This window comes from Argentina anserina, chromosome 3 (assembly GCF_933775445.1).
Source record: "Argentina anserina chromosome 3, drPotAnse1.1, whole genome shotgun sequence".
NCBI classification, from domain to species: Eukaryota; Viridiplantae; Streptophyta; class Magnoliopsida; order Rosales; family Rosaceae; genus Argentina; species Argentina anserina.
The window spans coordinates 16,571,208-16,638,228 of NC_065874.1; the positions used below are offsets into that span (position 1 = coordinate 16,571,208).

The 67,021-nt window shown below is 36.9% G+C and overlaps 8 protein-coding genes across 8 annotated transcripts; 4 read left to right on the top strand and 4 right to left on the bottom strand.

The window, feature by feature from the left end:
• Positions 1-11,273: 11,273 nt before the first annotated feature.
• LOC126786377 (CEN-like protein 2) lies at positions 11,274-12,429 on the bottom strand. Its single transcript, XM_050512184.1, has 4 exons — positions 12,168-12,429; positions 12,029-12,090; positions 11,835-11,875; positions 11,274-11,738 (listed from the first exon to the last, which is right to left on the bottom strand). Exons 1-4 carry the CDS (start codon positions 12,366-12,368, stop codon positions 11,521-11,523), a joined length of 522 nt encoding a protein of 173 aa, XP_050368141.1. The 5' UTR covers positions 12,369-12,429; the 3' UTR covers positions 11,274-11,520.
• A 4,334-nt stretch (positions 12,430-16,763) lies between these two features.
• LOC126787174 (pentatricopeptide repeat-containing protein At5g48910-like) lies at positions 16,764-18,704 on the top strand. Its single transcript, XM_050513095.1, has one exon. The coding sequence runs from the start codon at positions 16,764-16,766 to the stop codon at positions 18,702-18,704; it is 1,941 nt and encodes a 646-aa protein (XP_050369052.1).
• A 983-nt stretch (positions 18,705-19,687) lies between these two features.
• Positions 19,688-22,967, top strand: LOC126787804 (uncharacterized). The gene is made up of 6 exons (XM_050513711.1): positions 19,688-19,900; positions 19,980-20,053; positions 20,785-21,038; positions 21,557-21,768; positions 21,895-22,162; positions 22,347-22,967. Exons 3-6 carry the CDS (start codon positions 20,787-20,789, stop codon positions 22,635-22,637), a joined length of 1,023 nt encoding a protein of 340 aa, XP_050369668.1. The 5' UTR covers positions 19,688-19,900; positions 19,980-20,053; positions 20,785-20,786; the 3' UTR covers positions 22,638-22,967.
• An 8,436-nt stretch (positions 22,968-31,403) lies between these two features.
• Positions 31,404-32,669, top strand: LOC126787175 (uncharacterized). Its single transcript, XM_050513097.1, has 4 exons — positions 31,404-31,608; positions 31,861-31,964; positions 32,118-32,442; positions 32,599-32,669. Exons 1-4 carry the CDS (start codon positions 31,404-31,406, stop codon positions 32,667-32,669), a joined length of 705 nt encoding a protein of 234 aa, XP_050369054.1.
• Positions 32,670-33,569: 900 nt separating this feature from the next.
• Positions 33,570-37,388, bottom strand: LOC126787921 (uncharacterized). The gene is made up of 8 exons (XM_050513842.1): positions 37,239-37,388; positions 37,070-37,164; positions 36,690-36,733; positions 36,508-36,596; positions 36,156-36,264; positions 35,184-35,197; positions 34,541-34,642; positions 33,570-34,066 (listed from the first exon to the last, which is right to left on the bottom strand). The coding sequence occupies exons 1-8, from the start codon at positions 37,314-37,316 to the stop codon at positions 33,950-33,952; spliced, it is 648 nt and encodes a 215-aa protein (XP_050369799.1). The 5' UTR covers positions 37,317-37,388; the 3' UTR covers positions 33,570-33,949.
• A 15,836-nt stretch (positions 37,389-53,224) lies between these two features.
• LOC126788487 (ABSCISIC ACID-INSENSITIVE 5-like protein 1) lies at positions 53,225-55,245 on the top strand. Its single transcript, XM_050514481.1, has 4 exons — positions 53,225-54,163; positions 54,776-54,847; positions 54,944-54,973; positions 55,048-55,245. The coding sequence occupies exons 1-4, from the start codon at positions 53,225-53,227 to the stop codon at positions 55,126-55,128; spliced, it is 1,122 nt and encodes a 373-aa protein (XP_050370438.1). The 3' UTR covers positions 55,129-55,245.
• A 2,238-nt stretch (positions 55,246-57,483) lies between these two features.
• Positions 57,484-57,831, bottom strand: LOC126788872 (DNA repair RAD52-like protein 2, chloroplastic). The gene has a single exon (XM_050514883.1). It carries the CDS (start codon positions 57,829-57,831, stop codon positions 57,484-57,486), a length of 348 nt encoding a protein of 115 aa, XP_050370840.1.
• Positions 57,832-59,281: 1,450 nt separating this feature from the next.
• Positions 59,282-60,485, bottom strand: LOC126787176 (uncharacterized). The gene is made up of 2 exons (XM_050513098.1): positions 60,465-60,485; positions 59,282-60,217 (listed from the first exon to the last, which is right to left on the bottom strand). Exons 1-2 carry the CDS (start codon positions 60,483-60,485, stop codon positions 59,282-59,284), a joined length of 957 nt encoding a protein of 318 aa, XP_050369055.1.
• Positions 60,486-67,021: the final 6,536 nt, after the last annotated feature.

Consider the following 67,021-nt stretch of genomic DNA (forward strand, 5'->3'; position numbering starts at 1 on the left):
GATTTCTGCTGGAAAGTCCACCTAATTTTCATGTTCCACTATCAGGAGATAAATATCTTCTTTATTTGTCCTGAAAATTGTGGCATACCACTCATAGAAGCATGTAGCTGTAATTGATTCGCAACTGTAAGAATTGATGAGAGTGGTAGGATGCGTGATGCGTCTCTCTTATGGTGGTGCTAGAAGTTCTTTACTGCCTTGTGTGTGTGTTAGTCGATTCTCTGGTGAACTGTTCGAGAGTAATTCTTAGTCTAAAGTGGTGTTCTGTTGTGGTCGTGGACTCATTGAGTTAAGATTCTTATCGTGTTGCCTTTACGAATAAGGTGTTTGTGTGGGCATATGCACGACAACTTTTGTGACTTTATAATGAGAGGATCATGAAAGGAGATTGTTTTGTTGATTGGAAGGAATGGTAGGTTCGTGATTCTAGCGATGCATTGTGGTGAAGTCATGACGGTACTGTCGTGGATAAAGCACGGTTCTTTGAAAACCACTGTTTGTGATGTACGTAGTAGGCATGTGTTAATCATTGATTTGACTCATGTTAGATGTCGAGAGTTTTTGACCATGCTTAGTGATAGGGGCTAGCTCATGACGTGAGTATAGCCTATTAATCGCAAGTGATTGATGAATTAGACAAAAGGGTATGCTAACGTCTCTATGTTGAGAACATCATTACATTTCGGGATGATCATCTATCGATGGTTGAGTTCTATTACAAGCATGCTAACTTGGGTGGCTCACATGTGGCTATTAATGTTAGGACATGTGACAGTTGGTCTGTTTGGAAGAAGTTGGAGGTATGGAGTAGTTGAATACTAAAATGGTCCGAGAGACTTGAAAATTTCGGTTTCTAAGACTTGATAGCGACACAGTGTAAACAGAGATTATGTAGTGTTGATGTGAGAGACCACTTAACCTCGAAACCTCATTATTCAATAGCATAGTGAAATCAGAGAAGAGAAGTCAGATGTAAGGTTCGTTGAACTTTTTCGAAAGTTGGTGACATTCAAGACAATGATGTCTAGCTTGTCTCCTAAATGCCCTATCGTGCAATATGTTCATTTGAACTTATCTTGGCCTTAAAAGAAGACTGTTAGAGTGGCACCTTGTGACCATTTAGTTGAAGGGCTCACCTATAATGGGGTGGTGGAAGTGGGCAGGAAAAGAAGTTGACATCGAGGATATGCCAGACTCTGCGGGAGCAAGGTTGGAAATTTAGTATACCAACTTCATCATCTAGCAGATTCAGATATTTATTGTATGCCATGTGCCTATGCTAAGGTTGTACATCTTGCACTCAATGTGTGTTATATTAGTAAATGCAGTTCTAACCTGTTGGAATTTTGTTGAATAGTGAAGTTCGTTTCTAAATTCGCCTTATTCCTTAAGGGTCTTGTTCTGCACAACATCTTGTTTTGCATTTGATCCTAGATGTTTGAGTTGTGGTTCTCCTTGAGGGGTGTTTTTATGCTCATCGTTAAATTTCATTTTAGACACGATGAAATTATAAAACACCATAATAGAGGAAAAGTGAGCTGTAATCGCCTCGTGGAGGTATCATAAGGAGGAAAATTGTTAAGGGAGGTGAACCGAAGTTTTGGGAAGAAGTTAAGAATTAGTGGCTGAGTAATACGCTTAAATTTCGGGATGAAATTTCTTTAAGGGGGGTGGAATGTAATATCCCGGAAATTTATAATTATTTTCTAATTATTATTCGAATATATTTAAATTGGTGGTGATCCGATTATATAGTACGAGTGAGAAAACAAAAGTGTTCGAATGATTGATACTCAGAAACGTTACCGTGAGGGGTCAAGAGTTGACTTTTTATCCGTTAGGAATCTCAGAAAACTTCATTCATGAAAGTCGTAGAGTTAGTCAATACGAATACGTAGACACGCGGCACTCCTAAATCAAAGTTCGTATGAAGAAGTTACGAATCAAAATGTATTTGGATATTTTTGAAAAATAGTATAAATAGGGAAATTAAAGAGAAAAATGGGGAGAAAAATCAGAAATTCAGATCGAGTACTGTTCACCTCAAAAACCAGATTTTTCCCTCGCGAGCGGCCGACTTTGGGCCGCCGGATCTCCGTCGTCCGGCCACCATAGATCGATGCACCAGTCCTGTTTGAAAGGTTGCTGCGTCCCCTGTCAATTGGTGGCAACGCCACCCGCTATCTCGCAGCCGTTTGGGAGCGGTGAAACCCGGAAGTTCTCCCGAAAGTGCACAGTTTGCCAAACTTCACCTCGCCTGATCTTCCTCCTCTGGCCACCAATCGGTGAGATTCTTGTCTTATTTTGAAGGTCTCCTTCCATACTACAAACCCTCCAAAATATTTAACCCAAATCATTTGAAGAAAAGAAATCCTAGGGTTTAAATTGGGGCTTTTCGGTTTTTTGTTAAATTGAAGTGTTTAGGCTCAGATTTGGACTTTGTGGTTAACTAGAAAGTTGTTAGGAATGTCATTTAGATTGTGGTGGTGAATTTGGTGGTCATTGGTGGTGGTCGGAAAACGGTGGCGGTGCATGAACATGGATTTTGTGAACAATGTTAAGCTATTATGAATCGTCACTTGAGATTTTACGTATTATTTACTAAGCACATTATATTGCTATTAGGTGACCGATAAAGCGAGTCAGGGAATCGCACTCGGTGTGTGGAAGTTGCACGCAACAAATAAAGTGAGTAAACCTCACAATGATCATCATGATCGAAGTAGTGTTATAGTTATTGAATTTAGTTTGAGTTGTTAACATAGTCGTTGCATCATCAGCTTATAAAAATTATTCTAAAAATATATTTTGGTTTAAATTACGTGAACTTGATCGTCTACGGTTTAAATAATTTTAAAATGGTTTTAGTGATTATGGACTATGGTGAATGTGAGTAAATCTTACTATGACAAGTCTACCCTTGACGGTGACTTATATGTTTGAATTATTAAAAAGAGTGAACTATGACATTTTATATAATATAGTAGGCTGTGTATGTGTACGAATGGTAATTACGATACATATATGTGGGTTCCTATATTATATAATGTTTCGGTTTTATTTCAAATGTGAGATTATAATATTGTGACTATATTCATATTGTTATGCAAGAGTCGCTTGGTTGTAGTACAATAACATGTGTGGATTGTTATTGTACGTGGTTTTAACATTGAGTCTTGTTAAAACGTTTTCTGGTCTTCAGACGTTGTTGGCAGTAATCGAAACCAAGCCTTGGCCGGGTGTCAGTTACGATTCAGTTAGAGCCCTAGTCTGTTTGCCGGTGTACTGCATAAGGGGTAACAGATGGGTTGCATGAGTCTCATGAATACCCATATTTTTGAGTGATATTGGATAACATATGGGTTGCCCAGTGTCTGTCGGTGTACTACATGAGGGGTAACAAATGGGTACATGTGTCACAACCTGAGCTTGGGCTATGACTAAAGTGGCATTTTAAAACTGGAAACTAAAAATTGGAGTAGAGTAATTTTTTTTTACAACTTCAAGAGAGCCACTTTACTGACAACACAAAGAAGAGCACCAAGGCTCCAGGTTAACACTTCACCTCTACATAACCTGTTTTCTTTTTACAAAACAGTAGCAAAAATAGTGATGGAGGGATAACTAGCGCTCAGCAACTCAAGACTAACAAACACGAGCAGCAAAGTCCAACACACATATACAGCAAACAGAACTCCATAATGCATGCTTACAACAACTCCGGTATCTCACTAACTTGCTTACCTGAAAACAATGAAAAAGACATAGGGGATGAGATTACAAGCTCAGTAGGGAAAAGTAAATATTTCTAACTTGGAATATGAAGGAACATTAAAATATATGAGAAGAAAACAAGAGGAATCAATTTGAAGGTTACTACTGGAAACCAAAAGAACAAAAAACAGTGACATGAACAATCAGTAATAAGCATCAAGTTCAGCTCATATAAGATATATAATTCATCTAAAAATAATTCAATGAAGATCTGATAAATAGAGAAACATGAGCTGAAACCAAATTTACTCATAGACAAACAATTTCCCAGTAAAGATAACTTGTTTAAAAAACAATTAAATAGCAATAAGACCATGAGTCCTTTTGCTTTAGGAGCTGAGTTCATATATTAGAAAGACCCTTCCAATTCTCTGTAGTAAATCCAGTAACAATGATTCAAAATCTCCGAATTCAAATCCAAGTGAAAATTCTTGAAATCCTTATATCACCGGTTAGAGCCCTTTGCTCGCATTATGGCCACCGAGCACACCCCGTACAAGCGGATCCTGATCAGGTTTTGGGTCTCTTCACCCTAGGGAGTCACAATCCCTTCTTAATTAATCCTGGGCCTAACCAAATAAAACAATTTAAATCAAATGGGTCTTTCCATGTCAATAAACCTTTTCTTTTCTTTCCAAGACAAACTGAACAGTTCAAGGCTTTCGATAAAGTACAAAGTTCTCACTTTTAGAAAGATGGCATATTGCCAGAATATAACTCTTTCATGTTCAGTTCAAATCAATACAGTAGATAACAAATGAATTTGGGAACTTTCGAAAAGAGAATAGTACATGAATCATATAGGGTATGATTTCCAAACTGGAACTTTGCTCTCAGTAAAAATCGTAGACGAAAAAGTTTACTACAGTCAGGTGAGACACAGAGTGTAGAAAGAAATCACAAATTATGATAGAGAGACCAATAGACATACAGGTGCTAATAATGAAGTTCATTGCAGCAACTAGAGACTAATAACAGAAGAACCTGAATCGAATAGAACTCTTTTGAGTCCTTGAAACTATCATTAAGTTATAAGTACAAGAACCTGGACACAACTTGAAGAACTATAATAATGTAAAAACCAAAGTAAACTTTGTTGTGACCAAGTTTTGTTTGTTTTATAAAAGAAACAGAAGGGCTTTGGTTACTTGCTTACGTCAGGAACAAAATATAGGGTATAAATATCCTGATGAATACAACTGTAATATGAGAAGCTTGATACGAATAGGTGGAGTACCAATTGACAGCAGAGATAATTAAGGTGTAATTTAACATGGTAGAAAGGATAATTAATAAGGGTATGTAAGAACTTTGTTTGGTTGTGTATTTCTAAAATGGCTTCAACAGGATATTCAAAAGCTAGTTTTATAACAAGGTCAAAGTATCTAGAAGATGAATACTTTTCAGTCTTTACAAAGAAGAGTTTATATGTATACAAGAAATCTCTTATGGTATGAACTTGAGGAAAGAATTATTATACAAATGATAGATAGGAGAGAAGAGAACAATGATCAAATATGATATACGGATACTACTAATAATGAACAGATCACTAACAAAAGGAAGTTATGACTCAAATGACCACTCTATGAATACCAATTTGACAAACAGATGATGCTTGTCAATTAGAACATGATAATAGCATAGGAATAATTCCAATTCGATTACGATAATCAAAGACCCCAAATTGAATCAAGGTGATGTAGAAAAGAAATTACTTTATATAGAATACCAAATTCTGGACAAAATATTGTGCAATTAACTTGATAAGGAAGTATTTAGGAAAGAGGTGAGGTCTTATATACACACCCTTCAAAGAATAACAACATGGACGCTCGAATGTTCAATCTGTAACAAGTTTGAGCATGATGAATATATATTTGCTTCTATGAATAAGTAGCTATCTACCTATTCATATCATCATCATCATTAGAGAAACCAATGATTCACAGAATATTAATCAATAGGAACTCATCAGAATTAAGAGAAATAGCATTAGAACAATTCCAATGCGAATACAGTAAGAGCAGACCCAATTCCAATCGCTAACATGAAGGAATTTACTTTCCCTACCTCTTTTGGTTTCCAGCAGCTAGATAGGCAATAGACGGGAACAAACAGCAAACCCAATTCCAATCGCTAACATCGACCGTTTGTATTAGGAATCCAATCACCTAATGGAATTCGGAACGAATCAACTTTTACTTGAGGAAAAGCTGAGATAGAACATATTGATTTTGAGAAGAGGATAGAAGAGTTCAGACTTACACAATGCGGAAGATTTCCAGCAATTGTCTCGGAGGCTATTGCAAGGGTGGGTCCTATTTGTTCGTTTCGAATTTTCGGGTGGGTGAAGAGAAGGTTAGTCTCTCTGTGTTTTCCACTTAAGAGAACATAAAAGAGATAGAATGACTTTGATGATTATGAGATTGTGAGGAACTGAAGCTAGAGGAGAAAATCGCACGTGTTCCTTTTTGTTTTCTCAAATGGTGACTCATCCTTCTAAACCCAAATGATAAACCCAAACTCTAAAAACATACATATATATACCATGTAACTAATTAAACATAAGAAAAAAAATACAATATGCAAACATAGCAAGCATGTGATTTGACCAAAATTAAACAAACAACCAATTAAATAAACCTATAAAAATCTAGATCGTCACAACCTGACTCTCATGAGTACCCATGTTTTAAATGATTTTGGGTAACCAGATAGATTTCCCAGTGTTTGTTAGTGTACTACACGAGGGGTAATAGACGGTTTGCCTCGGTCTCATGAGTACCCATATTTTTGAATGATATTGGGTAACAAATGGGTTGCCCAGTGTCACATGAGTACGTTTGTCTTTAAATGTTATCTGTCATATTCCCTTTGTATGCGATGTATGTTATACTGTTAGTTTACTCATACGGGCTGAAAAGCTTACCGAGTTTGTGTTTACAATCCCGGTGCACCAATTCTATGGTGTAGGAGATAGTTCTACAGATGGGGATTAGCAGATTCAGAGGGCTTACTCTGAAGATTTCTTTCTTCTGTTTGTGGTGAGGATTGAGTGAATTTTACATTTCCATTGGTTATAATATTGAGGTATAAACTGGTTATGTATTATTAAAGTCGACTGAGTCGTGTTGTAGACTCAGTTTCGATACACTGTTATTATAAGATGATTCCAATGTATTTGAGATTGTTTTAGAGTTTTCATAGCTTCGAATTCGAATTTTTATCATTCGAAATTTCGGGGCTGTGACACTTATGTTGATGTTCGAGAATAAAACAATCTCTCAATTGATCGTATAAGCGCGCGCGCGTGTTTAACGGATTGATCTCCCATGATTGATAATGTATTCGCTTATGTTCTTATTTCGTTGTAAAGTACTAACGTTGAGCAATTTGACCGAAGTGGAAAGAATCAATACAAGCTGAGATTATGTTAGTCATTGTTCATAAGTGTAATGAGAATGATGAAGTCATGCGATATTTGCAAGACTTATGGCGCAAAGATTGTCTCATTATCCTAGTATTGACCACGATAAGTTATATTCTCTCGTTATGGACATAATTTCTTTTCGTTACTTGATCAGTAGTTGTGTCTATGAAAACTGATTTACAACATATAATAGTGGTCATAACATATCTGTAAAGGGATCTTGACGCAAATATGAAAGTGCTAGAGGGACCTTAAATGCCTCCAGACCACGAAGAGCTTATGCAGTTAAATTGCAACGTTCGAAAGAACGTAGTACAATAGGTTGCAAGAACTCATACCCATACGTGTTCATATGAAAGCTCATTTTATACTCTCTATTCCATCTAAGTTAAGATGATGAAGAGGTTCAATGAGTTATAGATTCATACATGTAAGTGTTGTTGGGACACTATTGCTTTCATTATGATGTGATCAACTATGCGCCTATGCATTGTCATTGGACTTACATTGCTCCTTTGATAGGGGTTTTAGTTTTACACTTAGTAAACCAACACAAATCTTATCCACACCAACGCCTCCAGCAGCTCTAGCAACATCAACGCACGCTTTGGTGTAGCAGTCGACATTGGCAGTGTAGAGGATGCGTACGGTTCCGTCTCTGACCAAAATCAGTCATTTATTGGTTCATTCCCCCATTCTTTTGTGAAAAACACATTGAATGTGACAAATCAGAATATGTCCAGTTTCGTAGGTCAACTTCAATGAGACCTACATGAAAGCTCACTCAATGAAATATGGTAAATTTGGTACTGTTGGAAAGGTCTATGTGTCTACTTTCTAGGGACACCAACCAATTGTTTTTAGCTATTACATTGAGTGGTTATGGCCATTTTAGCAAAGGAGAAAAGTTTTGTCCGGGAATTTGCAAATCAGTCAACTTCGACAAAGCACTGTGAACTGCTCCGGTCGAGTTAGGTTGTGAACTTTATGTCACTGGAAAGGCACGGGTCTACTTTCCAGAACATTTTACGGTTCACTGATACTTATTGTGACGAAGAAGTTATGGTGGCTTAAGTGAGTGAAAGTCATTCTAACCGTGAATCTGATTTTTATTGCAAACTCTTGTTTTGAGTTGTTATGCAATCTTGTTTCCTAAGATCTAAGTTTGGCTAAGTATAGCATGTATGATTTAAGGATGTGTGGCTAGATTAATGATTAATCATTAGCCCAAGACTATTTTTGAGAAGCGTGTAATGAACATTGTATACGTTGTTCTTTGTACTCTATGATTATGATACTAATCAGGAGGAGTTTTTTCGTAGACATTAGACTCCTCCTGCCTAACATGATGTTATGAAATGCAGACGGTGTGTTGCGCTCTTTTTTCCTTCGTTCAAGTTTTTGTTTTTCACCCAAGATGTTTTTATTTTGCTTGACAAGATTTTTACCGAGGTAACGTTATGTGCAGCATGCAACCTAGGCATGGGACAAAAAGGAGAGTGTTCTAGGAGAATTATTATTCTACTTTTGTGTGTGTCTTAGCCTTATTGAGTTTTATGTTAGAGATAGATTCGCATCTCTGTAATAGATTAGGACTCCGAATTCTACGGGATTGCGGTTATATAATGCCTATATATAGGTCTCAATATCAATTAATAAAGAAATACATTTAGTTCTATTAAATGTTATTATTCTCGTTTCGTTCTTTCTCGAACAATCTCTATTTTTTTACTCTTTATGTATCAAGTACAATTTACTGTACGTGGAGAAACTGACTGGAGAAGGTAGTTCGATATTACCAGTCGTCCTATTGCGTCTCTACCGAACGGTAACATTTTAACAGATTGGTCTTAACTTATCAGCCCATGGACGCACTCATGCACGAGCTGAAAAGTCCTTTGGAAGTAGTTAGCAGATTCGATTCACTCCCATGCCAGAGGGGTCTCTCTCTCTCTCTCTCTCTCTCTCTCCTGTAAATCGAAAACTAATAAAGGAGAAAACACATATGCATGGGCGAGTACTGTCGCTCTAAGTTGTTCAATCAGTTGCTGCAGAAATACTTGAATGTCTGTCTCTGTTCTCTAACCTGGCCTAATCCTATTTTAATTTAGGTATGGGATGGCCGGGCAGTAACCTATGTTGGGGGACACATGGCACGATATGAAGAGAGAGGCATCCGTCCACAGCTTCCTCTTATGTCCATGTGCTGCACTGCTGCCTATGCTAGTTATGGCCTCTCGATCTGATGTCTCAAGGGCAAAGATCGTGCAATAATCCAGAACTGATGTATAGCAGTATAGGGGTCCTTTCATCTGCGTCCTATCTCTCAACTCCAAACTGATAATCATGAGAAGACACTTTGTATTTTTTTTTTGTTTTAGTTAATGAACAAGCGAAGATTAATTACTTCGTATATATTCTAGGGCTTTTATCACAGTCTGTGTTTCTTCATTTAAGTATATACGCCTAATGATCGATGTTTAAATTGTTAGCTAGCTCTCAATCAAACACGAGAATATGTAAATCGAGTACACTAACACCTCAAATATATTTCATATTCATTTGAAAACGTGAATTTCAGAAGAATATATCAACTGAGAATAGTTTTCGTACGTTCATCTGTATCTGCATATACATGGTATTGGTAATGTTCATATATATCCATCTGCACTGGTGACTGGCCCAAGTTGTTGTTCGATCAGAATCTGCACATGCTCATCTGTAAGGTCACTTATCTTGTTCTTCTGACTGAGACTTTATTCGGTTCAATACGCAATTAATGTACCTCTGGTGCACAAAAAGGTGGCGCTCGAGTACTTGCTTTAAGTGATGCAGATCTTACATGCTAACACAAATATATGCACATCTATGTTTGTTTTCCTTTTTTGATGGAATAGACATATATGGTTATATCGTCATCTAAAAAAAAAAAAAAAGACATGGTTATAAACTGATAATAGTGTAGCCGATTTTAATAAGGTAACCTTTTAAGAATAATTGTTACTGTTGAAATTAACTTCATATAATAACATATCTAATTAACTTGCCCGCGACAAGTTACAAATGTTTACGTTCTAACACATTTATATGCCTTGTATCGAAAGACAGATTTTTATGCCACGATTTGTATCGAATTGTAGAAAGATTACAAATCGTAAATGTAAAATTTCACCATCTCTATTAATTAAGTCAATTTAGCATACGGGAACAGAAACACATGTTTTCTGATGTACCTTTCATTTATTAAACTAGTTATATTTTAAATAGAGAATAAGGAAGTAAAATTAAAATAGTAAAACCTACTTTCTCCTACAAACTCTCAAAAAATGGTGCTGTAAACAACAGTAAGCACATTCTTCTGCACGTGTCTTGTGCGAGAATGCTAGTGCATAGATGATTCCATTAGTGCCCAGCGTGCTCCCTAATATTTACTACGTGCTATATATTTATCAAAAAGGAATTAAGCAAATTCTTGAGGGTTTTCAAAGTAGATCCAACGGTCCGAATATTTTGAGCATCACAAGGTTTTCAATAGTATTAGCAGTCACAATATTGAGGGTTTATCAACGGAAATAACTACGGTGGAAATATTGAGGGTTTTTCGATCATCTGGGGTTCATGCTTTTCTTTGGAGCCGGTTGCAATTGAAACAACGAAAGTTTACGTACTGTAAGTTCACTTTCCCTTGCAACTGATCGTGATTTATACATACAAAGAGTAAGTATCTCGCAATGTAAGTCTTCTACCGATGAACAATAATGAAATAAATAAAGTATAAACAGTAATCTTTTACTGTGACTAGAACTCGAAAATTGTTAAAAGTACAAACATAACAAAGCAAAAGTTAGCTTCTTATTTTGCAAAATTTGTAATATGCAGGGTTGCCTGTTATAGGTAAAAGAAAGAACTTGAACTTTAACGCCTGTGAAATGTGGCTTAAAGCTGTGACTTGGAAGCTACCAATGTACAGTCACACAAAGTTACAGTCCAGAAAAAGAAAGCCTAGAGTTGCATCTTTTCATCATTTTATTTATATCTAATACTCAATAATATAGGAAGGTACAGAAGGCTTACACAGCCATAATAATCTAACATATCTTGCACATCCATACTTTAGGAACGATTAGACGTAAATAAATAGATAAAAACGATTACATGTACCAGTTAATCAGTTATATATTTGATTCTCACAGCATGCAGATGCATGATCTATGAAATTCATTTATTCAGTTCTTTATTCTGATTAAAACTGGGCACGTACAAGTGTTTCCAATAATAGACCAGGAGCATCACTTGGTCGTTTACCAAGTAAATTACCGTCTTCTTGCAGCAGTTTCCCTCTGGGCGTTGAAGAAAACAGCAGCCACCGGAAGCCCGAACTCGTTTGCTTCTGCAAACTTTCGACTGTCGAAGTGGTCCTTTGACGGAGGAGGAATTACTGTCTGCCTACCTTTCTGCTTGAACAGAAGGAACACAAACCGGTGGATCCCTATGTTTGGCCTCGGCATTTCATATTTCACCACCTCCCTTCCTGCATTTCATGTCGACCAAATTTTTACCTAGGTCAAAGAATGAGGAAAACAATTCCGGCAGTATCGGTATCAGTAGGAAATAAGGACTTAATTACCAAATGTGTTGTCAGTTGTTCCGGGGATGTCAGTGACCATCCTGCAGAGAACAATGAAATTAAGAAGATTAAGTAACAATCCAAATCTTAAAAAAAATGGCACTTCTGCTCTTAATCGATGAAATTAACAAAAAATGTCATGCTCAAGTTAGTATCCTGTCCTTTCAATCAAGAGCAAGGGCTTTGCTACGTACCAGTGCAAGTGCTCCTTCAGATATGGATCACTAGGACCTGGAACATCTGGGTCAGTCATGACCTGCAAAGAAAAAAATCAACTTAAACACATATCTACATAAAATAAGATTAGCCGGCAGTCACAGAATGTATATTTACCAGTGTAAAGAAAGATCTCAGATCGCCTCCATGAACTTCAACCTTAGGTTTGATGGTTACCGTGGAAGGAAATAGCTCATGGCCATTATACACCTTCTTGCTGGAGTTGTACGTCACAGTCATTTTAACACAGGGGGAGAAATAATCAACAACCTCTCCAATGACTCTTCCAACAACAAGAGGATCAGACACTTTTGCCATGGAAGTAAATATATCCTTTTCTGTTTTCCTTGAGGAAGCAGGTTCCTAATTTATAAACGATGAAGAAGAGTTACACCCCCCCCCCCCCCCCACATATTTATAGTGTTTAGAAGAACCCCCCTTGAAAACTACAGTGGATCCAATATGGCAATTGATCAAAGAGAATATTGGGGTTCAAAATATAGTTTAAAAAAGTGGAACATCTATGAACAGATATAGCGAAATAGCTAGTAGTGTATCTTCTTTCTAATTAACTTTTCAAGTATCCTTAACATGCCACCTAATTAGTCTTGTACGTCAGCTCTTGTCTTGTACGTCAGCTCTTGTACGTCATCTCTCTCTCTCTCTCTCTCTCTCTCTCGCATGGATGTCTAAGTAATCAGTAGATTTTATCTATTACCGAAGCAAAAGTAAGAAATAGATGTCAGGAACTTAGGATGACATTTATAGTAAAATACCTTGTTTATGACATTTGTGGGAGTAAAATAGTTTTTTTTTCGATATATAGTAAAATAGTTAGTTGATTGCCAGTACTATTTGGTCTAACAGGCATTAGTCTTTCCTGTACTCGTTGTAGTATTTAGTTTTTTATTTGATAAAAAATGATGAAGATAGCTAGTTGATGAGAAAAGCTCTCTGCCGTGCATCCCCAAACCCCTACCCTCTTTTTTTCTTCTTCTTTACTTCTTTTTCTTGGATTGAATTGAGGTTCATAATTAACACCAGCTTAGATTATTACTTAGCTAGTTGATGAAATGGAAGCTTACATAATTAATTACATAATCTGGTATTGGCGACTTATTTAATAGGTACAGCTTTTGTATGGCTGCAATAGGCTAGGGAAAAACTCAACCCAGAATATCGATATATTCCATACAAGTAAGGAGCCAAGCATGTCGAGATAAAACTGTCATCTAAATTAAGGAAAGCCCTAGACGACTGAGGCACTGAGCATCTTGGACGTACAATTGCAACTGTTGCAGCACCTGACTTCTGCAGTTTGAGGGACCCGGATCCTCTCTTGAGCTCCTTACCGAGCTGAGCTGCCTAAGTTTTTAATACGATCGTGACACGTCTTCCAGTCTCGATCTGATGGTGTACGATGTTTCTTTTCGTTTCAATTCTTGTTTTCTTCCTTTCCCGAGTTTTCTTTCCGGGCAAGTTCTGGTAAAGGCCTGCTCTCCGAGAGTCAAAATTTAAATTGACTACTTATCAATGAATGATTGGTGTATTTTGAAAAGTAATGAGATGGAGGTAACTATCCCGACGTTAGGCTGAAAAACGACGTCCGCAAATTAACGACCCGGCGCTTGGAGAGCAGGCCTTTAATAGACGTTGCCTTCTTTCCGCTAGTCTTTCATTCTCTTTTCTTTTGTATCTCACTTGAGCAAATATCATGCAACCCAAAATTCTATTCAAAAATTAGGCCCAACTTTCAAGCTCCGTGTTAGTGAAGAAGAAGCTGATGAGCTACCCGCAATCTGCAAAAGAAGCACTATACTTTGATTTACACAGTGAATAGATTTCATTAAGTGAATTCATTTTTTACGATCTTCTTCTGTCATTTTGTACCTGCAATCTGCAAAAGAAACACTAGACTTTGATTTACAATTACACCTGAATTCAATGGATAGATTTCATTAAGTGAATTCATTTTTTACGATCTTCTTTTGTCATTTTGATCGGTACAGATACAAGACAATAGAAGAGGAAGGAAGTATTCAATTAGTGTGTTGCAATTTCGGGTTTTTTTTTGTAATAAAAACAGAAGAACTAGATCAACGGAACTTATGTAAAGAAGATGGGATTTTGTTTTGGTGGAAAGATCGTGCGGACAACGAAAAATTTGGGAGTTCACAGAATAGAGACTAGGAGGGATTTAGAGTTGGAGGGATCAAGAGTTGTGTTTGTTTGATCTGTGCTTTAAATGGGTGAGGTGGTAAAAATATGAGAGAATGTTTTGCCAGAAACAAAGAGAATATGAGAGAAGGAGACAAGAAGGAAAGAAAAGGAGAGAGAGAGATTGTAGACCATAAGATAGACTCAGAGACACGTGTCGTTATCGTATTAAAGGTTTAGGCAGCTCAGCTCCTTAAGGAGCTCAGGAGGGGATCCGGGTCCGAGTTTTAGTGTCGGCCCGCACGAGCGCACCACATAGGTATATGGTAATTGGTATTGAAATGAGACCAACTAAGACTTGATGTGCTATATGATTCGAATGTCATTCGTGTGTTCTTAAGGTATTTTGATGTATTGCCCCCACCAATTTAGGATCACCAATACATGTCTGTACGAGGGTGCATTGCATATCACTAAAAAAATGGGGGGTTTTGTGGGATTTTAGGAAAATGTCATACCATTAAAGGCTAGCCACAAATGATTTGTGTCATTTCCTCTTTTTTTTTTTATAGTGTATGTATTTAACATGTTGCATCAAAGACTTTATCTCTTTTGAGGATATGTATGCTTACCTCAAGGACTTAAGGAGTCAAGGTAATGAACAAGCAAAAAAGATGCTTTACTTGATGATGATACATAATGTCTTGTGATTCTTGTCAAATTAAATTGTGAATTCTATCGCAATTCATCTTCTATTAATAAAGTAAGAAGGAAGTTGAGATGGTTAAATTTTTTAACTTGTTCCGGGAGAATTATTATTCTATCATTGTGTGTGTCTTAGCCTAATAGGTTTCTTGTTAGAAGATAGATTAGCATCTCCGTAATAGATTAGGACTCCGAATCCTATGAGATTGTGGTTTTGTAAATGCCTATATATAGGCCCCCATATCATTCAATAATACATAATTATTTCATCATGCATCACGTTATCACGCACTTTGCCCTAAAACCCTGAACTTTTAGAGCCCCAGAAATTTTTTTTCTCTCTTTTCCTCCGCCGGCCGCCGTCGAATCCGGCCTCCGGCATCTCCTCGCCGCCGCATCGCAGCCCCTGCTCCCAGCCCCGCAGCTCCTGCAGCCAGCCCCTGCACGCAGGCACGTAGCCCAACAGGGTCTCCTCCGCATTCGCTCCGCAAAAACATCTTTTTGCCCCGCAAGTCCCCGCATCAAAGTTGATGTGTTATATGCATTAACTCACACTAAAATTTTCTAAATCGTTGTTTAAAAATGTTGTTTGGTGTTACAGCTTATAAATGAGATATCGTGAATTCGACTAAAGTAACATTTGAGTTAATTACCTTTAACAATGTCACTAATCCTCTAGAGTTAATTAACTCTACGTATTCTATTTTTTCTATTCGAGGCTCAAAGAGAAACGAGAGCGGTGAACCCTAGCAAAACTCTTATGGTATCTCCCTTGTTGACTCGTCGCAGTCGGACAGAGCTTTTCGACCCCTTATGAGTACGGTCAGGCGGATCTCCTCGATCAATATCATGTTTTGCTTCGAGGATCGAGGTACGTAACAAAGGTTGATTGAGGTGGCTAGTTGTGAGAGGGAAGGACAGATTGCAGAGGTTGGGATTTGGGTGATTTATCACTGCCATGATCGGCGGAACAGATTGGTGCCGGTGCCGCCTCAGATTAGTGGGGACGAGGATGGGGCGGAACAACGAGGGTGTACTCGGCCTACCACGATATGAGTTAGGTCTTTCAGATTTGATCTAGGGGAGAGGTCGTTGGGTAAAGATGCTCTTAAGATTTCTATGTCAAGGATGGAGGACTGATGGGGGTGAAGGTCGGGTGTCTATGCTACGGCAGTGCAATTAAATAATGATCTGAAAGCTTTGATGGTCGTGGGTTTGGGACCCATGGTCTCTCTATTCCATTGGTCGTGGGTCGGGCTTGAGTCTTCTTATTGGGTCAGGCCTGAGTTTAGGCAATAAGCCTAATTGCCTTAGAAATGTTTCATGTTTTCTTTTGCTTTATTTTGAAGACCTTAATGATTTACTGCTTTTAATAAGAAGAAGTGGGTTTCGTTTCGTTGTTGGTACCTTGTGTGCTTGGTTTGTTCTAGTCAGGTGGTTAGTTTCTTGTTTTGTCAAATGGTCGCAACCTCCTAATAACAAAATAATAGAAAGTTGTCGGATATGTTTTCATGTGGCAATACAATAGGAAAGTTGTGCTAGTATTTGTTCTGATGCTTGTCCATAATATTTTTAGTATTATAAGCACATTTGTCTTACCGTTGTAACGCGGCTTTGTTAAAGTAAATAGAGTTGTGATGCATTATTTGCTAAATATCATTTAGTATATTTAGTAAATGATGCTCGTTAAAATGCATATATTTAGATTTAGGCTTATTGTTCTCTTATTTTTTATTATATTCGATGATATCATTAATCAATTTTTAAAGGGCACACCGGTTTTTTTAAGGAAAAAAAAAAGGATAAAGTTTGGATGTAGAGCGGGAAGGTTGGGTTCTTCCAAAGTCCACCATGACAACCAGCTTCATTCTTGTTAACCAAACCCTTCCACTGTTAGAGAAATGCAAAACCATAACTGAACTTCGCCAGCTTCACGCCCACATTATCAAATCAAACCTCGTCAACCACACATCTACCATAACTAAACTCATCTCCCTCTGCTCCCACCACGGCGACCCACACCATGCTCTTTCAGTCTTCCACCGAATCCCAGACCCCAATCCCTTCATCTTCTTCTCACTCATAAACCAAATGTCTGAGAGCTCATGCCCCCTAGAAGCTCTACTATTCTATGCTCAAATGCTCACTTCATTGCAAAGCTTGAACAGGATCGAGTTTCTGATCCCTGCATTGCTCAAAGCGTGCGGCAAGTCACGTGCTTTGGAGGAGGGGAGGCAAGTTCATGGCCAGATAGTGAAAACCCGGATGCTCTTTGATCCTTATGTTGCGAATGCGTTGATTAGGATGTACTCGGAGTTGGGTTGTGTTGGGCTGGCACACAGAGTGTTTGATACAATGCATGTGAGGGACCAAGTCTCGTGGAATTCACTGATTAGTGGTTACTTGAGGGCTGGGGAGATTGAGTTGGCTGATGGGGTTTTCAATGAGATTCCGGAGAGGGACTTGGTTTGTTGTAATGCAATGATTGATGGGTATATGAAGAGTGGGCAGTGTGAGCTTGCTGAGGAGGTTTTTAGGACACTGTACGATAAAGATGTGGTTACTTGGACGTCTATGATTTCAGGGTATGTGGTTAATGACCGTCAGAAGGAAGCATTGGGTTTTTTTAGGGAAATGTTGAGGCAGGGCGTTCGGCCGGATGCCCCGGCTCTTGTTAGTGTTCTGTCAGCCATTGCTGACTTGGGTTTCGTTGAGGAAGGCAAATGGGTGCATAGTTATATTTGTATGAATGAGATTGGGTTGAGTTCAGGGTTTATTGGATCAGCTCTTGTAGATATGTATGCTAAATGTGGGCATATAGAGAATGCTTGCCGTGTCTTTGAAGACATATGTCATATTAGAAACATTGGGGACTGGAATTGCATGATCTCTGGCCTTGCAATGCATGGTCTAGGTCATGAAGCTCTGGATATTTTCCTTGACATGAAAATTAAAGATATTGAGCCTGATGAGATCACTTTCTTGGGACTTCTTACTGCTTGTAACCATGGAGGTCTAGTTGATGAGGGTAAATACTGTTTTGAACTCATGCAGGAGAAGTACAGACTTGTTCCTAAGATTCAGCATTATGGATGCATTGTTGATCTTTTAGGAAGAGCAGGGCACTTGGAGGAAGCGGTTAATGTTATACAGAATATGCCCATAGTAGCGGATGCTATAGTTTGGAAGGCAGTTCTCAGTGCTTGCACGATTCATGGTAATGTTGCAATTGGGGAAGGCGCTGCCCTCAGGGCAATAGATTTGGCTCCAGAAGATTCAAGTTGTTATATTCTCCTCTCGAATCTTTATGCCAAAGTTGGGAGATGGGATGATGTTGGTAAGGTAAGACTGACGATGAAACAGAGGGGACTTCGAAAGGTTCCAGGATCAAGCTCAGTCCTTGTGAACGGGAAGGTTCATGAATTTTTTGCGGGGAAGGAAATCAATGTTGTCTACAGTGTTGAGGTACGTACCAAGATAGAGGAAATTGTTTCTAGGTTGAAATTGGAAGGATACCAACCCGATTTGTCTCAAGTCCTTTTGGATATGGAAGAGGAAAGCAAAGAGCAATCGCTTATTCTACACAGCGAGAAGATGGCCCTTGCATTTGGACTAATAAACAGAAGCAAGGGTTCTCCTATCCACATAGTGAAAAACTTAAGGATTTGCTATGATTGCCATTCATTTATTAAGCTGGTTTCTGGAGTTTATAATTGTCGAATTGTTGTGAGAGACCAAAACCGTTTCCATCAATTCGAAAGTGGTTCATGCTCCTGCAAAGACTTCTGGTAATGCAGTGGCTTACTTTTAGAACTCAGAGAAATATCAAGACTACATGATTCATGTCTGGTTTTTGAAATTGTAAGGCTGCATCGGCCTTTGGAAGAATTGAGGTGAATGGGCAGGTTTCAAACTCAATCTTTGGTATCGGGAACTACATTCGCATTTCTCAGTTTTACCCGGAAAGGAGGGGGCTCAATTACCACTAAGCTGTGCAGGGTGGGCTTCTACTGACACTGGTGATGTATATTATGCACATATATATTGTTGCAATATGTTATTCTTTTTCTCGTCAGATGCAATATGTCATTCAAAGCCTAAAATGAAAAACGTGGCAACTCCAAAACCCAAGATGTATTAAAATTCTGATATATCAATTTATATTGACACCTGCGTTTTCCACATTCAAAACGTGGATGTCTGAATTAGTGATCGTTCTATACACCTTACCCCTTTCTCCTTCAGATAAATTCTCCAAGTTTAGGAATCTTTTCTCCTTCAGATTATTGCTTCCAATAAATTTCAGAAACTGTGTTAAAAAAAAAATTGTCAAGAATTTCCAGCTTCTTATATCTTCGTTGGACTGCAGAATCCCATATCGGTATCTCCCTAGTCGTATTTAGCCTCTGAATAATGTCTGCAAATAACAGAAATACCGTGAAGGGACGAATTGACCGGAGTTTTGCCATGCTAAACAATAATTAGCCAAGTTCTCTTGGCCTAGCATGCAACTTGGTTCATGTTCCACATCCGTTTCACATATTTGGTGCCAAAATAGATACGTCAAAATTGATGATATTCATAAGTTCTATGAACTGGAATAGTAATAAACACTTTCACCTTCTGTAACAAAAGGATAAATTTAGGGTTACAAATGCACTATCTTTTTCTTCACAGGCAACCCAGTAAATGTCATATTATAGAAACCCCACAGATTGATAGGTGGGCTGTGGGCACAGTATGATAACAACATCTTGTACTACCAACCAAGTTCTGCACGTCTCAGCTTCTTTCTGGAAAGAAAAATATAACAAACAAGAATGAAATAATTTTGGCACTATTATTGCATGTCTGTTTGTGGTTCACGTTTTCTTGTGGATTTTCTTTTACTTGTTAGGACTAGTGACTGTTAAGTGTGGAAGATCTGTTAGGTGAGATGATCAACTGAGCAGAGTATCAACTATACTTCATCCCAATTTCTCCAGCGGGTGGGCTTTTGATTCTTCCATTAATTTGCCATTGTGTTTATCTTTTTCTCTCTTATCTGTTCTCAAAATCACTTGCTAGGTGGTTTGATCTGCCTCAGCCAGCGCTCACAGTAACTAGAGGAGCAAGACAGCCAAACCCTTTTTAGCTTTCAGGTGGGTTTCTTTCTTTCTCTTGTTTCCCTCGTTTCATTCTTGCTAATTGTGTTGAGGGTCATAGTTTACTGAAATACTTGAACTTGATATTGATGCAAGAGACCTTAACACTTTGATTATATGAAGAACTTCACTGATGTGCTTGCTTGTTCCACTTTGTGTATTTGAATTTTATCTGACACACTATGTAAGCAACTTTATCTACTTCATAGAGCCTGGTATCTGCAATTGGTGTTATAAAGCACATAACAAGTAAAATATTGCAAGGTTGCAACTGTTTTATGAAGAGATTGTGTGGTACATTGTAGTGATTCATTCAATTTTATAAAAGAATTCGAAGGCATTTGTTTCACAGCTTTTAGATGTACTGTATGTTACTTTCCCAAGGGTGCATAAATAAGTTTGCAACAACCTTATTGCAACCCCAGAAATAACTTGTCAGACCTGAAATATTTTTATGATGTTGTTGCGTATCTTTGCCCTCTATGTATCTACAACATGATATTCCTCCATGGCTCTTTTGCTTTCATGTTTTGGTTAGACTGAGCATAAATCAGCACATGAATGATCATTTTCATTAACTGCTGTAATGAGTAGTTTAGGTTAACTGAAAGTTCAGGTTTCCTAGAAAATAAAAAAAGAATCTCCTTACAGTTTGATAAAATCTGTTAATATCTATGACTGTAACTAATGGTAGATTCTGTGTTATTAATGTTATTTTGTTTCTGCAGCAATGATTGAACCGGTAGTACTGGCTTTGACTGTGGGTTTTCTCGGGTGGGCTTATCAGGCACTGAAGCCTCCCCCTCCAAAAGTATGCGGCTCACCTGATGGTCCTCCTGCCACTTCACCTAGAGTTAAACTCAGTGATGGAAGATATTTGGCCTACAGGGAGTTTGGAGTGCGTAAAGAAGAGGCAAAATACAAGATCATCATCATTCATGGCTTTGACAGTTCCAAAGATTTGTCTTTACCTATTGCTCAAGTATGTTTTAACAATGTCATCTTTTGTTCATCTCAAAAAGGATTGGTACTGAATTCTGCAACACTGAGCTGATTTGCTGAATAGCTGTTATGAGACCTCTAGTATGTCTCTGAGGATTTGTTTTTTTGTTGAGAAACTAAGTGATCTTTCTGTAGTTGGTTGCAGTGATCCTTGTGTAGACATTACTATTCGCCTTCATATTTGCTCTCCTCCATTGCTCTGTCAATGTTTGTATTAGCATTCCCTTCTTCTCGCATCTAGTTAAGCATATTAAAATCAATACATGCAAAAAGTTTGTCAATGAAGTCTACATATACATGAATTTTAACATCGTAATGCTCTGAGCTTTATCACCGCAGTTTGGAAGTTGCATCAGATCTCAACTTCTAAATGCTTCGTTCTAGTACATTGCATCATTACCGTTTCACCCCATCTTTTATGACAGTGGAAACCCACTCATTATGTGCTCTTTTATTTTACTGTGTAAAATAGTTAACTTGTGTTTTGTTTATGGTCAGGAACTCGTTGACGAGTTAAAGATATACTTTCTCTTCTTTGACAGAGCTGGTTATGGTGATAGTGATCCGTATCCATCACGTTCAGTGAAGAGTGAAGCATATGATATTCAAGAACTAGCCGACATGTTGCAGATTGGATCCAAATTCTATGTAATTGGAATCTCAATGGGGGCTTACCCTGTTTGGAGTTGCTTGAAATACATACGGCACAGGCCTGCTACTTACTTTAAAACCAAGCTATTGCTTTCTTTTCCGTTTTTAATAATGTTTCTACTGAGGTGTTTATGAAGTTTGTTGTAAAATATGATTCTTACACATTGTCGATACATCACTTGCAGATTATTAGGAGCTTCCCTGGTTGTTCCTTTTGTGAACTACTGGTGGCCTCGTATTCCTGTTGATCTATTAAGAGAATCCCTTCAAAGGCTGCCGATTTCAGACCAAAGGACTTTCAAAGTTGCACATTACATCCCGTGGCTACTTCATTGGTGGATGACCCAAAAATGGTTCACTGCATTAAGTATCATGGCTGGAAATATGGGGATTTTCAGCCCAAAAGATTTAGAAACAATAAAGAAGCTTTCAGAATCCCCTAGTGTTGATCAGGTACACAAATTTTCTCATATCATGCTCACATAACTGAAAAGTAAAACTTTTTCTCTTTTCCTTTAAGAGCCCAAGTTTTTGATTCTACACATATTTATATGCAATTGTAAACATCGCCAATCTGATCTTATCTCTTACCTTTGATCTTGTAACTGCATGCATGTTTTTATAAATCTCATTGCAGGAAAAGGTACGACAGCAAGGAGAGCATGAATCTCTCTACCGAGACTTACTGGCTAGCTATGCAAACTGGGAATTCGACCCCATAGACTTAACAAATCCATTTCCTAACAATGAGGGTTCAGTTCACATTTGGCAAGGCTATGAAGACAGGATCATTCCATATAAAGTAAACCGTTATATTGCAGAGAAGCTTCCCTGGATTCACTATCACGAAGTTCTTGATTATGGCCATCTTCTTATTTTTGAGAGAGATCTATGTGAGGCTGTGTTGAAGGCACTCTTGCTTGGATAAGTTCTAATGCTGATGTTATGTCTAATCATGCAGCCGTATTTTGTAGTAAAGCTCTGGTGGTCCTTAGCTAACAAGCTTTTCTCAGAGCTGAAATGTCCAAAATAAAATAAAAAATTTACCATCTAGCTTACATCCTGGACGAGTGAGTTTTTGCAATTCATCCTCTTGAAACTGAGTTGATGGGAATTATTTATTGTAGCTGTCTACACATGAAAATGAAGGGATCAAGTTTTTGTAGAGTGGTTTTCATGGTTGTTATTCGTGTCATGGTTGGCAGGGCCGGCCTTGTGTCAAAAATACCTCAAGGTGAAAAAAAAAATTGGAGGCCTCTAAGCTGCAGTCCTCTTATTTGTCTTTTTTTTAGCCCAAAATTTGAAATTATGAAATCGCGAGGTGCCTGTAGTGAATGTGCAGTGGAGACGACATAGATATAATGAGGTCACTTATGCGGGAGGCATATCCGCACTTCTTCTGACACTCAGTTAATTTCGAGAACGAAATTTCTTTAAGGGGGTAGAGTGTGAGCTCTTGAATTTTTTTTTCGGCATTATTGTCACATTAACCGACATTTTTTCGAGATGTCAAATTTTTTGTTTATCATTTTTGTGTTAAACTACGTGTCTTCACGAGCGTGGAGGTATCCGCGGAATATTTTTCCGACACTCGGTTATTTTTCTACGTATTTACGAAAATTTACGATTGTTTAAGTCGCATTTTCAAATATTACACTTTTTACATTTTTAAACTCAGCCCTTGATCTCTATCATTTGATCTCCGCCGTTGAATTTAAAGTAAAAGGAGAGAGCCTAGGGTGGGTTTTCCTACACACAAACCTCTCTCTCTTTCTTTTTCTTTGCCTTCTCTCTTTTCTTTCTTCTTCTCTCTCCCTCACGTGTCCCTCACTCTGTTTGAAATAGAGAAACCCAGACACTGACCTTTGACTGGCTACACCGCCGCAATCCGGCCACGTCAGGAATTGCCACCACCGCCATTCTCTCCCCCTCAACGAGCTCTACACAACCCGGTCATAGCATGTGAGATTTGAGCCGATCTCTATCCCTTCGAAATTGGAGGCCCTTATTTTTAGAGGCCCCAGACGCAGGCCTGTTTCGCCTTGCCCCAGGACCGGCCATGCCTATTGGTTCAGCAATTCCGCATGTATATTTCAGAATCATATACATACTGATTAATATTTTCTTTCTATACATGCATGAGATAAATTTGATTTCATTTTGTAAATCATTCTCAATATGACGACCTGCTATTTTAGAACCTATTTCTTCGACAATTGTTTTAATTAGGTGATTCACTTTCATGAACAATTATTCAGTTTCTAAATAAGAATATAAGGTGAATGATTAGATTGATGCTATTCTTTATCTGCAATAACACTTAATGAGGTTAATTGAATTGGTGAACTACCTTTAAGATTTGAATTCAGTGGTGAATATTTCTTAATGAGTTATTCTGGCCCCTATATATACGAAGTTTACATGTGCATGCAATATGCAGCTTGAATGAAAGATGTATAGCTTTTCTTTGAATTGGTGGAGTTGGAGATGAACAGAGCCGGTCAATGATTTATCAAGGACTTCAAACAGAATTTCAAGTTAGAGTTTCTGGTAAATCATTAATTCGATTAGAGTTTTAGTCCATAAGATTTGTTCATGCATAAATTTGCTCAATGTTTTGAAGATGAAGCTACAAGAAAAAAATGGTTGGAGATGTATTCTTCAATTTTCCGATAGATTGTCGATCCAATTATGAGTTTGTTCATCTCGTTATTTTATTCTATAGTTTATTGGTATTTTTTCCTCGTACAATTATGTGTATTAATTGGTAAATTCCTTAGAAATTTTAACACATGGAAAGAAAAAGAACTTCATCTATATTTGAGCTATCATCTATATCGACGAGATCGATCAGGCATTGCAATTGATTCATTATACTTGAGTGATGAATGATGAGTGATCTAATGCATAATAGTTCCAGAATTACTCTATTTTTTGTTTGTTTGTTACATTTCCAGAGTTGCTCTTTTGGTAACTCTCTTCCATTATTGATGAGTACTAATTGTGAAATTGTTGAAGGATAATAGTGTGCTCATCCAAACATAGTTTGAAGAAGTCAAATTTTGTTTATTATTTGAATGTAGTGATAAGGTTATAGATTGCGTAGGACTTGTGGCTTACTATCTGTTGTAGACATCCCCTATATAAAGGGTTATTGATTAATGAAATAGATAGATCACTTTCAACTTATTCACCTCTTTCAGACTTTTTTGTTTTCACTTTTAAACGTTATCAGCACGAAGCTCTCCTAGCTTCCAAACCCTTTTCTGCGTCTAGACACCAACAAAGAAGTATGGTTCCTGGAGAACTCGATTGTCTTGTTGATTGTGCAACCACACATACAATACTTCGAAATAAGAAATTATTCATTGAATTTTTGCCTTCTAAATCTTATTTGAGTACGATGACTGGGTCATCTCCAGTGATTCATGGCCGAGGAAGAGCCCAATTCTTATTGCCAAACAGAACTTTACTTGACATAACCGAAGCACTTTATGCTCCAAGAGCTCCTCGAACCCTTTTGAGTTTTAAGGACATACGTGCTAATGGTTATCATTTAATACTCATTATGAAAATGGACAAGAGTACTTATTTATTACATCTGATCTATGCGGAAGAAAACACATATTAGAAAAACTTAAAGGTCAATCTAGTGGGTTATACTTAACCACTATTCGAATTGTCGAATCCAATCATGTTATAAGAGATGATCTTTGGGATTCCGAAACATACAGGCTTTGACATGACCGTTTAGGACATCCTGGTCGTGATATGATGATCCGTGTACTAAAAACTTCACATGGACATCCATTTTTTCGAATGAAAAGAACTAATGACCAAAAGAAAGTGGTCTCCAAGGGGTATTATCCTTCTAGTGTTATCAATGACTTTAAGAGTGAAGCAAACTCTTCACTGATTATTTCTAAAGCTCATCACTCATTTTGTAAAGCATGCACTTTAGCAAAATTAGGATCTAGACCATCCTATGCTAAAGACACTAAAGAAAATATTACATTCTTACAAAGAATTGAAGGAGATATCTGTAGACTTATCCATCCATATAGTGGACCATTTAGATACTTCATGGTTTTGGTGGACGCGTCGACACGTTGGTCACATGTCACCTTATTGTCCACAAGAAATGCTGCATATGCTAAACTCCTAGCACAAATTATTCGACTAAGGGCACACCACCCAGATCACCCCATTAACTCAATACGCCTTGACAATGTTGCGGAGTTTACATCTAAAACTTTTGATGATTATTGCATGTCTATTGGGACTGACGTTGAACATCCAGTACCCCATATACACACACAAAATGGTCTCGCAGAAGCCATCATCAAAAGACTACAAATGGTTGCTAGGGCATTGCTTATGCGTGCCAATCTACCCATATCTACTTGGGGTCATGCAATACTACATGCATCTTTACTTATTCGTTTCAGACCCACTGCCAGCCAACCTTTCTTAGCATATCAAATGGTAACTGGATACGAGCCTGATGTCTCACACTTACGCATATTTGGTTGTGCAGTTTATGTGCCAATAACTCCCCCACAACGCACAAAAATGGGTCCTCAGAGACGATTAGGTATCTATGTTGGATACAATTCTTCAACAATAATATGTTACATAGAACCTATGACAGGCGATCTTTTTACCGCTAGATTTGCGGATTGTCGCTTTGATGAGATAGTACTCTTCCCGTCGTTAGGGGGAGATACGAATAAGAATGTTCAAAATGAACGACAAGAATTATCATGTTTTGTTCCTACTTTGTCTCTTCTTGATCCCCGAACCGTACAATGTTATAATGAAGTGCATATGATACTTAACCTTCCAAATTCAATGTCGGATGCGTTTTCTGATATCGCCAAAATAACAAGATCACATATACCAACTGCAAATGTACCTGCAAGATTAGAAACTCCTATAAAGGGACATGGTGTAGCGGTACCTATGATCAATGTGCACAACACTGCAACCACACATAGTGCAGGTGTGGTTGAGGCCATGGCTCCCCGAAGAAAGAGGGGGAGACCATTTGGTTCGATGGATGCTCACCCAGGAAGAGAATGAGTTTGAGACAGAAAAATCCTTTAGACATTAACATTGAAAACCCGTCTCACGAGATTATCTCTGATTACAGTTATGTTCACGAATCAATATTGGGGGACACCTCAAACTTTGAAACAGAAAACAAAGAAATCTCAATTAACTATGATAATATGCACGAGATGTTGGAAAGAAATTCCATCATTGTTGACAATGTATTTTCATATTATGTTGCTCAAGATATTATAGAGCATGATGATATTGAACCACGCTCTATTGCAGAATGTGAACAACGAGCATATTGGCCTAAATGGAAAGAAGCAATCCAAGCAGAATTAGATTCTATAACTAAGAGACAGGTTTTTGGTTCAGTAATGCTAACCCAACCGAACGTAAAACCTGTTGGACACAAATGGGTATTTGTTAGAAAGCGTAATGAGTTAATGAGGTCTCAAGATATAAGGCTCGCCTTGTCGCCCAAGGCTTCTCACAATGCCCTGGAATTGGCTATGAGGAAACATATTCTCCTGTAATGGCGTTATTACGTTCCTATCTTATCAGTTTAGTTGTCTCTGAAAAACTTGACATGCACCTTATGGATGTGGTTACAGCATATCTCTATGGAGATCTAGATTCAGAGATATATATGAAGGTTCCAAATCCAAGTCAAGTGACTCTAAACCACGGAGTGCATTGCATAAAATTAAAACGCTCTCTATATGGTTTAAAACAATCCGGACGGATGTGGTATAACTATCTAAGTAATTACTTGATTGGGAAGGGATATGTGAACAATGATATATGTCCATGCGTGTTTATAAAAAGAACAACATTTGGTTTCGCAATAGTTGTCGTTTATGTTGATGACATGAACTTAATTGGTACTCTTGAAGAAATAAGAGACACGGCCAACTATTTGAAATCTGAATTTGAGATGAAAGATCTTAGAAAAACTAGGTTTTGTCTAGGACTTGAGCTAGAACACCCAAAGAGTGGAATATTAATCCATCAATCTGCATACGTCCAAAAGATGCTAAGACGATTTAATGTGGACAAAATGCATTTAGTTAGTACTCCCATGATTGGTCGAACACTAGATCTAATGAATGATCCATTTCGTCCTAAAGATGATAACGAAGAACTTTTTGTGGGAGAAGTACTATATTTAAGTGCAATAAGTGCATTATTGTATTTAGCACAATGCACTAGACCTGATATCTCATTCGCGTGAATTTGTTAGCTAGATATAGCTCGGCACCCACACAACGCCATTGGAATGGCATAAAAAATATCTTTCGATATTTAAAGGGTACGATTGATATGGGCTTGTTTTATCCATATGGAGAGGTAAGAAAAATTGACAGAAATATTGGAAAACCTATTCCATATATCAAAAACCCTTCTGATGTTTTGGTAGGTTTTGCTGATGCTGGGTATCTTTCTGACCCACATAAAGGACGTTCCCAAACTGGTTATGTGTTTACCATGGGAAATACGGCAATATCTTGGAGGTCTACAAAACAAACTTTTGTTGCCACGTCCTCAAATCATGCAGAGATTATTGCGTTACATGAAGCAGTTCGTGAATGCATATGGTTAAGATCAGTTATTTCACAAATTTGAAAAATTAGTCGTTTATCATCTACCACTGAAGAACCGACAAACATTTATGAAGATAATATTTCTTGTATCGAACAAATGAAACAAGGATACATCAAATGTGACAATACCAAACATATTTCACCTAAGTTCTTTTACAGTCAACAACAACAGACTTTCCTTAAGATTCAAATGAATCAGGTTCGATCTGATGAGAATGTGGCAGATTTATTTACCAAATCTTTACCTAAAACCATATCTGAAAAATATGTGAAAAGCATTGGTATGCTTAAATTATCAGAACTCCCATGATGTCATAGAATCAGAGGGAGTTTCAGAGTTCATGGGGAGATTGTTATGTTCACGTTACTTTGAGGTTCTTGCACTCTTTTTTCCTTTGATCAAAGTTATTTTTGTCCCACATTGTTTTTATTACTCGATAAGATTTTAATGAGGCAACGAGAAGAACACTACGTTTGGATCGCACAAAGGGGAATGTTGAAGGATAATAGTGTGCTCATCCAAACATAGTTTAAAGAAGTCAAATTCTGTTTAGTCAAATCTGTTTAGTATTTGACTGTAGTGATAAGGTTATAGACTATGTAGAACTTGTGGCTTACTATTTGTTGTTGTAGACATCCCATATATAAAAAGTTATTAATTAATAAAATAGATAAATCACTTTCAACGTATTCACCTCTCACTTTCTTGTTTTCACTTTTAAAGAAATAAATAAATAACTAGTGTCACTTCAAATGACCGAAACGTCCCAGTTCATACTTCATAGTACCTCAACCTAGTGATCTCTAACAATATAGCACAAGGCATAATAGATACCCTGAATGCCCATCTCAGTAGAACATTCACAAGTATATTCAGTTCTGCTTTGTGTTTTTTCTACTTACTTCAATCAGTCAAAAAGTTCAAACCTTTCTTGCTCCCTCCCTCTTTACTGACACAAAGTAAAACCCTTTCCATCTGCTTGTCAAGAACACAAGAACCCATCTTTGCAATCCCTCAAATCCATCACAGCAACTCCCCACCATGACAGGTTAGTTCTTTCTCTCACTTTTGCAATTGGGTTTATAATCAGAATTAGATCTGCAACTACATATATGTTGTTTTTTTCAGGGTTGATTTCAAACACAGCTGTGGTGATGATGGGTTTCTTGGGAATGCTTTACATGGCAACTCAGCTTCCACCACCACAGACTTCTGCTCTGCCTGAAGATCCTCCTCCAACTTCACCAAGAATCAGGCTTGCTGATGGGAGGCTCTTGGCTTACAGAGAAAGTGGGGTTCCCAAGAACATATCAAAGTTCAAGATCATCAGAGCATCTCCCACCATAAGTCAAACTTGGTAAGGTATAAGTGATATATGGCTTACCACTTTAGCATATTCCTTGACATCTTTTTTGCCTTTTGTTTTTAAGTTCCCACCATAAGGTATAAATGGTAAGGTATACATAGGGTTTTTGGATGACAACGGCTATTATTTGAATCTTGATTGAAAAAACGACTACTATTTTTTTGCCAACATCTACAACGGGTAGTTAACAGACATTTTTGAAAATTCTATATAAACACATATTCAGCACATCATTTTTGGTGAAGTCCTTCATTATGGAGGAAATAGTGGCTCTGGAACAAGTGGTTCGCAAGGAGTCCAACGATTCGGTGATAGCGGTGGAACCAGAACATATAGTAGATATGGACGGATGCCAGAACATGCAAGAGGTGATGATGATCTTCAGGAGTACTAAATTCGGTGATTAGTGACTTCTTTTAATATTTATGTATTATTTAGTTATTTTACTTTTATGCATCAATGTGTATGATACTTCATCCGAGCTCGAAGGTCATCCCCGAGAAGGTTTTGAAGAGGCCGTTAATTATCGTTTATAAATCATAAATAATTATTATGCATTAAAATAATTTAACTCGATCATATTCAATATTGGGCTCATATGAAAAAGCTCATTGCGAGGTTCGTGATGGTACAATAGTTATTTGTAAAAAATAAAAATAAGCATGGTATTTATGGAGAAAATTAATATGTAATTAAAATTAAAATGGATGTAATTAGAATATTATAAAAAGTATGAGGATAGATTAGGAAGAAAATGAAAAAATAATAAAAAAATATAACCCATTTACCTTATGGAATGGAATGCCATAGATAGCATTCCACTGTTCACATAAGGCAAAAATATTTTTGGAAAAATTGGGAATACCTTATGATGGGAGGTGGTGGTAAGGTATAGATATGGTTTTAGCTTATGGTGGGAGATGGTCTCATAGTTCATGGCTTTGAGAGCTCTAAAGAAATGAGTTTTCATGCACCCCAAGTAATACACATAAATCTATGTTCCTAATTCTGCTCATGTTTTGGTTACGATATCTTTGTAGGCTTAAGTTGGCTGTATCTTTACAGGGATATGAGGGATATGATTATGTTGGTGTGATGAGAATTTTGTTTCTACTTTAGAATCTTTGAAATGGATGGTTGAATTAAGTTGATACGTAAGTGTATGAAGATTATAATGTGCCCATCGAAACTGAATTTAAGCATATGTTATGGTTCTTGTAGACTTAAGTTGGCTCTATAGGAAATCATTATAGGAAATGAGGGGTTTGTGAAAGTTTGTGTGTCAAAAACATTGCTTCTGGTGTCATAGTATCTAAATTGAAATGTGAGTAGCAGGAGTTGATAACTTAGTGTTTACAAAATGATAAACCTATAAACTGCCCATAGAGGAATGAATTTAAGCACATGTGAATCTAAAAGAAACTGCAGAAAGACATGCGTAATCTACTTTATCATACACCTGTTAAGCATGTTAAGAAGTATTGTAAAGGTTTGTAAAAATAATTTGTGATGGTTTGTTTGGAACTATATGAGAATTCTGAAAGATGGTTTGTGGTTTACAAGATAAATTAAATGCTAGTATTATAATATCATTACGGTAGCAGTACTAAAATTTCATTTTAAATGTCAAAATGAGATGAATTTTACAATGCTTCAGTTTCCCAGGAAATGATAGATGAGTTGGGGATATATTTTCTGCTATATGACCGAGCTGGGTATGGAGAGAGTGATCCAAATCCAAATCGTTCAGTGAAGAGTGAAGCCCACATTGAAGAACTAGCCGACCAATTACAGCTTGGATCAAAATTTTATGTGATTGGAGTGTCAATGGGGTCATATTCTACCTGGAGTTGCCTCAAATACATACCACCAGGTAAGACCCTCACTTGTGGTTTCTAAATATATTCATGGCCTTCTACTGTTCGTTTTAAAAGTGTCCTTACTCTTTTCTGAAACTCAATTGTGTAGGTTAGCTGGTGTGGCTTTTGTTGTCCCAGTTGTGAATTATCGGTGGTCTTCATTTCCAGACAATATGATAAAGGATGATTACAGAAGAAAACTAGTCCAATCAGCCCTCTGGTTTGCAGACTATGCCCCTGGGCTGTTGCAATGGTGGGTTACTCAGAAATGGCTCCCTTCAACTTCTGTCATGGAAAAAATCCGGTATTCTTCAACACTAGAGACATTGATGCCCTCAAAACAGCCCCAGGCTTCCCAATGCACACTAAGGTAACCATATCGTGATCTTCCATATCCAGTTGTTGCATAGAAATAGAGACACCTAGTTGTATATTGTGATCCACAATGTATGATAGTAAAGGTGGCTTTTATGAACTAATATTCATCAATTTTCTGAAACTATGTTCTTGGTTACTAATGCAGGACAAATTACGGCAAAAAGGGGTTTTCGATACCCTGCATAATGACTTTAAAGCAGCTTTCAGTCATTGGGATTTTGATCCAATGGATCTAAGTAATCCATTCTCCCAAAATCAGAGTGCCGTTCACATTTGGCAAGGTTATGAAGATAAGGTTGTGCCATTTCAATTGCAAAGATACATTTCATTGAAACTACCCTGGATTCAGTATCATGAAGTTCCTGATGGTGGGCATTTGATCATCCATTATGCTGGTTTATGTGAAACCATCCTCAGGGCACTTTTGCTCGGTGAAGAATTACTTCGGTACAAACCTATTACAGCCTATCGTAAGTGTGTTCAATACTCAACATGTTCGTTGTGTAGATGATTGGTTCATTCAAAGAATTACAGCTTGTACATTGGGTTTGTTATTAGAAAGTTTGAAGACACAATACACAGTTTATTCTTTATAGGCTCTATATTGAGCATCAACACTTCAACAGACTTCCCTAAAGCAGAGAAGCTTGCGTCTATACATTCTTCTTATATGCTATTTCATTGCAATGCGGAATAATCTTGTGACTGCAGACTGGGATTTGTAGTACATGAAATAAGCAGTGCGACCAAAATTAATATCAACTATCAAGAGCTAAGATATTTTTTTAATTCAATTTATATTCAATTTTTAGAAGCTGCAACTAGTTAATGAATGAAATGGTCACGTTTGGTTCTTAATTCTTAGAGACTGAATTGAAGTAGAGTTCATGCATTCTAGGATAAGCCATTTGTTTCCACAAACTGTCTTTCTTCTTCTGTATAGTAGGCTAGTAGCTATGATGCAATAAACAATATTGTTAAATTTCAGCCACCTAATCTGGAAAAGCAGTGTCAGGCATTTGATACAAGTATGCTTATTCATAGTTACGCTGAAACAGCAACAGGCCAGCGTTTGCTCATGTACAAGGAAAAAGAAAACCGATCACAAAATATCAACTGCCTGCACATATTCACTACCGGAGTGTTCATTACTTGTTTATAACTGTATATACTTCCTATGGTCCAAGAACTTGACCAAAACGTCTCTAGCTAGGTATCTGCTACACTTCGTTTTAACAGTTTGCCCGGTCAGGAAGAGAATGTATGTAAGAGATGGAGAATGTAAAGGACAGGTACTAATTGGCTTTGACAGGATACACTACAAACTATCTGCATGCTTGGAAGTTCACACTTCTATCATCACTGTGCTCTTCCGATACCACCCATGCCCACAAATTCCTAGACTGTTGGATGAAAGAAGTTGGAGGCAGTGTGTGAGGGTCTTTCCCAAGCAACTGGTTTCAAATTGAGGGCACCTGGCCTAATATTATAATTATCGCAATTGAAGACCTCAACTAAGATATGTCCCATACTTTCTGATACTGTCATGGAAACAATATGTTTATCTTCGATTCTGAGCCGGCGGCCAATCTGACCATCCAGGATGCTTAGATGTGGCAAGATACATTTCTCTATCGAAGAACCGTGAAGAATTCTGAAGGTCCCTGAGCTCCAACTTTTTAAAGGCAGTCGGAAACTCGGAATGCATATCTGATATCTATCAATACCAGGTATTTTCTACACTTCCACGCCTACACTTAATAAACAATAACAAAAACGTAACAGTCCTCTAGACTAGAGTAAGGTTTGACCCCAATGTACGTACCCATTCCCAGCAATCCAAGCCTTACAAGGTTATGTAATAATTTACTGTGAGAAACGAACTTTGCTACTTTGATCTGGGTTGACTAAAACGGGTGAAGCTTCTGCCTTCCTGCGGTTCTGTGTTACATATAAATCGAAATAGACACGTTTCTTTCAATTTAGAAGATGAACTACAGCATCAAAGCAGAATTCTTCACCGGGTTCAAAAGAGGCTTCAAGATCTTCAAAGCTTTGCTCCACTCTCAGATCCTTGCTGACTTTTAAGGATTCCTGCAGCAATGAAAACGTGGGAAAGAACAAAGAGAGTCAGGACGTATCCAGGTTCGTTTGATTTTGGAAAGTAAATAGTCAGAAATGAAGCCAATTCATATTCCACAAATTAGTCTTATCAGTAAAAGGGACAAGTGTCAAGAAAAACTTCCAATTTATAGAGATTGAATAGAGGCAATTCTGTATCTTTCATATTCATTTGTGTTCAGGTCATAACTTCATCCAATTTTTTAAGAGGATGTATGTTGTCTAACTTTCAATCCTTTGCAGGTCCATCATCCAACCATTTCATTAAATGAAACATAAAATTCCATAAAACTCAAAATGCCAGTTAAAGTAGTCTTGCTACCGCAGTAGATTATAATCATGATTAACAGTTTATTAGTGGATTTTTAAATGAAAGATATCAGGTGTCAAAATTTTACTTATTCGGAACGTGTACAAGGAAAAGAGATAACGATCAGAAACAACTACCTTCTCTACATAAGCAGCTACAGTAGAGTTGATCACTTTTTTGATTACTTGCTTATATACTTTCGACGGTCCAAGGACCTCGAGCAAAACATCTCTAGGTATCTACAAGACAAGACAAAACAAACGGGCATTAGAAATGCAATTGCAATCTCGATTGGCATAATATACGACTCAGCATGGGTGTGTGTGCCATGTAAAATGTAGATTTTTATAACTCAGCGCAAGGCGAGAAAACCCTTCAGTTTACAGTTGAAGAGTTAAATCTTTTAAATACAAAAGAGTGTGGCTAAGATGAAGCTTTGTCAAACACAAGTTGCTAATTGGCACTGACATTAAAAACAGAACAAGTCTTTGCATGTGTATGCACCAAGCAAGACAAGTGTCATAACTCCACCCAGCAAGCAAGAGCGCTAAACAAGAACCCTGAGAACTTATGTTCATGATAAGATAAACAGATTGAAATATAAATATAACTTTATATCCAAGGAAGAGGTTGTGCTCAGCTCTTTAAGCTAGGAGGTAAAAGAATCATGTGAGACCAGTGACAGTTGCAATTAACAAAAAACGTCAATGCCAGTTTATTTAAAATCTTTAATTATACTAAAAACAATTTTCATTTAGATATCTGGGGTCGATAACTTACATTTGGTGTTTTCCCTGGATGTCCACAATTAGTTTGTCAGCAACAGGGGAAGAGATAAAGAAAAAGAATAATTAGAGTTGTCTGAAAATAGGAAGATGCTGTACAAGAAAATCATACAAGCAAAAGATACACAACAGCCTTCTTCAAATGTCTCAACAATTTGGTCGATTGTCAAAATTAGCTACGCTAAAGCATAAAAAAGGAAGAGCCAAAGAGCTTTCCTCCAACTCTACCGTCTTGCACTGATTGAGCTCACACATGGTTTTACAAAGGTGAACATTTTAGAAGAATTGTTATCTTTCGGTCAATAGAGTCATGCTCTTGTCTGGAATACCCTGGCTCACATTGCATTCCCCTAAACACCCCTTTCAAAACTTGCAACACAAGAAAACCCTCATGTCTTACTTGTTCTAGATATGTTGTTTTCTATAATAAATAAATATACATATACATATCACATTTTTCTAATATAAACTACATGAATTTCTTACTGATAAAAAATGCATGCATAGTGCAAGAAGCATAAACTTTAGTATGTTTCTATTACTTGAGTGAAGAAATGAATGGAATGAGTTATCTGATGGTTGGAGTCGCTATAAATATTTTGATCCATATATTCTCATTCATATCTGGAAGACCAACTAAATGACTACCAACTGAGACAAATCTGAAGCAACCAACCTGCATTAAGAGAAGAAAACAGATCCAATATCCTTATGAATATGGAAAGTAATGCAAGCATGCATTCATATGTTTTTAGACTACACCTTTGAAGTGGGTGTATTCTAGCGGTTCTTTAACTTATCAAGCCATATCGTCAAAATAAGGCAATTAACACATAGATCTGATTATAATACGATACAGCAGGTCAATTACAAATGAAAACTGGTGAAGAATGAAGATGACAATAAGCGTTGACAGTCTGAAAAGGATGGTTTCATTTTCAATTATTCATAAAATTTTAGATCCTACCTCCTTTCACTCTTCGAAATCCAGGTATTGGCTGGGCTGCAGCAACCATTTTGTCAAAAACAGCATCAAATATTACTTGAGTTTTGGCCCCAGATACCTCTACGCTTATCTGATTGCAAATGTGTGATTGTCATGTAGTTTAAAACACTAATTATCACAAAGTTATGACCATCTGGATCAAAATTCTGTATATCAAAGCTAAAACAAACAGAGCAGTCGTCTTGGCTAAATTATGGGATCATCACAATTCACATATTATCGTAGCACTTATCAGTTACTCAATGCCACGTAGAAGAGTAACCTCCCATTATCAGAAATAGAAGCTTCCATATACGACTAAAACCGGCCATACCTTTAATTCTCCATCATCAGAACCTGAAGTAGTAGCATCAACAGACACATCCTCAGATTGAGTGGAGGATACTTCAACGTCTTCTGTGCCTAAAATGAAACAACATTGCAGCTTGCATCACATAGAAATCTAAAACCACAAATTATGTAAGAACTAGGCAGAAAAAACTAAACCAACTATACCGGACAATACGGAACAGATAGCAGGAAGATACTTGAGGCTTGTCCTGTAAAATAACATCAAAAAAGTTCAGGAAAAACAAATATTGCAAGATAAAATAGCGTTACTTAGTAACCAAAATCATATAATTGAATTGAAAAATCAAAAGCATCGAGACAATAACATCTAACCCAAGTAGTTCACTCTCAACAACCAACGTGAAAGATTAAAAGATTTAAATCCACACAAAAACCCAATGCTTTTATCTAATTCATGTACAACGTTAAACAACCTCAACTGACTGAAAGAACGTAACTTATCCCAACTTATTATTACAGTCAAAATGTTGCAATCCAAACACAATGCAGCAAGCCAAGAATTGTAGACAATGAAGGGAGCTTACCCACTACACAGGACATGGGGTTTGGTAGAGAACCAAACTATTGTCGGTTTTTGTAAAACTGGAACATAACTGCAGTAGCTTCTAACAGAGAAGTGCTGCAGAGCGATGAGGATGACATCAGATAAGAATTTGGGCTTTAATGGGTTGAATTGGGAGTGTGAGGATTAACCTTGTGGGATTGAAGTGAGGGTAACTGTGAGGATACTGTCGTCGTCGTCGTCGTCGTCGTCGTCGTCAGTGTGGCCATGGTGGAGGGCAGTAATTGAAATAGAAACCAAACCAGCGAGTGTGCAAGTTTTAGAGAATACGAGATAATCTTATCCGTCCAAATTCGCAGTCCCTCGTTGAAATCTATTCCGGCGGCAACAAATAAAACAAGAAGTTAGCATTTCTTTCTCTCTCTTTTATCGGCAAGGGAAATTACAAAATCCTCGAATCGCCCTTCTAAACTTCAATACCTCACAATTTTACGTATGGAAACTAGGCCTCAAACCTATGCCCTTCTAAACTTCATGCCTTTTTTATTTTTTCTTTTGATTTTTCTTGGTGTTAAATTTAATTCATCATATATGTTATCTAATATATATAATTGTAATCAACACAAATTATCGAATTAATTGTAAACAAGAGGAGAATTAATGACAATTGCTTAACATCAAGTTGGAAATAAATAATTTGAAACTATTTTTGCATCAAAGTATGGATATGATAGTAGAAGTCTTTTTTGTCTTAGCATTATAGAAATTAATTAAAATATGTTTGTAGAGCATCATAATATAAAAGAAGTTTATAACTGGATTTGAGTACTGGCACTCACATGTCATTTTAGGCATTATCCAATTGATTATAAGATGTTTACAATTAATTTGATAATTTGTGTTGATTACAATTATATATATTTGATAGCACATATGATGAATGAAATTTAAAAATAAGAAAAACAAAAAGAAAGACCAAAAGAGAAAATAAAAAAGGCATAAGAAAAAAAAATATGATTTGAATTTGGGGTATTCTAGACATTTTAACGGCTTAACGGAATTTTTTAACGGTCAACTAACGGAATGGACAAAACTGTTAAAAATAAAAGTTAAAGGATATACAAATTAAATTTGAAAGTAGAAGGACAAAACTGTTTTTACACCTAAAATATAAAGTGTCACAAGTATTTAACCTTTTTTTTAAGGAGGAATACACGTGAGTGACGTAATTTATCAACATGGGTAATTATATCGTTTTCAACAAAATCATAAAGACGTCAAACCCATTACTTCTCATTTGCCCATTATGTTGTTGTTTTTCTCTCCTTTATCTATAGCAAAGTATCAAAGAATCTTGTATCTAAAAAAAAAATTCAAAGAATCTTGGTGTCAAATTCCTCATTATCTGTCACTTTATTCTCTTCAATTGTTATGCTTAAGAGCATCTCCAACAGCTTCTTCATATTTTCTCTAAAATAGAGAATCAAATTTCAAAACTCTAAAATTTTATCCTCCAAATTCAACAGATTCTTTATTTTTGCAGATTTTGGCATTTATTACAACTATAAAACTATTCTATTTTCTTATTTATTATAACTATTAAGTATTTTATATTTATATATTGTTGAATTATTCAGATTTTTAATTGGTTGTAATTTAAGTTTGAGTTGTTGGAAAAAGTACAAACATTTAATCTTTGGTTATGCAATTTTTTGTCAAATCCTGCAAATATAGAGAATTATATCTTCACTTTCATTTCTTTATCTATTTGGAGAATGAGATGAAGAAAATATTTAAGTGAAATTTGGCAATTTTTCTTTGAAATCTCACTTTTCTCCCAAATGCATAATCTGTTGGAAATGCTATAAGATATCACTTCTGAGAATTTTGTCATAAGAGGGCAACTGCTTTAGCACATCAGATTCACTGTCAACCATAGGTACCTAACAAATAGATCATGTAACACCTGATGACCAACTTGACCCTTCAACATTAAAAGAGGTGAACCCACGTGAGGAGAGAACCACAAGGTGAACCCACATGACATGTAAAAATATTTTTTGAAATTTCAAAATCATTTAAATTAATCAACAAAAAATGACATGGACAAAAAAGCAGCCTAAATTGCGCCACATGTCCCTTTATTTGATTTTTACTTAATTTTAAAGGATTTAACATATTTTAAAAATCGTAAAAAATAGTTCCAACACTCTAAAAATTGCCACGTAACGAGGATGCTTAGCTCTATCTACCCATGTAAAAGTTTTAAAATAATTTTGATTGCGCGATACGACTGTCATTAGGGAGGTAGTGTGTTAATTATGCTTGACCGCATAGATCGAGACCTAAACGATTACGAAATTTGGTGAATTTCGTACCGTATCAATATCTTAGTAATTTGATCACATCCAACGGTCAGAGTTTTATTTTGTGAAATTTAGTAACGTAATCACAACGTGTAATGACCCGATTTTTCGGAGTCAAATAAATTGATTTTTTAGAAATTATTAGAGTTTGTAAAATTTATTAAAATGCGTTTGTTTCACTTAACGACGTTGTAAATCAAAAACGAAAACGTTATCGGAAAATTTAACTAGAAAAACGTTACGTTTCCGCGACGCGAGAATCGAATTTTACTCCGTCGCTCGTTTGCGAAAACTTCATTCACGAAAGTTGTAGACTTTGTCGATACGAGTTTGTGGACACGTCACGCGTTATAATCGGACGTCGTCTAAAAAGAAAAAATTTGGCATTAGGGTTTCCAATTTCGGAAACCCTCTTTTCTCTCTCTCTCTCTCTCTCTCTCTCTCTCTACATCGCCTCAGGCGATCTCCCGACCCAGGCCGCCGTGCCCTTCACCGCCTGTCCCAAGAGCATCGCACGGCCCACCACAGCAACCCTCGAGCTCGCCGCACCTTGCCTCGCCGCCGTGAAGCTGCGCGACGTCTCCAAGCTTCTGCATTATTCCTCCGCCATCTCAGCGAGTCGTCGGCGAGACCAGAGCACGGAGACCAACTCACCATCACCGGTCCTTACCCCCCGGATCACTTGTTGATGGATTTTGAGTTGTTTTGGTGGGAGATCGGAGGAGGAGGAGGAGGGGAGAATACCGCCGCCTTAGGCGGCGCGTGTGGGTGCGTGAGGTGGTTTGGAGGCGGCCTTAGGCCGCGTAGGAGAAGAGGAGAAAGAAAGGAGATGTTTTAGGGCGGCGGTGGCGTGCTACGCACAGGTTTTAGAGTTGGCGCGTGGGCCCCACGCGCTGCCACAGTGAGTGGCGCGTGAGCGCTACGCGTGGTCGTCAGAGGTGGCGCGTGTACCCCATGCGCCGCCACGTGCGGCGGCACGTGAATAGTAACTTTGAAACAGTAATCTTGTAACATTTATTTTTACGTACGGTAAATGTAAAAAGTGATTTACGTATAATAAATGTGAAATTATTTTACATACGGTAAATGTAAATGTAAATTACGTACCTTAATTGTAAAAGTTGAAGTTGTGTTATTCTATCTTGTGGTGAGGATTTGAGAGGATTTTTACATTTCCATTTGATATAATATTGAATTATAAATTTGGTTTGTAATAATCAATTTGACTGAGTTGTATTGTGAACTCAGTAATGATCCGTTGTGACATTAAAATGATTTCGATTTATTGAGATTGTTTTAGAGTTTTTCCTGACTTCGAAATTTTAATTTCACACTCGAAATTTTGGGGTCGTGACACAACGTGCCTACTAATGTTGCATAACATTCATATTAGGTTGTATATAAATGTGTTTGTTTATAAACTAACTATACTGAGAAAATAAATTTTTTTAAAAACGATTGTAGGATACCGTCTCTACAATGTGCTATGGTTGTGAATTTAGGTAACGTTTGGGTCTCGATCCACACGGTTAGCTCTTTGTACCCCATACTCTCCTATTGATTTTTTGTCAATTTTGAAGGATCTAACATCTTCTAAAAATCATAAAAAATATTTTGACGCTCTAAGAATTCTCCAAAAAATATCACGCAATTAGGATAATTAGCTCTATCTATATATGTAAAAAATTTAAAATAATTTTAAATGCGCGACATGACTGCCCTTAGGGATGTAGTGCTTAAATCAGTGTTGACCGCGTAAATTGAGACTTAAACGATTACGAAATTTGGTGAATTTTGTACCATATCAATATCCCAGATTCCTGATTACATCCAACGGTCGAAGTTTTATTTTATAATTTCTACTAATGGTATATAACATTCATATTAGTTACAAGTGAATGCGTCCATTTATAAACTAACTGTATTGAGGAAATGAAATTTGGAAAAATCGACTGTAAGATATCGTCGTTATAGTGTACTATGGCCGTGATAGAAAATCCACTAATTGTATGTAACGTTTGGTTCTCGATCCACACGTTTAGCTCTTTGTACCCAATACCCTCCTAAGGAGAGCTATGTTATATGAACATAATTATCCAAAATTCTTTACAAAAGTTGATAGAGGGCGGTAAAAGCAATGAGTTGGATTTTTTGCGGAATGTTTTGAGCAATAATGGTATTTTTAAATGTTTTTAGAAGTTGTAAAATCATGAAAATAATAAAAACAACATGACATGGACAAATAAGCGGCTAGAATTGCACCGCATGTCCCTTTTTTTTTACTTTTTTTTATTGTGAAGGATCTAACAACTTTTAAAAATCACAAACAATAGTTCTGACCGTCTAAAAATTCATCAAATTACCACTCAATCAGGATACTTAACACTATCTACCCAAGTAAAAGTTTTAAAATAATTTTGATTGCGCGATACAACTGCTCTTAGGGAGATAGTGTGTTAATTAGGTTTGACCACATAGATCGAGACCCAAACGATTACGAAATTTGGTGAATTTTGTACTGTTTCATTATCTTAGTAATTTGATCACATCCAACGGTGAGAGTTTTATTTTGTGAAATGTAGTAATGTAAATCATAACGTGCATACTAATGTTGCATAACATTCATATTAGGTTATATGTAAATACGTCCGTTTATAAACTAACTGTATTGAGGAAATGAAATTTGGGAAAATCGACTGTAAGATATCATCTCTAGTGTACTATGGCCGTGAAAGAAAATCCACTAATTTTAGGTAATATTTGGTTCTCGATCCACACGTTTAGTTCTTTGTACCCAATGCGTCTGTTTATGAACTAACTATACTGAGAAATAAAACTTTGAACAATCGACCATATGATATCGTCGCTAAAGCACTATGGCCGTTGTAGAAAATTCACTGATTTTTGGTAACATTTGGTTCTCGATCCACATGTTTAGCTCTTTATACCCCATATGCTCCTAAGGAGAGCTATGTTAAACAAACATAATTATCCAAAATATTTTGCATGAGTTGATAGAGCGCGATACTAGCAACACGTATGTATTTTTGCGGAATTTTTTGAATACCTAAAGTATTAATTATATATTTTTAGATATCTTAATATTAAAAATTATGTTACAAATTATTGTTCATGTGGTCCAACTCTAACAGTTTATTTATCAATTTTCATCAAATATATATGACGTCAAAATAATAAAATATTTTCTTTAAGGAGTGTAAAAAATAATGGAATAGTTTTAAAGATGCAAAATAGAAAAATTTAACCCTCATCTACTTACCCATAGTAGTAAAAAAATAATTTAACATTCGAGGTAGATTTTAAATAACCCAAGTGAATGATACTGGTAACCTGACATCTGCTATGCCCTTTTTCATGTGACATTTTTGTTTTAAAAATGAGAGGAGATGAAATGCCTCAAGACCACAAAATGTAATAAATGGTCCCCAATTAATGATGATGTGTCAGAGTATTGATACTCAAAGCACTAAAGAATTTTCGGTCATAAGAGTATAATTGTTGGTTCTTGCACATTTGCATATGCACATCTACATTATGCAAGATATGCAGGTTTATCTTGTAATCAAAAACCTAAGTTGTTTTTGTTATAGGTGTGGTACAAAAAGTAGGTTTCTTTTTACTATGGAATATGGAATGAGATGTATTTAATTTAGCAAGTTTTAAAAAAAATTTAGCTTGTTTGGAGGTGTTAAAGTGAAAATGGAATTGATATACTCGTATTATTATGAACCCCTTTATATAGAGGAAATATTACGTGGAAAAATATCAATCAGTTTAATGACAATGAAGAATTGTCCGTTACATAATTCATATCCGTAATTAACTACATATTAATACTGATTGCTCAATTGTCTCCGTCAGTTACTTTGACGAAGGCACACTAATAAGGAAATAATGTTTTTCCTTTAACAGGAGGCAATTTCTTGTTTACTACGCCATAGTTTTAGTTTGCTACTAGCCTGATTTTAGATGGACCTCATTTTTTGGCCCCGAATGACTCACTGAAACACAATTGATGGAAAATGAAGGAACAAACTTATCCCTCAAAAGGAAATCTTCAAAAATAGCACTTAAAAACTCCATGCTTAATAAATCTCCAATTTACTTTAATAAATAGCCAAAATAATATTTGTACAAAATAATATTTGAACGCAGATTCTTTTTGCATTTCCGAAAATTCGTTTTGCCTTGCAAGATTGAAATCAATAACTCATATATGTTATGATCTTCCATCTTATTCATTGCTGATTGCAAATCCTCATTGTATAAATAGCCACCATCATTTCTTTGTAGATCATCCATTCGAAACACAATCTGCTCTCTCACTCTCAAAGTTCTTAGCTGTTCTCTGGTGATAGAAAGAGGTACCTTTCGAGTTCGTTGAGGATTCTAGTTAGTAGTGCAACTTCCTAGAATCGTTTAGTCGTTATATCCTGGGAGACAAGTGCCAAGCATCCTTACACCGGTAGAGGAGGCGTAAATGTCTTAAGGACAGTGTGGTATCACACACGTCTCGACTAGTTCTTCCATCACCAATCGTTCGGTATTTTGGTTGAATTTCTTTTCGTGTTCTTCGTTATTAGAGTTACATATTTAATTTCTATTTTATAATTATTTATAATTTAATTTATTAAATTATATACGTAATATATCACTGTTCCTCTAACACTCATCGTTCTGAAGCATCAGCGTGAGAGACGATGGTGGTCTTTTCATCCATCTTTGCAGACCCACCGTCGAATTCGCCAGCGACGTGATAGGAGCACTTTGTGCTACGTTCTTAATATGTTTTTACCTCCATTTGTACTTTGCTTAGCCCTTATTGTTGTAATATCGAGTCATTGAGTCACAATAGGAGTCTTGGACGGTATTGGATGTGTCTTTGTGCTTAAACGAGTTAAAAATGAAGAATTAGTCTAGAGTCCTAGTTTGAGTAGGAATCCTTATAGGACTAGGAAACCTAGTTGAACTAGGAGTCTTCATCTTTCTACGTTTTGGTCGCATTGGCGATATCTTGAGAGTCATGTTTGCATTAGGAATCCTTGTTAGAGTAGGAAACGTACCATTTTGGAAAGTCCTACTTAAACTCAAACTCTTATTACAAAACTTTCCTAAATGAACTTTCTTGTTCTAGTAACTTACTTATTCTAGTAAGTTTCCTTTTTGCAAATTAGAAACTTTCCTAATCTAGTTGAGCTCATCTATTACATGTGTCTTTTTAAGACAACTATTGTCTAGATTAAGACATGATTTTCGAATAGATTATCTCTTACTTATGTTTTCTTTTCTTATTTTCAGATTTAAGAGATAATTGGAAGGGAAAAGGAATCCATGCCGTGCAAGAGGAGAATGGATGAGATAATGCACGAATTAGAGAAGAAAAAGGAGTTCAGCCCATGTCGTGTAACCCTAGAAGAAATATGAGATAAGAGCTTGTTCTACAAGGAAGACAAGGAGAGCCATTCGATCCAATTAAAGAGAAAAGATCACAGCCGTGTAATCTCCTTGATCCAGCCCATAAAAAAACCCTAACAGCCTCTCCTCTACTCTTTCCTCTATAAAAGGCACAACCTCCCTCACAATTCATCATCTCCATTCTCTCACAAACAAAGCCGAATTGCTGCCCAAAAACATCCAGAAAATTCAAGCTAAAAACCTTCATCCATCATCACCAAGCCGTGCTCATCTTCCTCCTCTTCCAATTCGAATTCATCCTTGCTTCATCGTTCAAGGTTTCTAATCTGTGATTCATCCATGGCTTGTAAATTTTCTTTTGGTTTTCTGCAAATTTCGAATTCATTGTATGATTACTTGGATGTTATTTTCGGTTTTATATATGAAGAGCATAAATTCAGACTTATTTGGTTTTATGTTTTGATTGTATGAACTCATGAAATATGTGTGTATGCCGTGTGTAGCATCTATGGGCAGTAGGATTTTCGATTTTTATTTAGGTTTTATTTCAATTAATTATTTGAATTCGTACATCTAAATCAATGCTTGAGGAAGCCAAGGCCATGGTTCTCCTAAGGTTGCGATTTAATTCACCAAAGTGTTCTTTGATTGAATATGCGCTTCGTGTTTCAATTATTGATACTTGTTTAGGGTTGTGATAATTCTAGGAATTTGCATGCTTAATCAAGATGAGTGATGCCATGCTTGCTTACATGTCTCCAATTCAACTCAATGTGCTTATATGCTACTTTGTGTTTAAGTAGTACGCTTCGTTATGTTGAACTCTCTTTAGCATATGTTTATGATTGAACGCTTCGTTGATTCTAAATAACTAAGAAGTCTTAACGATTAGATAAACCGCTTTGGACTCTAATTAGAATTGGAATTGAAATGGACTTAGAAAGAATCGAAATAATTCGCTGCCTATATGTTGTTCTATGCGTGTCATACATGTCTCTTGAGTATAATTCGTGTTTTAGTTATGTGATGAGTGGTTGATCAATTGTATATAAGTAATTTAGGATTTATTTTAAGTTGTAGTTTTAGAATCCAAATCAAATCCCCCAATAACATGATAAGTGTTGAGGCCCTTTTGATTCCCCGGACTGAACGATCCATGCTTATTCTATACTAACGATGATGTTTTTCAGGGTATTTTATAGACGTTCTAACAAAACGCTCTATCATTTTGGCGCCGTTGCCGGGGAATTGATTAATTCTCAATGCTTGGAAGTGTTAATTTTGTGTTATATTGTGAATTGTATAATTGTATTTTAGTTAATATGCTTCTGTAAACAGTAATCGTAAATAGTGCTTCTGTTAACAGTAACTCCAAAAGGAGTAAAAAAAAAACTTAAATTTTAATTGTGATAGAGTATGTGTTGTTATTTGTTATATTGTTGTAGTAGTATGCATATAGGATACTTGTTACACTTAGTTATATTTTTAAGGAAGCTAAATGTTTATTTATGTTTAGTTTATTGTAAGTTATAAGGTGAACGGAATATGTAAAGTCCATTTTGTTAATATTAGCCTTAACCCTCCATTTGTACCTTGCAAATGTCACTTGGGGTTGAGGGCGGCTTTTATTAACACTTTGCGAGCAGTCTAACACACAAAGTTATTCCGAGCTGAGTAAGGGGCTTGCTATTTTCATTACCCTCGTTCAAGGTTTACAAAATTGGATCTGAGAGGCCCATAGACTGACATACATCTCGGTGATGGAGTCGATTGGGAAAACATCCTTTCGAGGTTGTGGCCCCCGTGGTGTCCAACAAATGAGTCCTGCCTTGTGACTATCTCTGATTCTAGACGACGTACTTAGGCCGCACGTCCACCTCGATTTATAACCTAGAAAATAACTTTGTATAAATAGATGTATATAGTGTTAAAAGAAAATGATATTCTAATTTTTAAGGCATATCGGTTAAAGCAAGACCCTACCTGAGATTATTTCAATCCATTGCACAGTTAGTTCCTCTGCTCCACGTACCTTAAATATTAGGATGTTGTTAATAAAAAGAATTATATTTTAGGATATTCATACACATTTGTTGTAAAACAAAAATTGTCCTTAACGTTTATACTTGTATTTCATTTATACAATTACTAACATGTCTTTTATTTTATTTTTTATATACTTGATCACTAACATTTTTTTGTGTGTCTTTATATAGCCTAGTTGTTAATTGTGGATCTTAAGAAAGAGTTGAAGGATTCAATTGTTAACAATTGATTGAAGCTCTCAATGACTTGGGAAGGACGACAAGTGTTACAAGAAGCGGAGTTCTACCACACTCTAACTTTTGATTTATGATTTGCAATTAATTTAACTCATACTAACTTTAGCTTAATCATTAACACTTTACTAACTTATTCTTTGAGATCTCATCTCCACTTGTCTAATTATCTTTCTCTTGATGCGATGTAGTTTAAGAGTGGATGAACATACATCGAGTTTTGATAGTCATCATAAAGAGACACGAATTTGGAGGTGTACAACTTCAAGTGGCGTCACCTGGAACTTGAAAAGAAGTGAAGAGTCTAGTCCAAAGGACTATAAACATTAAGAGCTGCATGGGAGGCAACCCATTTCAACCGTACTTGTGGAGGAGTCGTCTACGGGAGTTTGCATTTTCTTATCCCTTCACTCTTATGGTTGACTCGTATATGTGTTGATGTGTGATCTTATTATATACTTATGAATTACATTCTAATTATTGAGCTTACATTGAGGATAATGTAATTTTCTAAGTGTGGGGTAGGGTTGCATGATCATTGTTTGCTGATTTTTGCTTTAATTACTTGATAAAAACGAAAAAAGAAAGAAAAAATTCGAAAAAAAATGTTTAAAAAATCGAAAAAAAAAGTGTTGTTTTGAGTCTTAGGATGTCCCTAAAGTCTAGGATGATTATGTCTCTAAATGCATAGATGATGATTTTGCATTTCATAAGAATTGAATTGTAAGTTTCATTGATAATGTGGATTTGGTATGAACATGTGAGATTTTGATTCAATGTAATATGGCATACATGTTTGGTTAGTTTAAGTCCATAAAAACCTGTGAGTTTTTGAGCCTATATATGCTTTCTTCTTGAGTGATAATTTGAAATTTCGTGGTTGTTTTGTGAACCTCATTATTCTTTGCATATTCAATGACTATGTGCCATAGCTTTTAATGGACTCTAGAATTTACTAGAACTCATCTTTTGTGATTGTTGAAACTTTTAAGTCATAAAATGCTCTGATTTTGAAAATGATTTATGGATCATTTCTAGGATTACCACCACTTTAGCCAAACATCCATGTATCCCTATATGTGCCCTGTTTGGGACCCCTTAATTGAACCTCATTTGAGCCTACATTGAGCCTTTCTTCATCACCTATGTTATCTCCATGCTTAGTATAGTTACCTCTACCTTATCCTATAGACTTGGCAGAACTTTTGTTGAGATGCTTATGTGATGATATATGAAATAAGTGTGGGGTGGAAGACATGAAAAAAAAAATGAACAAGCTTTTAAGCATGCCGAAAGAAAAAGAGATGAAAAAAAAAAGAAAAAAAAAGATAAATTTGGCAATACAAGAAAAAAGAAAGAAAAGATGTTGTCTTCCATTTGTGATTTGGAGTTGAGTTGTAATTGAAGGTCTAAAAATGTGTATTTGACCTTTGTCCATGTTCATTTTGTGGTAGAAATGATGATTAGGCCCAACTTGTTATATTTGGCCCTTGATGGTGTGTGGTGTCATAAGGATGGTGTTTACTCTGCTAAGTCTATAGGATTACCTTTGTGATTCCTTGATATTCCATGCCTTTCGCTAAGCCTAAACATTCACCCTTATCAAATGATCCTAATGATTCTTAAAATGAGAAAATCTTGGTTTGTGGAGATGATCACAAGAGTTGAGCATATGGTTTTAGTCCATTTGTGCACTTAGTTGTTAAATGAGGTTTTCTTTTTGTTATTCACAAAGCGCTTTCATTTGTTGAAATATGCAAGCTATTTGATGCTTTATTATCCTTTCTCTTGCATATACTTGTGTGCGAATCATAACCATAAATCTGAGTAAAAAGAAGAGAGTATGCCTTGTGAGGAGGATTAAATTGACTAAACATGTTATGTGCGTATTGTCTCATTTTTACTTATTCATACTATGAAGCATGTTTATAAAACTTGGAATTTATGTGCTTACATTCAAATGCTTAAACTTGAAAGCTATGTGTTTTGAGATTCTGAGGCAATCATTTAGGGGCAATAGTGTTTTGTGTAGTTTTTTTTTGTTTTGCTAAGGGACTAGCAAAAGCCAAGTGTGGGGTAGTTGATAGGAGCACTTTGTGCTACGTTCTTAATATGTTTTTACCTCCATTTGTATTTTGCTTAGCCCTTATTGTTGTAATATCGAGTCATTGAGTCACAATAGGAGTCTTGGACGGTATTGGATGTGTCTTTGTGCTTAAACGAGTTAAAAACGAAGAATTGGTCTAGAGTCCTAGTTTGAGTAGGAATCCTTATAGGACTAGGAAACCTAGTTGAACTAGGAGTCTTCATCTTTCTACGTTTTGGTCGCATTGGCGATATCTTGAGAGTCATGTTTGCATTAGGAATCATTGTTAGAGTAGAAAACGTACCATTTTGGAAAGTCCTACTTGAACTCAAACTCTTATTACAAAACTTTCCTAAATGAACTTTCTTATTCTAGTAACTTACTTATTCTAGTAAGTTTCCTTTTTTGCAAATTAGAAACTTTCCTAATCTAGTTGAACTCATCTATTACATGTGTCTTTTTAAGACAATTATTGTCTAGATTAAGACATGATTTTCGAATGGATTATCTCTTACTTATGTTTTCTTTTCTTATTTTCAGATTTAAGAGATAATTGGAAGGAAAAAGGAATTCATGCCATGCAAGAGGAGAATGGATGAGATAATGCACGAATTAGAGAAGAAAAAGGAGTTCAGCCCATGCCATGTAACCCTAGAAGAAATAGGAGATAAGAGCTTGTTCTACAAGGAAGACAAGGAGAGCCATTCGATCCAATTAAAGAGAAAAGATCACAGCCGTGTAATCTCCTTGACCCAGCCCATAAAAAAACCCTAGCAGCCTCTCCTCATTCCTCTATAAAAGGCACAACCTCCCTCACAATTCATCATCTCCATTCTCTCACAAACAAAGCCGAATTGCTGCCAAAAAACATCCAGAAAATTCAAGCCAAAAACCTTCATCCATCATCACCAAGCCGTGCTCATCTTCCTCCTCTTCCAATTCGAATTCATCATTGCTTCATCGTTCAAGGTTTCTAATGTGTGATTCATCCATGGCTTGTAAATTTTCTTTTAGTTTTCTGCAAATTTCGAATTCATTGTATGATTACTTGAATGTTTTTTTTCGGTTTTATATATGAAGAGCATAAATTCAGACTTATTTGGTTTTATGTTTTGATTGTATGAACTCATGAAATATGTGTGTGTGCCGTGTGTAGCATCTATGGGCAGTAGGATTTTCGATTTTTATTTAGGTTTTATTTCAATTAACTCCTTGAATTCGTACATCTAAATCAATGCTTGAGGAAGCCAAGGCCATGGTTCTCCTAAGGTTGCGATGTAATTCACCAAAGTGTTCTTTGATTGAATATGCGCTTCGTGTTTCAATTATTGATACTTTTTTAGGGTTGTGATAGTTCTAGGAATTTGCATGTTTAATCAAGATGAGTGACGCCATGCTTGCTTACATGTCTTCAATTCGACTTAATGTGCTTATATGCTACTTTGTGTTTAACTAGTACGCTTCATTATGTTGAACTCTCTTTAGCATATGTTTAGGATTGAACGCTTCGTTGATTCTAAATAACTAAGAAGTCTTAACGATTAGATGAACCGCTTCGGACTCTAATTAGAATTGAAATTGAAATGGACTTAGAAAGAATCGAAATAATTCGCTGCCTATATGTTGTTCTATGCGTGTCATACATGTCTCTTGAGTAGAATTCGTGTTTTGGTTATGTGATGAGTGGTTGATCAATTGTATATAAGTAATTTAGGATTTATTTTAAGTTATAGTTTTAGAATCCAAATCAAATCCCCCAATAACATGATAAGTGTTGAGGCCCTTTTGATTTCTCGGACTGAACGATCCTTACTTATTCTATACTATATTAACGATGATGTTTTTCAAAATATTTTATAAACGTTCTAACAAAACGCTCTATCACGACGCATCAGCATGTGCTACTTTGTTCGCGACTAAAGTAAGCTCTTCCTCCAAATCTCAGTGATCAATGGATTATGTCAATTCGCTGCTTCTTAATACACTGAACAACCGCTTGTGAATCCATCTTCATATTAATACACTTGATATTATGCTCCCAGTGCGACTGAAGATCCAATCCCAGGAGAGCCGCAGAGGCTTCAGCAAGATCAACAGAGGGGCAGCTCGTACCTTTGGAAGCAGCAATAATCAAATTGGATTTATTATCACGGGAGACCTCCCCCGTTAGGAGCATTCCAGGAGGCATCAACATTGGCTTTAATGAAAGTAACAAGAGGAGGAGACCAATTTTGTTGGGGCTCGACATTTGGCTGAATCTCGGTGATAATAGGAGCACATCTAGCAGCCCAGAAGCCATAAACAAGATTCAAATCAAATCTCAAGGTATCCAGCGGGGAGATAGTTCGGCCTTGATAGACCCAGTTGCATCCCAAGGAGTCACTTCAGTACTACGCTCACGGCTACCATTCCCGGTATATCTCTAATCTCTTGTTGATACTAGTTTCCGCAAGTATTATGTTCTGCCTACTGTAGCTCACTGCTTGGCAGATGCTTGTTAGAAAATCAAACTTGCACTTCATGTTGGTTCATCACATAGAACAGGTCGCGGAGAGGTTCAGAAACATAGAAACTAATAGTAACAACATGGGTGTTGTGCCTAGCATTATAGGACATTTTTTCTGGGCTTTGCTCTTGGGAGTATACGAGAGGACCATTCTGGGTTTATTTCTATTACAGAAGAAAATGGACATGTGTCACCAAAGGTGTCTAGAAACAGAACAATAATGTGGGGGCCGCATGGAACCACATTTTAAAGTGGCCATGGCGGTTACAATCTCCAGAGTCTCCTCTCCCTCGCTCTCTCATACCTGCTGCCCTTTTATAAGGGTGACCTCTGCTCTTCTCCCTCGGCCTCCATTGAAGTAGATCGGCCTCGGGTATGTCTTGCATGTTTCTCTTTTCTTCTTATATGTTCTTTTCTATTTCAGAAAATTTTACTGGATTTGTTTTGTTGAGTACTAATGCCAGTAATGCGATGTTGCTCAGTTTATTTAGATTGCTGTGGATTAATGGTTTTGTTGCTCAGTTCCGAGCTTTTGTTTTGCATGCAGATTCTTTCTTTCACTTTTCAATGCACTTCATTTGAATTTCAATCCACAGATATACTCTTCATGAATTACAGATTTAAATTCTGCTGACATGCATTGAAGTGAATTTTTCCCCTTCAATTTTATTTTATATATTTTTTATTTTGTTTTATGAAGTAGAAATCAAATCCAGGGGAGAATGTTGATCAGGGTTAGTTCTAGAGATCTCACTGCATGCAGAAACAGAACTCATGACTTATGTGTTTGGTTAATCCTTTCTTTTCGACGAGTGTCGGGCTAATCAAGTTTTCAGTAATGTGCATGTAAAACAGTAAAAGTTTAAGAATCGTTTGCATGATTAGGATGATTCCTTCCATTTATTTTGTTTGAATAGTTTTAGTTTCTGATAATATGAAGGCCTTGGCTATGACTGCCGTTACGATCCCCATTGAAGTGAGTTGTGTTTTTCTTTTAATTTTTCCCTAATTGGTTGGATTCGTTCATAAATGTCGTCTTAACGTTTCTACAATACCGTGGACTAAAGAGAGTGGTAAATGACATTTGTATTGCATGCAGATTCATGTTTTTCCACCTGTCTGCATTCTGTCTGAATCTTAACACTAGTCTTCTGTACCCACATGACTTTTTTGTACATACATTCATCTTTTCTGAAAACCAATCCCTTCTGAGCATTGACATTTTGTTTTTCCGGTTTCCTTCTCCTTTTGTTAGATGAAGTAAGAAATCCTAGAATAATTTTTTCAGGGTTATTACTAGAATTGTCATATAAATTTGTTGCAGGGTTCTTGACTTGGTATAGATGGACATCTCTTTTTAGAAAAGTCAGTCATTTGTTAAAAACTCCCCTGCATGCATAGATTTATAACTCATTAGTTTGAATTTCTCTCGCCTTTTCCTTTTGTAGTGCAGGCCTGCAGGGGCTAATTCAGCTTCTTTATTTAGCATGATTCCTTTCGTTATATGCTGATAAAAATGGTAGCTTCCGATGAATCTGGAGGCCTTGGCTATGACCAACATGGTGATGGTAATGATAGTAAACCTCAATCTCAACCTCAACCACCACCATCACAGCATGAAAATGGGGAATCATCAAAACAGAGTTCGATATTCTCACTTACTTTTGATGAAATTCAAAGCAAGAGTGGGAAATGTTTGGGGTCCATGAACATGGATGAATTCCTTGCCAACATTTGGAGTGCTGATGAAAATCAAGCTTCTTCAGAGCAACCCAACCAAGGTGATCCGCAGGACCTTACCAATGGGAAAGACACAACTTCAAAACTGCCTCTTCCGCGGCAGGGATCGTTCTCCATTCCTACCCCACTCTGCAAGAAAACTGTGGATGAGGTATGGTCCGAGATTGACAAAACTCGACCACCACCCCCGCCTGACGACATGAGTAATGGAGAACATCCTCAACGCCAATCAAGTATTGGAGAAATAACTTTGGAAGATTTCCTAGTAAAAGCTGGAGTAGTTCAAGAATCACTTTCTCAGAACCGAATGGAATGTGACCCAATTCATCCACAAGGTGGTGACGTCAACAATTCCAATATGGCAACTAACAGTACCATGCATGCGGGTACAAGTTCTGAAATGGGGAATAATATGATTGCTCCAGGATATTTGAATCCCCAAAATGCTATGCCAAACAATGTGTCCAGTAATGGATATGTGATTGCTGGATATCCAGTTTTCGGACAGGCTAAAATGATTGTGGGAAATCCATCTTTTGGTACCGGTAATGAATTTGAGAAATGTCATGGTTTGCCTGAATCTAGTTGGACAAAGAACAAGAAGAGGATAATTGATGGTCCACTGGAGGTAGTAGTGGAGCGGAGGCAGCGGAGGATGATCAAGAATCGAGAGTCAGCAGCTCGGTCTCGTGCAAGGAAACAGGTATATTATCCAAAATTCCTTTTTTCGATATAGAATCTGTAGTTCATAAAGATAACTAAAACTCTGTTACATTTTAATCTGAACCAACAATAATCTTTACCCTCTGTTCATTTGTCGTAGTGCATGTAAATTCATATTCCACCCTCCATTTCAGGTTAGGAAGTTCTCTCATATTTCATTTCCTCCAATCAATCATAAACTGTGCCCCTCCTAGCATTGATCTATGGCTCTGCTATGTGGAGAGGGGAAGTAGTAGTAGTAGTAGTAGTAGTAGTAGTAGTAGTAGTAGATAGAGAGAGAGAGAGAGAGAGAGAGAGAGAGAACAATTTGTTGTTTACTAACAAGTTTTATTTAATAAGAGTGCTATAGAGACAAAAATTTATGTTCTTGACAACTATCCCTGGCCTTTGTCTGTGAGGGTGATTGGTAGGTAAAAAGATGGATGGTTCCAAACTTCCAATTCTGTGGTCACATTGTTTGGTGGTGGGAAAAAGGATGAATAGTTTCAGATCCTATGTGATAAGGCATCATAATAGCAATTTACAATGAAATCCAACATGTATTGCCTCATAATTTATAGGGCCCTAATATATACTATTCTGTTACTTGCAGGCATACACAGTAGAACTAGAAGCTGAGGTGAATAACCTTGAAGTGGAGAATGATAAGCTGAAGCAAACAGTGGTACCAAATAAGCAACTTTCTTCCTTTCTTTGAAACATTACACCGTTGGGGATTGAAATGAACTAATGAAACATGTTTTACCTGTATTTGACATAGGCGGAAATCGAACTGAGGCGTAGACAAGAGGTAAGTAACTCCTATAAATTGTGCTTCGTATGCATTTGATTTAATGATATGACATGCCACTTACATCTGGGCAGTTGAAGGCGAGGAAACAATCCACAAAAGCGCAAAGGTTGGCTGCAAAGTTGAGGACAATGAGGAGGACTGTAAGCGCTTGACATGCTGAGCAATGTAATTCTGCATGGCAAGCAATGCGGAAAGTAGTTGTCTATGGATTTGGCATATATTTGATATATATGTCATTAGAAGATTATGTAAATTAATTATATCGTTAATCTGTAGCAATAAGTGGATGGAGGGGTGCTCCATCCCTAAACAAGTACATGATGCTTTTGGTAATAAAATGATGGGTTGATGGCTACTACCATCCCTTATATTATATAATCCTTATGAAGAGATAAATTCCAATGTTTTTGTTTCTGTTTTTTTCTTTAAATGCAGAGTAACCACATTGATAATGAAATTTTACAATGAGTTTTGGAGTCCGTACTGGCTCTGATCGATAGCAAAGAAGATAAGAGTCATATGACAAGAGGCGAAAACTAACCAACAAGGTAGAACTATAGAAGGAGCATTTACCCTCCTCTTACATAAGATGCTGACTGCAGATTCCGAAAAAATAATTTAGCGCTAGGCCGGTAGCATATGGTCGAATTCCAATGCGTCGAGTTGATCTTACGTATCACCTCTCATCCTCCCAAGAATCACAATGAAGCATACAATCCCGAGACTTTCACTTTAGCCACCTTTGGAGATCGGGTTGTTAAACAACGACAATCATGGCCCGTGGACCAACTGTACCGATACTGTCTCAACTTAGCCACCTTACAGGTGTTGGATTTTAATCACAAAAGACCTCGGTACAATTGGTTATTATCCACCCACTTATAAGCTTTATTTTCTTTGTTACTTCTTAGATGTTGGATCTCTCCTCTCCAACACGCCCCCTCACGTGCAACCTAATTTTTAGATCTGCACGTGACAGATTAACATCCCACATACTGTGATGAAATAAACCAAGGTCCAGTAACCAACGACACTTGGTGACCATCCAATCGGAAACTATCCGATGGCATGATAATGACACCCATCTCGGGCCCATGACAAAGTGGCACCCAACTCGGGCCCACGACAGATTGGAGGCGCGACTGGAGAGGGACCCGCTCTGATACCATGTTAAACAACGACAAGCGTGGCCCGTGGACCAACTGTACCGATACTGTCCCAACTTAGCCACTTCACAGGTGTTGGGTTTTAATCACAAAAGGCCTCGGTACAATTGGTTATTATCCACCCACTTATAAGCTTTATTTTCTTTGTCACTTCTTAGATGTGGGATCTCTCATCTCCAACACGCACCCTCACGTGCAACTTAATTTTTAGATCTGCACGTGACAGATTAACATCCCACATACTGGGACGAAATAAACCAAGGTCCAATAACCAACGACACTTGGTGACCATCCAATCGGAAACTCTTCGATGGCATGATAATGGCACCCATCTCGGGCCCATGACAAAGTGGCACGCAACTCGGGCCCACGACAGATTGGAGGCGCGACTGGAGAGGGACCCGCTCTAATATCATGTTAAACAGCGACAAGCGTGGCCCGTGGACCAACTGTATTGATATTGTTCCAACTTAGCCACCTCACAGGTGTTGGGTTTTAATCACAAAAGGTCTCGGTACAATTGGTTATTATCCACTCACTTATAAGCTTTATTTTTTATCACTTCTTAGATGTGAGATCTCTCCTCTCCAACACGAGTATGAGGTTTTAACATAAATGTCTCGACATTAGTGTGTGTTCACTTTTCTGGTGCAAGATTCTACATGACTTTAATCTAAAATACATTTTTCTAACAGTATCACCAATAACTCACCACCCAGATTTCAGCCGACCATGCTTTTGATCGACCGGGTCTACACTCATTGCCTTACCATGACTCCAACGACTTGATCAAAATGAATTGTTAAAGACACCTAGAACATGAAATTGTAGCATGACGGAAATCCGCACTACCACCCTAGTTGTTCAAAGTCCGCTCATAAAATTTATAAAAAATACAAAATCAAACCTACAGTAATTTCATAAAATTTATCTTATAATTGTGAGATGATTGAGAATTACGGCGGAGTTCAACTTACTCGTTAAAAAATACAAAATCAAACCTACAGTAATTTGGTAAAATTTATCTTATTATTATGAGATTATTGAGAATTACGCCCGGGTTCACCCTACTCATTGAATGTTTCCCTCGGTCACCAAATTTCAATCAGCACACCCCAAATCTAGGCTGTCAAGGACATTTTCCCTTCTTTTCTATTAGGACAAACAAAACCAAATAGTCTGAATTGGGTAACATTCAACGGTTATACAATTTTACCAAATGGGAAAAAATTGACCCAAAAACAAAAACAAAAACAAAAAACCAGAAAAGGGAAGAAGCAAAGAAGAAAGAGAGAGATGTGACTAAATACGTTCGAATGTACCTGCCTGACTTCATCAACATCAAGGAATTAAAGTGGACTGATTTCCAGGAGGTATGGTACTGATAATGTTATCGGGAATCCTCTTATTCAGGTCCCTGAGAATCTCAGCCAGACGCCTAGTGATACACGACGAGTTCGTAAACGAAAACGACATGTTTAAGGGCACCACATAATTCGAATTGGGCACCCCTCCACCACCTCCCTGCTTCATCCCATCATCGCTACTCCTACACACAACAAACCCACCTCGCTTCCTCCTCCAAATCCCACCTCCGACGACTTTTCCGACCTCGATCCTCCGGTCACTGGCAAAAAGATCCGATTTTGACAACAGGGTACTGATGCCGATCGAACTCTGAAGAGCCATTGGGTCAAAGCTTCCACATTTGGCGAGTTTTCCGATGAAAAACTCAGGCGGAGACCGATAGGGTCGTTTTGGGTAAATGAAGGAATTTATTGGAAGTATCATGGTGGTGTGTTGAAATATTGGTGGTGAAGCCATGGCTGCATAGTGGTGCATGAAAGAAATGTTGTAGAGGTTGTGCAGGCTCTATGGTGAATAACGAATGGCAAAGACAAAGGATGTCAGGGTGCAACATTCACTGCTGCAAGGATGTCGTTTGCTTCACTCACTGTCGGTTTGAAGTCAAGTGCTGCATTTATTGCATATCATGCAGAAGAGGCTTCTCCATGTTTTGGTTCAGTTGATCCATGCTTTGGTTCAGCTGATTTTGAGCACTATATAGCTAAGAGGCTTTTCTATATTTGAACAGTAGATAGTAAGGTGTAGTTGTAGTCTTTCACTGTTGTAGTAAGTTAGAGTAGTTGGAGTAGTTGCCCTCTTGTTGGCTATTTAGTCTTTCTCTTGTATTCATTTTTGCTTAACTGAATGAAACACTTGGAACATTTTGCCAAGTTCAGTTCACCATTTTCAACAGAATTGATTGATGACGAAAATGGGGAGAGACGTATGAGCAAAGCTGAGAGCTTTTATGGGGTTTTGGGTTTGGTTGAAGGAGTAAGTATGAGTACTATACTACTAAGTCGTACTGACCGGAGTAGTTGTTGTCGTCAGAGACCCGACCCGGAATGGAGAGGATCCGAATGTGTGTGAGATCACGCACTCACCTACCTCTACTTCTAATTATCTGTTTGATATGATGTCCTCTTCTAGGAACCAGTCCTACCTACCCACAATATCCTTTGTGCACCACCAACACAGTTAACCGGTGCACATTTTCTCACCCGATAATTGTATTTATTTCCCACAGTCCAAGAATTCAAGAGGGACGTTTATGATTTTCAAATTTTTCATATTGAAGTGCAAGAAAATTAGATGAAAAATGGAAAGCAAAACATAATCAGAACTCCCCATTAAATCTGACTTATGAACAGTGGCGTAGCTAGGATTCATAGCTAGGAGGGTCAAAATTTGAATGATAAATAACAAACAATAATCAAATATTATATAAATAAAAAATAATGTGTTACAATACTAAAAATAATATCATTACAATACTTACAAATAACAAATTTCTCTAAAATAATTATAATTGCCCATGACGATTGCTCATATTTTGAAATCTTTTCATGATGGTTTCATTATCAACACCATAAAATATATTTTTCTCGATATATGTAATCATGTTGTCATTCATCAGCAAGTCCTCCATTCGGTTTCGCAAATCACTTTCTATGATCTTCATAGCAGAGAATGCTCTTTCTACAGTGGCAGTTGCAACTGGAAGAATCAAGGACAATGTTATGAGCAAGTAGACTAAAGGATAAACCTGATCTCTTTGTGTCTAAACCATCTTTCATCCAAGTTCACTAATTCCTTTTAGTTTTGTAAACAAATCACTACTCCGCATATCTGAAATATAAGTGTCCAATTCATTTTCAAGAGCCAAGAGTGATACTGCAGAAAAATCTTGAGGATAAAATTCAACAACACGAATTATTTTTTCTTTGTTGAAAGCTAAGAATGAATTAGCTGAACTGAGACATGACATACAAAGAAGTAGCTCCGTAGTAGTCTCTGTAAAATGATCATTCAGCTCTTGAAGTTGCATATCTATGACTGCAGTGAACAATTCAACCTTATATCTATGCATATTAGTGACCTTTGGAGCTCTACGCCGTGATTTTCCTAGAATAATAGGAACATCATCCATGTTAGGAATATCAATCTCATACTTCTCGCACAATGAAACAACCTGAGCTAAAAGAGAATCCCATCCATTGTCTCTCATGTTTTGCAATTGGTCCCTGCAAACTTTAACTAAATTCATTGCATTCACAATATCTTGATCTCTTCTTTGCAATGCTTGTGATAAATGACTAGTAATTCCCAACAAAATCTTCATCAAATGTAGACTAAATACAAAGTCAAATGATTCCAGTGAGTCTAACAACCTGCTTGCATCTTGCCTTTGATCACTAGATGATCCATCATCTTTTATTTCTTCAAGCAATTCAACTAAAGATGGAAATGAGTTGATAATACTTAACAAAGTACCATAATAAGAGCTCAAACTTGTATCACCAGGTGGTTTTAGGGTGGTTTCTTGATTCAAACCCCTCCCACTTGAAATAACACCACTATTAAGTTCTTCAATAATCTTAGCCACATGCTTTTCTCGAAGAGAATCACGGCGTTTGCATGAGCTTCCAGCAACATTCACTAGAGTACCAACAAATATGAAGAGATCAAAGATTAATATATAATTTTCTGCAACGGCCACTATAGCTAGCTGCAGTTAGTGAGCAAAGCAATGAACATAAAATGATGATTGATTCTCCTTCAAAATAAGTGCTTTTAAACCATTAAATTCTCCTCTCATATTACTAGCTCCATCATAACCTTGACCACGAAGGCTAGATATGCTTAAGTTAGTTCTCTGAAAAGAATTGATCAATGGCTACCTTAAGTGATACTGAAGTAGTATCGGTGACATGTTTCACACCAACAAAACGCTCAATTACTTGTCATTTGCTTACATATTGCAATACAATAGCCATTTGCTATTTTCCTAATACATCACAAGACTCATCAACGAGAATAGCGAATAATGCATTACCTATGTCTCTAATTATGATATTGAGAGTTTCAACTGCAACAGCCTTGACAATATCATGTTGAATATCTGGTGATGTTAATTGATGATTTCTTGGAGCATTTTTCAAGACAACCTTTTTTATATCATCAATTTTATCAAAATGCCACTTCAAAAGTTCCTTAAAATTCCATTGGTTCTTTTAATTATCAGATTCATCAGGACTGTGAAATGGCAACCCTTGTCGTAGAAGAAAACGAGTACGATCAACTGATGCATTCAAACGAGTGCGATAGTTAATCCGATCTTGTTGTGTCTGGTTCACCAAGACAGCATCAACATGTTGTCGTTGATCTAATAAAACTTGACATATTCTTCTTGCAATGTTGTGACCATTATTAGTCCCTCCCACATGGTCTTGAAGCTTGTCAATTTTCTTCCTATTTTTAAACCCCGTACCAACAAATACATCACCACCTGCTTGATCTCCAATATTTGGTTTGAAAAGATAACAATGCAAACAATATAGAACATCCTTTTCTTTACTATACTCCAACCATTTTCGATATTTCTCGAACCATTTAGCGTTAAACTTTCGATTAGTACTGTTAAATTTTGTTTGAGGAAACTTATAATTTCCCGGTTGACAAGGACCTTGCAACAAATAATATCGCCGCACGCGATCTCGAACATTAGGATGATAATATGAAATTGGAGTTCGAAGTCCTGGGTCTCCAGGAATGTCTTCTATGTTAAACTCATTGATTGATTTTGATGTACCAACATCTTCGGATATATTACTTGTCAGAGGAGCTTTGAGAAGGTGCTGACTGATTTGTTAAGTTTACTTCTTCGGGAGGATGTTATGAAGTTTCATCATTGGATGTATTTCTAATCATAGGAGTTTCAGATTGTGTTAACTGTTGTGTTGCTTTTATCTTTTTGTATTCTCGAATAAAGCCTCCATGACTGAATTTTTCAAGTAAGTTTAGTTAGAAAATATATTTAATTGTTTTAGGACAAAGAATTCTACCCACTTGAGAACATAAGAGAAATATTAGTTATTAATATTTAATGTACATATGAAGCCGCTGATGCACATTACTTACCATAGAGAAAACAAAGGTAAGCTTACATACATGCACAATTTGCCCAAATCCCAATTAACGTGAACAACTACTATGTGCACGGTAAACCTATGAACACATAGGTATCCCCTAAAACTAACTCATTAGACAACTAGTTCATTTTGGCAAAGAACAAATATTTTACCCAAAGTCCTCTTTTGATCTATAAAAGGAAACGTGGTAATCATCAACATGGAATTCCAAAGGACTTGGCTTGGATTCGAGGGCGAATCCTTCTACAATGATGACATCAAATCCACAAAATTACAATAAAACATAAGGACAATGAAAAAATTTAGAACTTACTTGTTGATTTAAGATTTAAGGTTGCCAATCAAGGAGTACCTAATGAAGCTTTACTTTCACTACATAATCTTCAACCTGAGATAAAGAGAACCCAACCAAGTCAAAAAGAAGCAAAATGGGATACCATACAATCAGACATATGAAGAAGAAGCTAATTGTTAGGGCTACCAAGGTTGACTATGAACTCTGTACCTACCAACCAAATTGATCAATGTCTGCAAACAAAAAATATCCATGTAATCAATATTTGTTTCTTTTCAAATGCGAGAAACCCTAAATCCCTAGGATCCACCTTCCACTTGAAAAATGACTAAAAAATTTGATGATAAATTGAAAGCAAAGAAAACCCGGCTGAAATATTAGGTGAATTGATGAGCCGTTGTATGACCCAAAATAAGAAGAAAAACGAAAAGCCCAAAAATGGGTGGAACCAATCAAACAACGGAATCTCTATAATCAAAGCAGTTAGGAAGGGAAAAAATCAGAAAACTTATAGATGGATGAAATAGAGAGATCTGATCACATGAAATTAATCTCTTAATACGAGAACTCACCAAAATGACGGTAGTTTGTTGAGCACAGAGTTTTGCCGGAAGATTTCGTTATGAAGGAAAAAGAGAATGTGAGGAAAGAGCAGAGAGAAAGAGGAGACATAGTGGAGAGAGCAGAGACAAAGAGGCTAGCATTTTTTTTCTTTTTTAAGTATTATCAGACGTGGTCCATGGGAACAGCCACAACTGGCTAGGAAAATGACAAAACTCTTAGGAACCTTCAGTGTGGTGAGTATATAGTAAATATAGGAAGAAAGTATAAAGGGGTCTGACATTGGCTCCATGTCCGAAATGGACAAGGTTCAGTCCCATACTTTAATTAATAAAAAGAAACTTGATGTTTTAATGGCAGAGGGTCAGTTTTGACACCAAAGTAAACTACATCTGATTTTGACCCACCAATCACAGCCAAGTAAATTTTTTTAGAGGGGTCAATTGACCCTTCTCGCCCCAACGTAGCTACGCCTATGCTTATGAACAAGTGGGGCGACTAGTTCATGTGAGTGACTGGCCTAGCTCGTGTATATTCAAGCGTTTACTGTAGTATTAATAAAATATTACGTGTCAGACTTCGTTGCTATTATTATGTTAGAAGTAAAAGATGTGGAGGAACAGAAGGACAATGAAGCAGTATCAATGGAGCAGGTATTATTATGTTTCCTATAATTGTTAAACTTTTAACCTTTTGCTTTATTCTATTCTTCCTTTGGAGTATTTAGTAATGTTTTGTTACTTCTAGAGAAGGTGTGTTCACTTTGATGGCTTTAAAGAATCATTTCTATCAAATATTAACAAAGTCTATCTTCTTTTATTCAAAGTTCTAGTTTTTCTTTCAAGTAGTTTGCGTGTACAAAGAGGACTACTGTTCTTCTCTGTGTAGTTCCCCTATTCTGCTGGCGTCCTCGGTCTTTACTTTCTCCGCCCTTCATTCGGGAGGTAGCGGAGCTCCAGATGTTATGCTTTCTCAACGAAAACGCTCTAAGCATGGGGGTGACTGCAAGTCTGACCATGATGATCTCAAAATTGAGGAGCTGGACTCAGCCCTTCCAAATCCCATCCCTCCCCCATCGATGTCTTCTTATGTGAGCACTCTAAACAATCCTATCGATCATTTCCACCAAACCATGACTGAGGAATTTGATTTTTCTGATGCTGATTGTAGCTACTCTGTCGGAAAGCATGGGAAAAATGTCTCATTCTCTGAGAAAGTTCATAACAAGATTGATTATGAGTGGCGTTGTGCTGTGATTGTCAAGCTCATGGGAAAACCAAATTCCACCATCTCATATGATTTCATGTTTCGTGGGCTTCGCATGAAATGGCAGGTAAAAAGAGGTTGGTAACTTATTGATCTCCCTAATGACTTCTATATTGTTAAGTTCAATTTAGAAGATGATATGAATTTGCTTTGTATGAGGGTCCTTGGATTTTAGCTGGTCAAACTCTTGTTGTTCGTAAATGGAAGCCTGATTTCAGTCATCTCTGTGATTCTATTGGTAAAATGGCGTTGTGGGTTCGATTTTTTGGTTTGTCTGTTCAGTTTTTTAAGGACTTTACTCTTGAGAAAATTGGTAAAACACTGGGTGATGTTGTTAAGGTTGATAAACTGATTTTAGGCTAGTCCAGGGGAAAATTTGCAAGAGTTCGTATTGAGGTTGATTTAAATAAGCCATTAAGGCCTTTTGTTGAGGTTGAATCCATTGCTTATAACATGGTATATGAGGGTATATCTCTTATCTGCTTTGAGTGTGGTTGCTTTGGCCATGCTAAAAAAAATGCCCCACTCTGAAAAATGATTTTTTTCCTAATGCTTTGATAACTTCTCCTAATGCTGGTTCTGGTTCTAAGAATTATGTGATGAATAGTATGGATCATTCTGAGCCTAATTTGAGTTTTCATCATGAGGTTATTACTCCAATATCTTGGGGTGTTCGAAAAGATGATATGTGGGCTTGGATGCTTATGTCTTATAAGAACAAGAAGTCGAATGTGAACTCCAGTAGTAAGAAGATTGACTATGGTGGTTCTCGATTTGCTGTGTTACAGAAGGACAATGATAATGATGCTGATGCTAATGACTCCAAAATGACTGATTTTGACTCTGTTCCTGCTGTAGCACCAACTATTGTGAAATTATAGAATAATTTCCAGGAGAAGAAAAATACATTACTATCAAGTCCTACTAAGAATAATCAATCTTCTCAGAGTTTGAAGCCCACCCATTTGGCTAATTGCCTTGCTTCCAAGTCTTCTCCATCAAAAGTCAAGTTGCAGCCTAAAGTTCCTATACAAGATGGTTCACATGTGGGTGAACCTAGTGGCACAAAATCTGGAAAATTGCTCCAAAACGTGAAGAAAGGTTCATAATAAAAAAACAAACTCATATCCTTAAGGAACTTCCCTTTAAGGGTGTGAGTTTTGGTGGTTTGGGTAGTGGATTTGATGCTAATTTTGGGCACTCACCTTCTGAGGAGTCTCTTGTTGAAACTGGTAAGAATTCTTCTCTTGTTGGAGACCTTGACTCCTTTATCGAAGATGTTTTTGCTGAAAATGGAAAACTCAATTGATACTTAATTGGGGTTTCCTCCATCCTTGCTGTTTTTTCAATGATTAAGTCTTTATTTTGGAATGCTAGAGGTGCAGGAAGTGAGAATTTTAGATTAGCTATTGCTGATCTTGTGAAAATTCATTCTATTGATATTTTGGCTATTTGTGAGCCTAGAGTTCCTTTCAGTAAAACTTGGTTTGCTTTAGAAAAAAATGGTTTCACTGATTATAGAGTGGTTGAAGCTAGAGGTTTTTCTGGTGGGATTTGGCTAGTGTGGAATAAAAACAAGGTGCATATTGATTTTGTTGATGATAATTTTCAGTCTATTACAGTGTTTGTTCAACTCCCTGGTAAACCTAAATGAATGCTTATAGTGATTTATGCTAGTCCTAATCATACCTCTCGAGCTTCTCTTTAGATTTATTTGAATAAACTTATTGCCACTCATGATGTTCCTTGGATTCTAAAAGGTGATTTCAATGAGCTTATTTCTTGTGCTGATAAAAATAGTGGCTCTCTAACTGATAGGTTTGGTGGCCTGAGAGATTGGATCAATAGAAATGCTATGGTGGATATGGGGTTCATTAGTTCTCATTTTGCTTGGAGTAACAATAGAATTAAAGAAAGACTTGACAGAGCTTTTTGTAATGTGTCTTGAAGAGCAGTTTTTAGTGAAGCATTTTGTTGCAGTTGAGGTCTAATAATTTTGTCAACTGTGTTGCTTGTTCTTTTTGGTTTCAAGCTATGTGGTTTTCCCATGAAAAATATGCTGAGTTTATTTCTTCAACTTGGAATAGCTTGTCTGGTGATTTCCATTCTAAGATGTGTTCTCTTTCAGCTGCCCTGAAGAAATGGAATAGAGATGTCTTTGGTCATTTGTTTCAAAGAAAGAAGAAATTGCTTGCTAGAATTGGTGGAATCCAAAAGGCTTGTGATAGATTCATTAACCATTTTTTTGTTAATCTTGAAACTGAGCTTATCCATGAGTATGAACAAATTTTGAATCAGGAGAATCTGTTCTAGAGGCAAAAGTCCATGGACTGTTGGTTGTATGGTGGGGACAGATTCACAATTTTATTCATATTACTACTCTTGTCAGACAAAGAAGGAACAAAATTGAGGGTTTATTTGATAGCAATGAAATCTGGACCACTGTGGCTTCTTCCATGAAAAATATTGCTGTTGATTTTTTCATTGGTCTTTTCTCTATGAATTCTCTTAATGATAACATGTTCAGTATTGAGAACCTTTTTCCTGATCTTGAGCAGGAGGATCGGAATAAACTTTCTAATCATATTTCTCTATTGGATGTGAATGACGCTCTCTTCTCTATTGGTCCAAGTGTTCTAAATATCGAATATATCGGCCGATATATCGGTGATATTTAGAAAACGATACGATATCGCCATATCGGTTGAATATATGGTTAGAGTTTTATTGAGCAGGTGCTTTGTGAAATTAAGCTTCCCTATATGCTAATCAAATTGATCATGAGTTGTGTTTCCTCCACTAGTTTTCATATCTGCTTTAATGGTGAACTCACTGACGCTTTAAGGCTCAAAGATGAATTAGGCAGGGGGATCCCCTCTCTCCCTACCTTTTTGTGTTGTGTATGGAGAAGTTATCTCACCTAATTAGGTTTGTCGTTGATTCTGGGAGTTGGAAAGCTGTTAAAGCTTCTCAATTTGGGCCGAGAATTTCTCACCTCTTTTTTGCAGATGATTTGATGTTGGTTGCTGAGGCTTCCTCTAGACAAGCTTCTGGTTCAAAGGGCATTCTTGATACCTTTTGCTCTTTGTCTGGTTAGGCTGTTAATTATGAGAAATTCCTTATATTTTGCTCTCCCAACACTGATAGAAGGCTTGCTAATGATATTAGTAGGACTTGTGGCTCCCCCCTGACTGCTGATTTGGGAAAGTATCTTGGTATGCCTTTAGTTCATTCTCGAATTAACAAACATACTTATGAT

Coding starts and splice junctions, on each gene's coding strand:
- LOC126786377 (XM_050512184.1), bottom strand. CDS start 12,368: ATGGCAAAAGTGTCTGATCCTCTTGTTGTTGGAAGAGTCATTGGAGAG. Junction 11,876..12,028: donor CTGAAGGAGCACTTGCACTG/GTACGTAGCAAA, acceptor TGTTCTCTGCAG/GATGGTCACTGACATCCCCG. Junction 11,739..11,834: donor AACAACTGACAACACATTTG/GTAATTAAGTCC, acceptor CATGAAATGCAG/GAAGGGAGGTGGTGAAATAT.
- LOC126787174 (XM_050513095.1), top strand. CDS start 16,764: ATGACAACCAGCTTCATTCTTGTTAACCAAACCCTTCCACTGTTAGAG.
- LOC126787804 (XM_050513711.1), top strand. CDS start 20,787: ATGATTGAACCGGTAGTACTGGCTTTGACTGTGGGTTTTCTCGGGTGG. Junction 21,769..21,894: donor TTGAAATACATACGGCACAG/GCCTGCTACTTA, acceptor CATCACTTGCAG/ATTATTAGGAGCTTCCCTGG. Junction 22,163..22,346: donor AATCCCCTAGTGTTGATCAG/GTACACAAATTT, acceptor ATCTCATTGCAG/GAAAAGGTACGACAGCAAGG.
- LOC126787175 (XM_050513097.1), top strand. CDS start 31,404: ATGATAGATGAGTTGGGGATATATTTTCTGCTATATGACCGAGCTGGG. Junction 31,609..31,860: donor CCTCAAATACATACCACCAG/GTAAGACCCTCA, acceptor TGGGTTACTCAG/AAATGGCTCCCTTCAACTTC. Junction 32,443..32,598: donor CAAACCTATTACAGCCTATC/GTAAGTGTGTTC, acceptor ACACTTCAACAG/ACTTCCCTAAAGCAGAGAAG.
- LOC126787921 (XM_050513842.1), bottom strand. CDS start 37,316: ATGGCCACACTGACGACGACGACGACGACGACGACGACGACAGTATCC. Junction 37,165..37,238: donor CCTCACTTCAATCCCACAAG/GTTAATCCTCAC, acceptor ATCGCTCTGCAG/CACTTCTCTGTTAGAAGCTA. Junction 36,265..36,507: donor CTGATGATGGAGAATTAAAG/GTATGGCCGGTT, acceptor ATTTGCAATCAG/ATAAGCGTAGAGGTATCTGG.
- LOC126788487 (XM_050514481.1), top strand. CDS start 53,225: ATGCTGATAAAAATGGTAGCTTCCGATGAATCTGGAGGCCTTGGCTAT. Junction 54,164..54,775: donor GGTCTCGTGCAAGGAAACAG/GTATATTATCCA, acceptor TGTTACTTGCAG/GCATACACAGTAGAACTAGA. Junction 54,848..54,943: donor ATAAGCTGAAGCAAACAGTG/GTACCAAATAAG, acceptor TATTTGACATAG/GCGGAAATCGAACTGAGGCG.
- LOC126788872 (XM_050514883.1), bottom strand. CDS start 57,831: ATGGCTCTTCAGAGTTCGATCGGCATCAGTACCCTGTTGTCAAAATCG.
- LOC126787176 (XM_050513098.1), bottom strand. CDS start 60,485: ATGGCTATTGTATTGCAATAT. Junction 60,218..60,464: donor TGGCTATTGTATTGCAATAT/GTAAGCAAATGA, acceptor CACTAACTGCAG/CTAGCTATAGTGGCCGTTGC.